Source organism: Corvus cornix, chromosome 6, assembly GCF_000738735.6.
Source record: "Corvus cornix cornix isolate S_Up_H32 chromosome 6, ASM73873v5, whole genome shotgun sequence".
NCBI classification, from domain to species: domain Eukaryota; kingdom Metazoa; phylum Chordata; class Aves; order Passeriformes; family Corvidae; genus Corvus; species Corvus cornix.
In genome coordinates, this window is record NC_046336.1 from 6,117,427 (window position 1) to 6,178,374 (window position 60,948).

General features: G+C 40.7%; 1 long non-coding RNA gene across 1 annotated transcript; it reads right to left on the bottom strand.

Moving 5' to 3' along the window:
* Positions 1–21,350: 21,350 nt before the first annotated feature.
* On the bottom strand, positions 21,351–60,095 carry LOC104694924. Its single transcript, XR_002273225.2, has 6 exons — positions 59,374–60,095; positions 57,825–57,955; positions 54,672–54,786; positions 51,945–53,586; positions 50,680–50,729; positions 21,351–23,633 (listed from the first exon to the last, which is right to left on the bottom strand). It is a non-coding gene; the product is annotated as an uncharacterized LOC104694924 (long non-coding RNA).
* Between the last annotated feature and the right edge of the window lie 853 nt (positions 60,096–60,948).

A 60,948-nucleotide genomic window follows, 5' to 3' on the forward strand; every position in this document is an offset into this window, starting at 1 on the left:
TCAATTCCTGTCTCAGGAAAGAGTAATAAATTTACAAGTACTCAAAAACCTCTGAAATAACCACTTCTGCCTTTCCTAGCCTAATACAGAGCACATTAGATAATGAAAGTAAACAGAAGATGCGCACAGCAATATTTCCTGTAGCACATAACTGCATCCTCACCTAAACACTAATCACAAGCTGATACTTGCCTACATAAATCTAATCAGTTTCTTTCAGAATTGCATGAGGAGTGACTCCTTTCATCTGCATGGGAAAACATCCAAATCAAGTATCACATTTGTGTCCTTTAATAGGGCTGTTTTCTCTGAAATACACAGTAACAGGCTCTCTACTTCTCATGAGTGTCCTGATAGCAATACCATCGTGCTCATTTTAATTTCCTCAGCATCTAGCTGTGGTGGCAGGAGGGTGTTTAAGTACCTAGACATAAATCCTGCCAGGTACTGAGGAAATTCACCTCAAAGGAGGTGTTTTGTCACTACATATAGCTGGGTGGTGTGTTGGGATAGAGAAGCAGGACTTTTGGCTGATGTAAACCAGTGTAGCTCCTATCAAAAGGAATAATTCCTGTCTGCCAAATATAAACAATGTAATACAGTTGTGTTGATGGCTCAGGGGGTGCTTTTAAAGCAGGAGAGGTAGATAAAGCCAGGGGTTTGAGTTTGATCAGTTGTTTTGTTGAACTTCTGCCCTATCCATCACGTGGATGAGGGGACGAGGGATATCCTGCCCTCGGCTCAGCACAGGCATGGCTCTGCTCATCTCCATGCTCCTCTGCAGTTTTGGGTGCCTGTTTTGCACAGCATTGTGTGGTAGAGGTTATGGCGAAATGCCTCCATCATGTTTCTCCCCAGCAGACACCCACTTCAGCTTGGTGAGGGCAAGCCCTGGGTGGAAAAGGTGTGACCTGACATCCTTTGGGTTGTATAACTGATGCAGGTCCCAGCCTGTGTGCACCCAGCTGTGGGCACGTGGGAAATTTGAGGCTGAACAGGAAAATATCCATGGATGTTGGGAAGAGCGCCTTGGTTTGTGAATTCCTTTGATCTCAACTGAGTTCATTTTCAGAAGACTGGACTTCAGAGGCTCTGCTCTGTCCTAGCCCACAGCGGTCTGTGTCCCCTTCCTGCATCTGGCTGTCAGTCTCTGTCCATCACTTTCCAAAATGGGAGAGGAGCACAGCTTCAGAGGGGGAGCCACTATGGAAAAGTGCTGGTTTACTCCATATCATGGCAATGGAAGCCATAAAGGAACTACAGAAAACAATGAGGGATATTTTGTTGGAGGTTTTATTTTCTATCAAACATTTTTTAACATTATCTCATCTCTTTCAGGCAGGCAAAAATAAAACTAGAGTTTTTACATTGAGCTCAGGATGAAATTTAGCAGACAATTAAACCTAAAATAGAATGAGAAGTGTTCTGCACATCTTTTGTTTCACAGATTTAAAAGTTGTATGAATTGTCTGCTGCACATTTTTTTTCTTGTCAAACTCCCAAAAAAGCAATTATGCAAGTCCTCATGAGTCACCAGCATTGTTTTGTTTTATAAGATGAAAATGCTTTACCGATGAATTGCCTCTGAGAGTGCAAAAGAGCATATATAAAACTCATTCTGCTTCTGCTTCACCCCTTCATAACTCAAAAGTGATTAAGTAAATTATAGCTACTGAGCACCAATTTCATTATTGAAGAAAAGTAAAGTTAAGGCTTATTCATGTGTAACTAAAAACGTGTTGTTGAGCAAGTTTCAATAAACCACTGAAGGCAAGATAAACCTTAACAGAAAACCTGCTTTACTTAATATTTACCAGATATTGTTATTCCAAATATCTTTAAAGCTAAAGTGCCTTAAATCTAAACTCCAACTTTCTGCTCTAAGAGAACTTGGAAGAGGTCATGTTTTGAGCATATGTGTAAAACAGCATTCCATAATTGATTTATTAGCATATGAGGTCATATTTATGATTTTCTTTTTGAAATATATGAAAGCAAGCTATAACTGTATAATCCTGTATGATCTATTCAACAAAAATCTGCTTCAAAAGTCCAAGAAAAGAGTAAAAGAGGAGGGGGGAGGAAGCAAGAAAGCCAGTAGAGTGTATTTTGTGATGGCTAAAGGTCATTCTCCAAAGGACAAATTAATGTAATTTGTACTTGGTAGGGATCACATTGGATGTTTTATTTGCATTCTTTCACATCTCAGGAGAGGTGTTGCTAAATAACTCCAAATGGGGAAAAAAAAAAAAAGAATAATTTTCACTTAAGTGCAAACACTGCAGTTTTCAGCCAGCAATGTCATAGCATGTATGGGGCTCAGGAGCACTACCTTAAGAAGAGTCTCGGTGCCCAGGACTTTTGTATGCTGCCGTTTTCCCCCCTTCCTTTCTTTCTTTTTTTCTTTTTTCTTTTTTATTCTGCGAAGCCGCCTTTTTCTGCATACAATTTCTGAAATGTGAAGCACATGCTCGGTTGTTCTGTAGCACAGGTCCCTCTTCAGCAGCCCCTACTCACTCTCTATCAAAGTCAAAGCTGCCTTTGAAGTGCTGCCTTGTGCCTGAGCCCTGCGTGCTGCGGAGGCGATGCCTCTTCCACCGCGCCTTCCTCAGGGCTGCCCCGGCTGTGTTTGCAGGGGGTGGCCACGCTGGCCACTCATCCCTGGGCTGCTCTTGTCCTCAGCGTGTTTAATCACCGTCTGAACACACAATCCGAGCCAACAGGTGGTCCTGCTGACTCCTCCGTGTCTGGCTACAATTTAGTTGCCATTTCGAGGTTCAGGTCTGAGTCACACTCGGGTCCTCCCAAGCTGTGACCTCTCAGATGGCCCAAACTCCCACCACTCATTTACATGTGCTTTCCCAAGGCTCTGCAGGGGCTGTGCATCATCTGGACTTCTGCTTTATTCTGGGATGATGTTACAGGAAAACAAAGAATTTAGCATGTGATTTTTGATTTTTTTTTTTTTTTTTTAAACAGTAAGTTTAGCACATGACTCCTAACAGCAAGATTCCTTGAAGTTGTTCGGCATGGTATTGATCGAATTGGAGATCATGGGCAGTGGACACTGACACCCAATCAGAGCACACCCTGTGCTAATCTGAGTATCCAAAATTAGTCCCAATATATCCCATCCACACTGCTGGAAGGGCATATGAGTCAAGTCCCTTGATCATAACTCATCCTCTCTCCTTGTCACAAGCTTCAACACCTACCTGTAATCTCGTTCACCTGCTCAGTGTTTTGGGTACCTCATACTTAGGGGCTATTTTCCTTCAGAGGCTGCTCAGCAGCTCAGGGTGGCCCAGGGTTACAGACTTGATGGTGTCCCAGGGGCAGTCCTCCAGGGAAGTGACAAGAGTCTCCCTAGGGCAGAGCTGCTGTCTGGAATGCTGTTTAATAGGCTTTTCTTGGGCAAGCTGAGGCATGAGTCCCACATATAATATGAACTGGAGTTCATAATTTCATACAAACAACCCTCTCTCAGTTATGATCCACTCTCAAAGGCTGATGAGAGACTGAGCTCCATAAAACAAAAGACAGAGGGAAGGGCAACATTAAATGAAGGGGGGGAAAGTGATTTTCTCCAAAAATATAGCAAAACCCCTGAAATCTGATGGAGGGTGTTTCATCAGCTCTACAGTTGGTTAAAAATAAACAGTGAAAGTTTCATGGGTTTTTAAATTATTTTAATAATTTAAAAGCATTCTTATCATTTATTTACCAGCCAAACTAAAGATTGTTTTTCAGAAAACCCATTTTAAGTATGGAAAAGTTTCTGTGCAACAGCCAAATTTTTTAGGGGCTTTCTTGGTTGTGTAATCTTCCATTGTGGAAACAATTAATAAAAATCATAACTGTGCATCTCTACTGAGATATTCAATGACTTAATTCCAAGACGTAGCTGTTTCCAAGAGATGTTCTTTATACTTAATTATCTTACCATTTCTGGAAAATACTCCACTGGTGCTCTAAGCTTGTGTGTTGGCTCCTAGAGAGAATATTGTGGTATTTTAAGATGTTTGTGTGCACTTCAGTTCCTACCTTCCTATCCTCCTACGTGCTTTCCCATCTTTTTCTATCTTCATTCACTGTTCAAATTAGCCACAGCTTTAGACAGAGGAAAATAAAACTTATATAGATATTGTTCGGTATAAAATAAGCTCCTAAAACATGGGCAGCTGGGACCTGACATCCCAGCAGGGGCTGAGCCTCTGGGAGGATCCCGTGGACTCGACTGGGGATGTTGCAGCCCCAAAAACCCACCTTGGAACCAGCTCCCACCTGAAAATCTGCACCCATCCAAAGAGCTCGGTTTGGCACGGGCAGAGAGTGCTGGGGATCCAGGCAAGGCAGGGGTTGGTTTCAGAATCCAGCACTGAGTGCTCATGGCAAGTGACAAAGCTAAATCTTATCCAGAGCTTCTGCAGTTCTTCTTGAGATCATGCAGTAATCACGGGTATCCTCTTTGAAGGAAAAGTGCTTTTTTTTTAAAGTTGTTTGTTGGCCTGTGGCAAAAAAAAATTGCTATGAGTAAAAGATCCTGACAGACACATGAAAAACATTTCAAGTTGTGTTATACTGTAATTATCCTCCGGGAGTTAGGCATTCATATAATTTTGGTATGACAGTGTGCTAGAAATTTTTTTCTTTCCCCGTGATTTTCATAGGGTACTTATTTTAAAAGAATCAGCATATATTTATCCCCTGTCCCCAGCCAGTTATTTTTAATCACTGATGAAATGAGTAATTGATGCATTAGAATGGAAATAAGTTTCTTTTGTGGGACCCTGTGCTCTTGAGAATCCTTTAAAGGTGTAGCAATTCAGAGAATCATAGTAAGGGTTTGGGCTGGAAGGGACTTCAAAGATCATCAATTTCCAATCCCCCTGCCATGGGCAGGGACACTTTCCACTATTTTTTTCCCACTTCCCATGGGAAGGAACCATGTCACTGCACATGTGTGACCTGAAGTGTCTTTCAAACATGTGGCCTGTGCTGGTGGAAGGTAGTGTCTCCCACCTAATGTACCTTTTTCACAAGGAAATTTTTTTCTGTTTTTGCTTTTTCTTGAATTCCTTCATAAGATTTATTCTCACTCTGAACTGGAAAAAAAGAGAAAAATATATTTCTGAAAATTCAAATTTCTCCCGAAAATCAGCTGCTGCTTTCTTGTCTTTCCTGTCACGTTTCTGCTTGTGTTCCTTAATGGTGTTTGTTACTAGCCACTGTTGAGCAAAGTGCTAGAGAATATGATTCCACATCTAATTCAGCGTGACAGTTCTTGCATCTCTTATTCTGTTTAAGAAACCTTGAGCCAATTATCAAATACAAAATAGACTTTTTTTTCCCCAAGTCTAATAACATGCGAGATTATTTTAATTGTGACTAAAATAATTGAGAGTTTGTATATCACATGTTAATGTCAAGGATAGATCAGATCCTTTTCTATTTTGCAAGGCTATGCCATGATAAACAATTCAGAGCAGCCCCAACAGCATTGTATTTCCAGATACATCAGCAATAAAAATGATGGTAAAAAAGCCATTATGGTTTCACAGGAGTACAGGGAGGGTTACACCTTTTATTATGTGGGGCGTGAACATCCTAAACATGGAAAGTATTTCACCTGCCTGTCTTGTACCTATGGTTTGTCAAAAATTAGGATTGGGATTCTGCTTCTGTGATACCACCAAGAAATATTCTGCTTTGTGGTACATGGCCCATTTCACCCTCAGAGGTGCTGTGTGTGTTGAGAGGCTCAGCCGCCCCTTGCCACTGGGAGAAATATTTTCCCAGTCACTGGCACTGCAGGTGATGTCAAATTGGGAAGTAGAAGGCTAGATCCAGAGCTGTCCTCCTGGGCAGCCTGGAATTTCAGGCAGTTCTCTGGAAATAGTTCAGATATTTGTTTGTCTGTTTGTGCATTCTCCTTATCTCCTGAAGTTACAGAATGCTAATGAGTTGTGTTTCTATTTATAGAAAATAAAACATATGGGAAAAGGATTATGTCTGTCACACACTGCCAAGCTGATTTCATAGAATGGCAGTTCTACAGGGAAAGTTTCACTTCCAGTTCTCCTGGGAAGTCGAATTGGGACTCCAAGCTGGAAAGCCTGGGTTCCCATCCTTCCATGTGCAAGCCACTTAACTCCCAGTTCCTCCCCTTCATCTGCAACTTAATTGGTTTAACTCTACTTCCCTGCCCCACTCTGGGTGCTGTGGGGTTAATTAATGTGCCAAAAGTCCTTAAGATTCTTGGATGTACCTTTTGTTTCTCCTAGCCTTTTGCAGAGTAGCTTTAGGAAGGGACCTTCACACTAAAGTAAAGCCTTAGGGTTTTCTAAGTGGAAGGTCACCCCTGCTATAACACCTTTTGGTGAGATGGGGCTGTGGTGTGTAGCATCATTAATAGGTCGATTTTGAGCAACCATTCAATCTCTTTAGAACTTCAGTGTGATTTTCATCAGTTGTGTGTCATCCAGACACCCCTCAGTGACACCTCACTGTGGTACAGAACTCGTGAAAAGGGGCTGTCATGTGGGCCCAGCCATGTAGAAACTGAAATACTAATCACTGGCTGCTAGTCTGGGAATGATGCTCTTGCTCCATGGAAGATCCAAGCTTAAGTGTTCCAGTGCTTGTAGTTTTTTCTTGCCCTTCTTCTCCTCCCCCTCCCCTCTCCCTCCACCACTTTCTAGGTGTCTATAAGTTAGGAAAGAAGCTACAGTTGAACTTGCATGGATTTGAGCTTGGTGTATAATGAAATAAGTAGCATTTTCAGAAAGAATTTCACTCCGAGCTTTCCTATCATATGGAAATGCCACTGCATTTGAACTTTTACTTCTGCTGTGTCGTGCAGCCAAATCCCAGCCTCCTGAGCAACGCTGGAGGAAACATATTTTGCACAGGGGATCTCTGCAAACTCCAGCACGGTTCCGGCTACAATTTTAAAGGAGTAGCAACAATTGCTTCTCCTGCACTCTCCACAGAGAGAGGATTTTGTCCAATGGATCTGCCATGCACCCACCTGCCTTTTCTGGAGGCTTATTTATTTTCAAGGCAGGCAGCAGTGCCTGTGCCTGGTGCTGAGTGCTCCTTCCCACTGTCTGGAGAGATTTCCTTGCCATACAGACAGCCTGCTCTCGAGTCCCCCTCCTTCCCCTGCCCAATCATTAACATAAATCATAACCTAGCAGATGAAAAGAAATTTCCAGTCTTTATGATCTCCTGCCAGAGTTCTCCCAGTTTTTCTCAGTTTGGGAAAACAAATGTGCATTGCAGCATGTCCTGAGGGTTGACAAAACAGGGCTGTTACAGACCGAGAAGAAGAATTCCGAACATGAGGTCCTGCTGTGGCCCTCAGGTGGAGCTCTGGGGCCTCCCTGCAGTGCTCCTCTGCCACCTGCCACACTGCTGGGCTGACACAGACTTGGGAGGGGATGATGGAGTGGAGTCTCCTTCATTCTCTCCATGGGTCCCCAGGGCTGGCCACAGCATCACAGCCCAGGCCCGGAGCCTTCAGGGAGGGAAGAGCTTGTCCCCATCCTCTGGAACATCCCTGGATGAGTGAGGGTGAGAAAAGGTGTCCAGAGAGTGGGGCAGGAGCTGCTGTCCCTGCTGTCACCAGCTCCCTCCAGGATAAGGGGCTCCTGTGCTGCCAGCTGAGACAGTCACTTTGCACAAGCTGAACGGGGTTTTTTGGCTCTTATTTTTTCAAACAAGGGTTGTTTTCCAGACTGTTAGCAATCCTGGTGTGCAGTCCAGAGGGACACAGGCTGGGCTGTAGCTGATTTTGAGCTGTGACCTAAACAAGATGTGATTCTAAGTGCAGGAACTTGGGGAGGAGGTGGCCTTTTTCTAAGAGGGCTTCAAACAAAGAACACATTTCCAACAATCCCCCGAGAAGTGAAATCTCTTCTAAAATGATGTCAGAAGTCAATAAAATGTTCAGGTACCCTGGTAAAAATGAGCAGCTTAGACCAGACTTGCAATAAGAAGCAGAAAAGCTTCACCTTTCCTCATCACACCCCTTGCTTTTCTTGTGCAAAGAGTCAGTGATTCAGTGCAAGAATTTGTTTGCCACAGTCTCTGCCACTGCAGGACAGGATATAAACCCACTGATTGTGAGTTTATATTCTGGAAAATTTGACTTTGGTGCAATCAAATGATCACATCTCAAGGTCACTAAGGGCAGATAATAAATGAATAACTGTCTTCAGCCCTTCAGCACAGCACACTTTTCAATACATTGATCCGAGCCCATATGGTCTTATTTTATTGTTCCTAGCTGCCTATTATATTGAATTTTGAGGTGGATTTAGTCTCCTCAGGACTTCAACGTTGCTGTTTGAAATTTTATCTTTATTAGAATTTTTTTATGAGGAAAATACATGTCATGTGACACAATTTTTTTTGGTTTGCCAGGCATAACCCTTCCCAGGACAGGGAGTACAGAGAGGAGTGTCCCTCCAGAGTTTTGTACCAGAGTTTCCTCCATTTTTCCACCAGTATATTATTGAGCAGAACGTGACTTGAACAAAATGATGCCAGGTTTTGTTCATCTACAGCATGCCTTGATTTGTGCAAGTTTTATTAAATTCCTCAGTTCTCCACTCTCTGTGCTTTTTTGTGCATGGCATAATCTACCAGCAACAGAACTTTTCCTCTCCACTACCTCCATGAAAACCTCAGTATTTCAAGTTGTGGGGATACTCAGAGAAGATCTGTTGAGACCATTTTAGCTGACATTACTTAATGGTATAAACTTTAAAAGCTAAAGGAAGATTTATGTCATGGATTGTTCTCCCACTTAGAGTCTTTGTTGTCTTGTGTCCCTTTCAACCCAGAACTGGGGGTGTTACAGAAGCAGTTGGTATCTGCCTCCATAGGGAAGAGCCATGCATGTAATCTGGAGTATTAAACACAGGATCAGGTTTCTGGTGCAGTTATTGTCATTATAACCTGATCTGCCATGATAGGGCTCATAGCCTGATTGGCATCTCTGAAGACTTCTGTAATATGAATAATAATTATGAAAACACGGACAAAAAAATATATTTGCTGAAAAAATTTTCTTTCAGGGCTTGTCATTGAATTTGTAGGAATTCCTTGGAAAGGTAAACACCAAAGGCATTGTGACCATAGTAAAAAAAAATCACTTAAGGATTCAGATGAATGTTTGTAGGAAGCATGTTATAGTTTCTTTCAGCTTTACAAACAGGATTACATGAGTAATCTTCAAGTAATATAAGGATAAATCATTTTTGGAAAAAGCCCCCAATGGTTTAGGTATCAGCAGGCTTTCCCTTGCTAGCAGGCATGCATTTGTTTCTGGCCCACCTCTCTTGCAGAGTACAAAACACAAGGAAAATCCCACTCTTTCTTTAGGCCCAAATTTGCTATAATCCTGATGAATATGCATTTTTGCATGTCATTCCAGGATGTGCTGAGATGCAAGTTTAGATTCCTACCTTTCTAAGCTGAAACACTGACACTAAAACGTTGTCTGCTGCCTATATTATATGTATGTAATGTTTTCACTACTTGAATTTCCCTTTTCCAAGATGTCCCCAGGACTGAGCTGCTGCTCAAACTTCACTTCCTCAGGTTTGGCAGTGCAGAGATGTAGAAGTTCTTCAGATACTCTTGTATTCTTGTGGAGTTTGGGGCTTTCAGCATCTCCCATCAGAGCCTGGTACAGTTCCACTCACGATTCCTGCCAAAGGCAGTGGGAGTAAAGCTCTTCCAAATAATTTTGAGGATTTTGGGGGTATGTGACTAGAAATGGATGTGCCAAAATAGGTCGCATTCTGTAAGTGCAGATGAGGTGCACAATAATTAATTATTAGGACTGCTGTGGCTGCTTGGCTGTGGTTCCTGTGGTTCTGAAGAACCATTTTGACTGCTGGTCTATTCAATTACTACAAAAATGAGATAGAATGGGGCTGCCCCTCAGATTCAGGTAGGTAAAGTTTCACAGAACTATTTTAATGAACTCAGCAATGACAATAAATCCCTCTGACCCCTTTCTTAGATGCACAGTTAGTTTAGTGGACAACTGAAAAGACATGGGGTCTTGAAAATGCGGGAATAAGGCTGTGTTAAGGTGTGAATAATATAGATATATATTCATATATCTGTATCTCAGTCCTGAATATTTCAAACCTAATTTGATCAATGATACCACTTCAAAAATTATTTATAAATTGATTTTTTAACCTGTTCTTTCAGAGGCTGTCATATTAATCGAAATTATGTTCTTTGAAAATTAGGATGCAATGCTGAGTGCTCCATTTTTATGTATGTACATCTAAGACTTTAGTTCAATAAGACATTCAGTCTTTGAGGCACTTACTCAGGTTCGTAAAATAACATTTAAAAAAAAGTGAGGTAAAAGTTAGTCCAGTTCTGGAATAGCTTTTAGCATATGCACCTGTTCTCTATACAAAAAAAAAAAATCTAAATTTTAATTAGTGATTTGGCATGGTCTGCTCTTCTTAACTAGCAGTGTCTTTTATTTCTTCATCTGACAGCCTCCTCACCCCCAGGGCATGGTAGAAAATGACTCATTTTCATATAAGGTAGAGGAGTTTAGTGAATATATGACCTGCAGTTTTTCCTATTTTTTTTCCTATAATATAATGTACTTTGATGCATTTCAAAGATAATCTGTCTGGTGCTTTGCATATTCCTACTTAATTACAGTATATCTCGAGATGATTTACTACACTCAGATAATTCTGAAATCGTCTTGCTATGGAGGGCATGCACACCACAGACAGCTGAATAATGAGCCAAAAAGTTCACAGGGGAGATTACACGTGTATGTGGAAGTGGGCAGGGTTGGCACAGGAAGAGTTACAGATAAAAAGAGATATATGGCCTCAACTAACGTTCCCTGATGAGGTCTTTCTGACAGTTTCAGTGCATTTTGGCTAAACCCCAATTATTATTTAAGCATGGTCCCACTTCCAGCCTCTCAAAGGAACGGGTGATGAGCAGCACAACATTGATAAAGTATTCTGAAGAAATTTCCATGCTTACTTATTTCCTTTTCCAGTTTTATATCATAATATCCTAGTAAAACACAGATCTATTTTGAGGCCAGAGGAGTCTGGAATAGCATTTTGGCTCTTTATTTGACCATATGTGTTAAAAATTCCAGTGACTCCCTCCACATAAAATTAGCCTGGAATGAAGTGATCAGTGCTTGAGAGCATTTCAAAGCCGTGGTCACAGATCCAGACTTGTAAGGCCAGATGAGGACTGTGGGATCATCCAGGCTGACCTCTACAACACACATTAGAGACAACTGGAAATAAATACACACCTCTTCACCCTTTCCATAAATGCTGGGGCACATCAGCCCAAAGCAGGTGGAGGGCTCCCATGTGCACCATGGGCTACCTGGGAACCACCAAATAATCCCGGGGTCTCTGTGCCAAGCCATGCAGGTGTTTCCATTCACAAACATTGGAAGAAAACACCAAGAATTAAGTAATTTTGGGGGGAGAAAAGCTTTTTGGGAATTTAGGATTCCCTTGGCTGAGATAATGGTCATACTTTGTTCTGATTTATTTTTATTTTAGCTAGTAGAGTTGTGGGGACTGGATTGCCATGACCTATTTATTTTTGGAATATTTTATTCTCTCTAGGAATTCACTTATTTCCACCTCTCCAATCAAGTGTTAGCCTGGCAAAAGAGTCATCTGTACAATTTGCTGCACATCTGCAAATATCAAATGTCCATGAACAGGCAAAAGACTCACTCCACTTACTTTTTTTGTCAGATGGTTTCATTTAGAACCCAAAGGGTCAGGAGTCACAGCATGACCTCATCAAATTAGACTCAACTGAGAGAGGTGTTTAGCACAACAAAAAGGAAGTAATCTGAAGGACATTAAATGCAAATGAGACTGCCATGTGCAAACTTCAAAAACACCTGATCCAAATGAACAGTGTTGACGGGGGTCGAAGGGGTGAGAAAGAAGGTTTCATATTTTGGTTGCTTTTTTTTCCAAGGGCTATCAGCAATATTACATCCTGTAGAGCTGGCTAAAAATCTCATAGGTATGTGAATATTTAAACTTAAAAATACCCACTGCTATTTTTGCCAGGTGAGGGTATGTCAGTATTTACTGACAGGAGTTTGGTGGACTTGTAGATCAAACCTGGTAGCAACCCTTTCTCTGGTAGTAAACCTTTCTTTTTTAGTGGATCTGTTACTCAACAAGCACTTTTAGAGTAGGTTCATTATTGTTCGAGTCTCCTTTCTAATCTTGAAGACCTAACTGAAGAATTACAAGGAAGCCTCGGTTGCTGATAGTCCTTTCATACAGAGAAGAAAAGGCTTGTTAGAAAGTTTGCACGTTTTCCCTTCAGGACATTAATCCATGCCCCCATTGGCTGAGATGTCTTTCAGCCATGAAGGCAGTGGGGCAGTGAAGGTCTTGTTATAATGGAACTAGGCTATTTCCAGATAATGTGAGTCAGATTGACTTTAGGGGTAGATCTGCTCTCCAGATGTTGGATAGAGTCAAGTGGAGCAGGGAGGAAGAGATGGCAGCTAAGTATAAGGAGAACCTCAGAATAAATACTGAGTCAGAAGTGCTGTGTTTGCAATGAGCAGTGCAGAGATTTGCAACACTGAGCCAGGGAAAAACGTGATAAACAAATATTTGTTGCTGATAGACACAGGGATGTCTAAGTGCACTGAGAAATGAGCCAGTGATTAAAATGGGATCAACACAGGACTGAAAGCTGTACTTTGTTAGAGTTCAGGATCTGAATACATCCATAGGACTGAAAAGACTGGAAAGTAGGTGAAAAGGTTGGTGAACAGAAAACAAGACCAACTGTACTTGCTCATAGAAATCCAGGACAAAATAATACAATGAATGCAAGAAGTGTTGTTCAAAGGACCTTATGTAAGATAAGAGTTGGTCACAATCCCAAATATCTAATCCAAAGACTACAGAAGGCAGTGGAAGCTCTGTCAAGTGTTAAGGCAGAGGGAGTGGTTTTGTTTCTTCCTGTTTGACTCTATTCATCTTGTTTGGTCTGCAACCCTACAGCCATCAGATCAAAATTAGCTGCCTAATCAAGTAGCCAAGCTCTAGGTAGATCAGTGCTACACACATCACAACACAAGAGGAGTTTATGATGGACAATCTTTGAGACAGAAAAATATGGGATGGTGGGGGAGATGTTTGTGAGCAGTTGCAGGTGGGTTGAGGGATAACTCTTCATGTAGGAAGAAGATTATTTTATTCAGTGATAGGAAGGTGGACAGAGTGCATTATCCAGATCCATCCTTTCAGGAGTCTCTTCCCATCCTCAGTGCTCTCTTTGTAGCCAAGGTGATCACAAATGAAGTCTTTCGCCCCTTGGAGGAACCCGGAGAGTAAGACCTGTAAGAAGGGCAGGAGAGGAACAACACATGTTCCTCTCGTGGCCTGTGGAAGGTGCTGCTTTTATTCCCTTCAGCATGGAGCAGTTTTTCCAGAGGCCATTGAGCCTTCAGAGAGGGTGCACTCATGGGAACAAGACCAGCCCCATGATCAGGTGTCATTTTCTTAACCCGGCCAGTGGGTCTTATCTCCGGATCAGGCCAGCTGGCAGCAGGCTGAAGGCGACTGCTGGCAGTGCAGGCAGGCAGGGGAGGTAGCAGGAGATCTGTACAGTCAGGCACACACACTCAGGGTGTGGGGGCTCACATCTGGCTGCAAGATGCTTTGAACAGTTTGTCGGACAAAGGCGCTTGGTCAAAAAAGGTCAGGGCAGGTTCAGTTGTACTGCCAAGGGTGAAAACTATAGTGAAAGTCAATAAAAGGCTCTCATGGCTTCTAGTTTACCCAAATAAGGGGAGAGCAGAATTGTTAACATAGGGTTTTCACTTACCTTTTCAAGGTCATAGGAAGGTTAGCTCAGCTTCAAATTGCTGCATAAGCTTGAAAGGAAGAATGACAAAATGTGGATTAGGAAAATACATGGTCTTATTTTTAAAAGGTTGTTCTACTGAAATTGCAGAGGATTGTGGTCACCAGGAGGGTGAAGTGCAGGCAGGGTGTGAGGAAGGCTCAAAATTTTGCAGCTTGAGCATTTTTCTACGTGTTTTGAAAAAGGGTGTAGTGACAAGAAAGATTTTGATGTTACAGCTGGGTGAACTTCACGTACATGAAAGATGTTTATTTTTAGTGGTGTTGGTGATTATCTGTGGGCAAAAATGAGCAGGAAAATTGGGGGGTCTCTAGCTTGGTTGTTTTCTGGAAGCTCTGATTTAATTACAGAAGAAGTCATTCAGCATTATATATGGCAGGTTGATGAAATCCTATCATTGAAGATGATCTGGTAGAGCTTCTTGATGCAGGAATCTATTTTTTAAGCTCCCCTTTTTATACAAAGAAAAGCATCCTGGACAGTCATACAAGCTTTGCAAACCATGCCAGGGCACTTTAGTCCTGCCTTTAGAGACAGAGAGCAGAGCTGACTGTGGCAGACTGTGAATGAATTTTCACTGCCAAAGAAATTAATTTTACTGTTTACAAGTCATGTTTCAAATGAACAAAAAACCCCTTGTGTGTAAATTACTCTTTCTGTAACACGATTTTTCAATACTTCCAAAGACACCTGTAGGGTTTGACGTCCAATCCCATGATAAAGTAATGGTGGCTGGATGTCCAAACCCAACAAATCATCTTCAGGAGTTCAGCCACTGAAAAGCTAATGTCAATTTACAGTAAAAAATATCCTCCTTCATACAGAAATAGAAATTGGGGTGTGTGTGGGAGGGGGGTATCAGTTTATAAATCAAGGACTGTGAGTACCTCAAATGTTCTTCAAATATTACAGCATGGAAAAATATCAGGGAATCTCTGTCATTTTTGCCTCTTCCACCTCTGGCTATGCCAGTTGTTGATACTGTGTTCCCACTGATTGCATCATTGTTAAAAATAATAAAACAAACAGAGATTTCAAAGAAACTCATGAACAAATACTTTATGGTATTTACAAGGTGCATTTTTTATGAGTTGATTTTTCTACTCTTTAAGCAATGCTTCATCTGTATCTAGTAAAATCCTAGATGAGAAACAGTTTACTAGATATAGAATATTAAATACAAATATTGGGCAGTCATAATAGAAAAGTCTGAAAAGGACTTTAAAAGAAACCAAAGAAGCTTTCATATAAACAGCTAGAATAAATATATGAAAATTTGGGGTTGCTTAATAAAATGTCGTACATATGTGTGTAGTTAAGAAAATGTCTACATTCACATGCATGTATATGTGAGAATATATATATATTTGTGCACTTACATAGTTCAGCTGTACATGTAGACACATATTTATATATTTATGACATCTGTTTATTATATTATTTATGCTGTTCAACACTGTTGCACTGTTTTAAACTGTTCGAAACCAAAATTGCTTAATGCAAAATTCTAATACTCCAGCTGGAGGTAAATGTCACCCTTCTAAAATAATAAGCTATAAATATAGCTTTTATTTTTACTGTTTACTCCAGATAAATTATATTTTTAACTAGTGTGTTATTCTGAGGACATGGAAGATTTCCATGCATATATACAAGATCTGACCATTATTTAGTGGAAATAATACCAAATTACAGTGGTGTTAGAAAGATGCTAAGCGGCCTGAAGCATGATGAAATGGTTGAAATTAAAAGTTCAGTTCATTTGCAGAGATGTTACTGGTTCCAGCTGTGTTCTCTGTAGAGGGGATGGGGAGAAAGTCCATGTCCAGCTGGAAATAGAACAAGATACATGCAGCTCCATGTTCAGGCTGAATACACACCAGAAACTGAACAAAGAAATGCCTGAGATATACAACAGTGACTCAGAATAAAAACAGAAATAGTAGAATCATGTCAGAGTAACCCGAGATATTTTACACAGATCCTCCTACATTCTTCCAGGGAACTTCTTCAGGTGACACTTTGTTTAATAATGGAAAATACTCCTATATGTAACCTTTAGAATCTCCCTTAAAGTCTTGACTGATGTGTTTTCATCATTGGAATTTATAGTAATATCAGCATTGGTAATTTATGTGTTTTAATTTAAAGCATCTGTTTTTAATTTATGTAGTTCAAGGGGTTTTCAGCAGTTGCCCATGAGTAAACATTTGATCTTGATACTATATTTTGAGTTTATATTTGACTACCATCTTTCCAATGTTTGGGTTTTCATTAAAAGTTAAATAATTTTGTCTCAAAAATCAGTTTTTCACAAGAGAAGTGACATTGTTTCTAAATAACAAAAAAGACTTCTGTGTTTCAGTCAACTTGGGCACTGAAAACAGTTCCACTCATTTCACATTTGATTTTGGTCATTCTCACTTTTGGGGTTTTTGGAGGGGTTTTTATATACTCATTCAGTGCTGCTGTTCTGGATGATACTGAGACATAAGGAAAGACCACTGTAACAGAGAAGTTCTCCTATTAATTTTCAAAACCCAACCAGGCTCAGTGAGTGCAGTTCAAAAGCAATGCTCTTTCTTTGTGAGACATATGGCCTTGAGCAGCATTCTCAGCTTCCCCTGTGGTTTTAGGATGATTCATGGATTTTGATGGTTTTCTCGAAGACCCAGTTGCTAAAGTCCTGTGAATGCATTTGAATTTAATTTTATTTTAAAGTGAAGGGTTTTTTAGCTACTTGGCTTCAAAGAAGTGGTCGAGAATGCAAAGTTCAAAGGCTCCAACACATTAAGATGTTAACTAAGGAATCTCATCATTTCTTTGTTTGAAAATCCATAATTTAGGAGGGACTTTCTGAATACATGGGACTGAATTCTGAATGCCATGGGACTGGCAGTACTGCAGATCTCTTGCAAAAGAAGTCACTTAGATGGTTTTCTAAAAGCAATTTCTTGGTTTCAAACCAAAGCAGTTCAGCTTGGACTACTCCCAGCTACTTCCATCTGCTGTCCTGGTCCATGGATTCTGTAGCAAAGGACTTTGCCTTCACATGGATTGTGGCAGTAGCAATGAAATAGCTGTGTGGAAAGTTTATTCAAACAGTGTCTGGAGTCCCAAGTGCTCTTTCCCTAGGAGAAACAAGGAAATATGGTGTGAAGTCTCCCATGATTCTGATTATTTGCATGCAGGGTACTTAACTAACAGCCTGTTGCTCCAGAATACTCTTAAATATATGAAGTTTTTATCAGGGAGTGTAGCAATTGGATGAGGGGTGAAGGTTTCAAACACAAAGAGGGCAGGATTAGAATGGATATCAGCCAGAAATCCTTCCCTGTTAGGGCAGTGAGGCCCTGGCATAGATTACCCAGAGAAGTTGTAATGCCCAGTCCCAGCAAGTGCTCAAGTCCAGGTTGGTTGGGCTTTGAGAAATTTGGTGTAGTGGAAAATGTCCCTACCAATGGCAGGGGGATGGAAATAGATGATATTTAAATTCTTTCCAACCCAAACCATTCCATGATAGCATGAATCCGTGATTTCATGATTTTGTGTATATTCTTACCAGTAAAGAAAGAAGCACAGACGACAATAATTATGAGAGAGAAGGTAACTAGATCCACTTACCATTTAAAATGCATCTTTCTAGCTCTTTAATTAATTCATTAATTACAAATTAGCTTCCAGGATTTCATAGTATGAAGCTTTATAATTATCTAATCTTTACTCCTGTGTAACAAACCAAAGAACTGAGCCTTAATTCTCTCTCCATAATCGATGGTGGGTATAAAGAAGAGATTCAATCAGGAGTATTACTCTATCAGGACTCATTTCTCTATAACTCATGATACCATATGGTACATTTAACCAGGAATAAAGAAGATTTCCAGAATTGGAATGATTTCCTATAAACACTGGGAGATCTCTAGCTGCTCTACTTTCATTGATATGAAGGACATTAGTCTAATCATAGCCTTGGACTGAATTTTTGGTTAACAGCCCTTTTGAAGTAAACCTCTGTGATTTCTGTTTTTAAGAAGTCTTGGTTTCCTGCCCAGAACCTGACCAAGCTGGAAAGCCTTTTTGAAGTCTTTTATTCCTTTAACATATTTACCAGTACCTGAGTGTAATAATACAGTGTTTTTATCCTGTGAACATGACTCCTGGACTTAGGGAGCTCCAAATGGGAATGTCCTGCTTCTCTGAAAGGACAATATATGTCTCTTCAGGAAGTAATCCAAATAATTTGCCTTTGGCTGTAAGAGCTGTAGAAGTGTTGGAAGGTCTCTGGCTGTAGAATTGCAGTAAGCCAGTTTAATCAGAGTCATGGTAGCAATTCAACTTGAAGAAATTTAAATTAATCTCTCTAAAGAAATAAAAAAAAAATTAACAAGTCCAAATCTTAATTAAATGCTATATTTTAAATTCTGTGAATAATATTGTCTAAGAAACATTTAATCATTGTATTTTCTTGTTTAGGATTAGCTGTTTAAAGACAAAAGACTCTAGGCTCCAATTAACTGCTGCCAAAAATTAATTTAAGTAGCCTAATTGACAACTTGCTTTAAGCTACATAAAATCTTGGCATAAAACTTATTGTCAAGGGAAAAATATTCCTAATTTATTACTTTATTATAAATGAAACTATTGACCAAAGTGCACTTGCTCTACTGCAGCTGTTATGTAAAACAACAATATGGTGATGACGACGATAACGAGTCCTCGTCCTTATGTGTAAACACAAGTTGCTCTAAAATTGCACCGATTGTTAATGGCTGTTTGGAGCCACCAGGAGAGGGAATTGCTGTGGAACAGGCAGAAATCTTGTTTTTAGGTGGTGCCACTGGATCCCAGCCCGTTCTCCTGCCATGCCATATTCATGGCACTGGTGAGCTTGGGCTCCTGCTGCCCTTCAGACAAAGCCTCACCGTGAAAGCTGAGCCTGCCCGCCTCCCACCTCTATGCAAAAGAGAAACGTAAACTCTTCCACATGTGGGAGCAGAATATGATCGCTGTGGGGAGAAGGTAGCAAGGCTATTAAATGTAAAACCAGGGCTGAACAATCAAAATGCTTGTCTGCGAGTGTGCGAGATACTCGGATATCTGTGAACAGGGAGAGAAAATTAAAAGCTGTAAGTACACACTGTAAAGCTCTTTAGTTTCTTGTTTATGGTCGCAACGGGCCAACTTTCAAAGCCACTTCTTGAAACGTTGCCCATGGTTTTCCACCTGCAACTAGTTAGACACACAAGTCCTGTGTTTTCTGCACTGGCACAGCTCGTTTGCATCCCCCAGTGCCCGGATGAGTTACAGAGGCATCAGTGCCTGTGTGGGGCACGGTTCTTTGGCCGGCCCCTCGGTGTGTGCCACGCTGGAGAGGCAGCCCTTTCCCTGCACCCACTGTGCTGTGCCTTCTCCTGTTTGGCTTTTCCACTCGCTGTTTCTTGCCATCCATCCATCTCGACCTGCTTCAACACCTACCTGATGCATTGTTAGCCATTATGCTGGGCATTTTTCCTCCTAGCACTGCACAAAATGATGGCATTGGAAAGGTGGCTTGCTTTTCCAAGGAGTCCCTTTGAAGGCTAAAAAGGTTGCTTGGAAAATATACTATCTTGGCTCAATTTTCATTGTCTAGGCACATTTCATTTCAGAAAATCACAAGCTACCGACATAACCATGTCATTGCAATTTTTCAAGCATTTTCTTTTTGTGCCTGTGTGTTTTATATCTGGGTGAAGTCACATCCCCCCCAGGCTATTGGAACAAAGCTCAGCTGAGAGCTGAAGGTACCAAACAAGAAGAAATTACAAAGGGAAAGTTAATGTCTCCAACCATTAGTGTGGGCACTTCTCCCACTGCCTTGGTGAACCCTGGAGCAACAACCTGAGTTCACTCTGAGAGGCCACTGGGCTCTGAGAGACGCACCACGTCCTGCATGGCTCAGAACCTTCGAAAGCAAAACCCTCCCAGCCAACAGCACGGCATTCACAGAGCCTCAGAGATGCTTTTGCAAAGCTCCCAGGGCACTGTGACCCTTCTTCACACCCCTCCTCCCCTGAACAAACTGTTTAAACACCAAGATTTGCTGCAAAGATAAGGAGCAGTAAAGAATTTGCAGCAGGTGCTATTTGAAGAGACTTCGAACAATGCAGAATTACCTGTGCCCATTTAGTCCATTAATCTTCTCTTGTAAAAATAGCAATAAACGGTGATTTAGGAGCAGGGAGGAGCTGAATTGGAAGCCCTGAGGTTAACAGGGAGGAAGATCAGTGCTTGTGGTTAAATTTCTCTGTTTGTGCAACAAGTGACTGAACTGATGAAAAATGTAACTGCAGGTACAGGTTAGAAAATACCAAATTACAACTGCTGTGGCTGGTATTAGCAGATATATGACAGGGATTCTACCAGGTCATACTAACCTGCATAAACCCACAAGTAACAGCACCCAGTGCACAGAAAGGGTTTGCAAACTGCAAAGACCCCCATAACAGATATATGAGCTTGCACTGAATGCCCAGGGAAGGCAGCACAGTAAAGAGGTTGTCCTAAGACAGAGCGACTGCCTGAAATTTGAAGGTAAGTGACAGTGGTTAATCACAGTAATTACCACCTGCTTGGCTGTTATCTCAGTTGCGGCTGCCGATGTGTCCACAGCAGGTACCCTCAGCCTCCCAGCAAAGTCTTATTATGATGGATGGGCTCTAGGTTTTAAACTAAAAAACGCAGAGACCTGACCAAAGATCACTGGAGCCAAAGGGGATTCTTTTCCACTGGAACAAGCCCTGTGGCATCAGGAAACCATCAAAAAAAGGTGATTTACGCCAATACAGCGGTAGAATAGTTTCATCCCGAATGAAAACAAATGAGCTGGCAAAGTATTAATTTAAAATACTTGACTTGTTAACGAGCAGTATATATTATAAATGTTGCTTCTGCGAGGACTGTCTGCCTTTGCTTTGCAGGTGGCTGTGTGCCTGCCCTGCTCTGGTATGTGGGTAACTCCCCCAGCAGCTCCTGGATCTGCCGTGCACCGAGCAGAGTGATGTGCTTGCTGCCTTCTGGCTGGGAGCTTGCTTGGAAGCAAAGATGGTTGTGACTTTAGCATGGTTGCCAAAATTTTAGTAGGTTTTAATGCTCTTTAACAAGTTAACATTAATTAAAAATGGCCTGATTTTTCTTCTGAATTTAAAAAAAAAAAAAGAAAGGAAGATTTTCTGAAATAACTTTTGAAATTATTTTTGTCCTGCTTTTCATATGAACAAGGGCTTTCTCAGTAACATTTTAAAACAACCTAGATTAAAATCGCTTTTTCATCACTCATTTAAAAACTCACGGAAATCGTTGACCTCTTTAAAACCAGAGCAAGCTCAAAATAATTATGACACCACTTTTTCTTTCACTTTTAAAAAGAAATATATTTCTGGGTTTGATCTTGTTTATGTAGAAGATTGTAACTTTTTTTTTGAATGAGGCTGTCATGTCAACAACAGATGATGAAAATACATAAGAATATGAGGAAGGAAGGAACCACCATGATTTAAAACATTTTGTAAGATAATAAATACAATTCCTAGAGTGAACTGGCTGACTAAACACCGATGTAATCGATTTAAACTTTAGCTAGTGGAAATATTTCCTTTATAAATTACGCTCCATTCTTCTTCCCACTCCCCTCCCTATGTGCCGAGTATCCTTTATTTCTGGACACCAGGCAGCACAATGGAAAGAAAGTGAGACCTGAGCATCCAGGCAGAAAACCAGGCCTTGTGGCAGAGCCAGAGGCAGCCGGGATCCCGAGCCACACAATGCCACCACATCCGTGCTGTGTAATGAACCCCAAGTGCTCCTTTCACATCTCAAGAGCTGCAGCCGGCTGGGCGCCGAACACGCTGCTTCCAGCTCCAGCCATCCAGTGACTCTTTTGCCCAACAATGCTGCTGAGAAAGGCACAAATCCTGCTGCTTCTGCCCGGTGCTTTTGGATACAAACTGGCCAAATATGTTAGGGTCAGCAGGACCACGTTGGTCTTTGTTGGCAGGTTAAATACAGTCAAGGGTAGGGGGTTGGCAAGGACAGTAAAATTTAACATACAGTGGGTTTGGAACATGTAGGAGAAGGTGGTTTTTTAAAATAATCATCCCTCAAATCTGCAGTTGGGATAAGGTTTGCAGCAAGGCAAACAGGAGTTCTGGAAATGGAGAGGCCTCTCTATGTACAGCTCAGGTTATTTTGCAACTTTGCTGCTGGCTTACCTGAAAAGAATTCCTCTCCCCTCCATTCCTGATAAGGAACTTGCTCCTTCAAATTCCCCACACAGTGCAGTGAGACAAGGACAAAGTCCCCAATTTCCTACACTTGCACTTTCGTTTGTGAAAAATTCTTTTTATTAAAGACAAATTACAACATAATTGAGCTAAATCTCCAGCCTCTGTTGGAGGCAGCAATGCCACGCATGGTGCATTGCAATGCCTGCCGTCCCAGGGATTTTTATAAGATCATATTTCACAAGGAAATACATTTCCTCCTCCAGTCTGATGCAATCAGGTTACCAAGTGGTAAACAGCTATGGATACCTTGCATGCTGTTTTGCAAAGCATTTGCGGATATTCGGGGATGAAAGTTGCCCCAGATAAGATCTTAATCACTGAAATCTGGGGAGAAAACGGCCCCACAGGGATGTCACAGGTTCCCTGGAGGAAGCCCAGGCACCTCTTGCAGCCACTCAGCACCAGCATGACCCACAGGAAACTATTTATCAAATAGCCTGTGCCAGCACAGCTCTGCTTTGGTGACAATGTTCTCTCTGCCTGAAAGTCCCAAAGCACTGACTTGAACTCATTCATCCCTAAACTGCAGCTATGGAATCTGGCATAAGGTTGTTTAGTGTAAGTACATCCATTTCACTTCTCTTTCTAGAAGCAAAGGAAGACAACATCTTCCCAAATATAAATTCTCCTCCCTCTACCTACACAAATTTTCATGGGAACCAACAGATGGGTGCTTCCCAGTAAAAAAAATTAATCTACTGAGTTTACAGGGAGCTGCTTTCAGAAGGGCATTTGGGTAGCATGCTCAGGATGGCCAAAATATCCACAGGGACTCTCCAATCCATGGAAGGGGCACTGTGTACCCTACAGAGGAGTTAACTCCATGACAGCTGCTGTTGTATCACCATAAAATCCTGAAAATTGTCCATGACCAGAAAGCAATGCAACAAGTGTGGTCTGTGTGCCACGTTCAGTCCTGAAGCCAAACAAAAAAGAAGTTCAAAGAAATGTGAAGTCGTGCTGGTGTCCACCAAAGATTTTCCCTAAAAACTACTAATTGTGCCCAGACAAGAAGGCAGAGACAGCTGGATTGCTAACAAGATTGTTGGCTTCTGGCAGCTCCTTCATGAGTAAATCCCGTGGATCTCTGCTCTGAGAGAAGCAGGAAACTCAAAATTTCAAACTGAAATTTGAATCTTGTTCTTGCTAATTTTGGATACGTGACTCCTGAAATAAGACAGGAAATATCCTACAAATTCTAAGGCGTGGACCTGTAGACATCAGCTCCTGCCATATTCCAATGTCCCATGGAGAGCCCTCCTTCCACCTGCACACCAGAGAGAGCTCTCAGCATCCCGTGATCTTCCCTTGGGAGTGGACAGCTTCCAGCACTGGGATTTAGAAGAGTCATTTCACTGCCAGGTCCTGGAAGCAAAACAGGAGGTGTCAAACGTGTAGCCATCATCACTATACCCCACCTAAGTTCATCACACAGGCCAAGATTTTGCCTCTTCTTCTTCTTACCTCTCTTTTTGATAACCACTCTTTCATCACTTCTCAGTGTTTACACAGTCAAGAGATTGATGTAAAAATCACCTCCATGGGATTTATGCTTCTGTTTTTCAGCAGGCACTTGTCATTTAGTAATTCCTTAATGTGAGATTGTGAAATAGCTAAACCAAGGCCTGATCTGGCAAGATAATGAGGAGGTGAATTGCTATTGAGATCAGTGGTAATTGCGTGTTAACGCACACACCGTGGACCAAAAATGTGGGGATCAGAGAGCAACTCAGGACTGGGTTCAAAAGGTGATGAAATGGGAAGCTATCTCAAGTGTTTTGATATGACATCCAAAGGATTTACCCAGGTCAGAGCAACCTGATGAATTCACTTGAAAGCAAATCTCCTTGGAAGCTTTGCTTCATCCTAGAGAAAGCACGAGGGATCAGAAAAGGAGTTCTTCACAGATAGTGTGATATTCAGCTCAAGCAATCCTTTAAGTGCACAGGAGAGAAAAAGATGGTGCTGGGCTAAGGGTCAGGAAATGCTGTTCTGTCCCATGGACATCCACCATCTTTCCAGACACAAAAAAGAGTGCTCATGTAAATTCACCTACAATGCAGCTTGGAAAATTGAGGGGTTTTAGAACACTTCACAGGGCAAAAACTTGTGAAGATTGTATTGCCTTTCAAAGAATTTGAAATATTTTTAAAATAGAGTATGTAGTCACTTAATGATTCAGGTTCATCCTCTAGTGCTTACATTTTTTTTATTTTTCTTTCAATCTTTTTTCGTATGAAGAGGTTTCTAAACCTTCCTAGGACCTAAAATACATATTGATGAAAAATCTAAGTCACTTGGGAAACAAATCTCAAGAGATTTTTAATAATTTCCAGAGTATATATTTGAATTTGCTTTGAAATGTTCCTTTTCCAAGGTGACTAGGATACAGGGGTGATCTAATTCTTCCCTGACACGCTCCTCCCATGTTGATTTGACACAAGATTTGCATGTCTTTTGGAAGCTAATATCAACTTCTCAACAGAAATGTTGCAATTTCTATTATTGCCCCTATACCCCAATCTTTGTAAGATTTCTAGGTGAGAGAAATCTTGATCTGGACTGAGGTTTTGGTTTTGTTGTTTTTCTTTAACTCCAGATTTACCTTTGAGACAATACCCAACAAAATGCTAATACACAATGCAAAGCCAGATATAACAGCTCTGCATTACATCAGATTTTTGAAAATCATGGGAAAGTGGGCATGATACCTTCCCATGCAGTGTAGGGAATGTGGTGGCAGCACAGCAGCAGCTGGAGCTGCACCTTTCCACCTTGGAGCTTCAGACCACCAGATGTTCCTGCAGCTTTCTGGCTTGGACTGGGAAAAAGCCCCAGTACAAATCACTCTTCAGGCACAAACTGTTCGTGTTCCTTCTGCAGTCTGGAGGAGCCCAGAAGCCCACTGTCCTTGCCTCTAGGAGTCTGATACACCACAGACCAAGCAGTCAACATAAAGCCAGTGAGGTTTCTGCCTCAGTGGATGAACTGGGTGCCTAGAGATGATTGTAAAGCAATGCTCTCTGTGAATGTTGATCCCACTGAAAGGCTTTCCCTGCTAATCTCAATAGCCTTAATTTCTTTAGACATTCCAGAAGGACTTTGCGTCTCAGTCTAGACACACTTCATCCCTCTGTTTTGAGAGAGAAAGCCTTTTGAAACTGCCAGAGCTCCTTTGTTTTCCTGCTCTGAAGGGCTTTGGTGCCTGTGAACAAAATAGGATAGCCTAGGATGAAGATGAAGCCTTCAAAGCTCACTGTTTCCCTATATGCTGTTACAGGTACAGGCTGTATATCCAGAGTTTCTAGTCCCTTTCTGCTTCTTGTTTCTTAAAGTTCCGCATTAAAGTCAATAAAAGCACGGGATCAGAATTCTACTTCTGCCTCAGCCTCTCTGACATATGGAGGAAGTCTCCTCATCTTTTGGTTTCCTACAAATATTCTTTTTCTTGTGCCAATTAATCATGTAATGTCTATACAGTGTTTAGAGCCTCAGACGGAGTCAAGACTAAAAAGGCATAATCACGTCTGTTTCCGTTTCCCTCTATGAACTCTTCTGTTCAAGAATCAATCTTGCAGGGTATAAATACCTTCTGCTGGGAATTTCTGAGTATTTCTGACGTCAAATAGAATGAGACCTGATTATATTTATGTGAGGATTTGGGGGTTTTTGGGTCACACAAGTACTCACATATGGAAGACAAACAGTGCTTTTAAAGGCAGAGTTTACTCGGCGACTGCCTGGCCCCGGCGAGAAGTGACAGACACCGAGGCTGGTCCCATCATTGTGCCCTGGGTCATTTTGCAGTAAGTAAATCAGCAGCATCTTAAATGCAAAAGCAATGCAATGTGCTTTATTACTTTCTTACCTTTTCATACAGTCCTCCTGAAAAATGTCACAAAGTGTGACTCATCACATCTGCATGAAGTTATGAAAAAAGTAAGCCTTGTTAACCTGCTGTTTGAAAACCAGAACACTTTTATCAGTTCATATAATTGCTAACCCCTTATTCACTGTTCAACACTGAAGGGTTCTTTGCCTCCTAAGATCCCACTAATTGCTGACAGATTTGATTTCTCTGTGACAGCAGGAGTCCTGTTTCTGGCCTTTACATCAAGTAATTGCTTTATTTTTCTCCCTCTGCTCTGAAAAACGGAATTCCCTTCTCCCCTGCTTGAACCTCAGTAATGACTTCTTTCTATGTTATTAAATCCTTGCCATTTAAATCACATTTAGAGATGTTTTGAATAACTGATTCCAATTACTAAGGCTCTTACTAAGGAGCAGCTGAAAATGCAAGTCATTACTTGCCCATACACAAGCAGCTACACCTTGCAGCAAAGTCTCTGGTGGACTGTATTTTATTTCTACTCAGTAAGGTGCAATTTATACTCACAGGAGGCGGGTGTTCAACAAATATACAGCTGCTGGAGTTCTCATAATTTGTCACTTGTGCAAAATGGAGACCTGATTTTATATTTATTTTATAAATAGTGCTTTTCCTTAAAGAAATCATCTGGTCCTTCCTGTAGTGGCTCAGGAAGCCTGCTTGGAACAACAGTGGAGATGAGCAGTTGACCGAGGAATGACCCACGTGAGGTTACTATCCCAAGATCTAATAAAAAAGCATGGCAGGGTAAAAGGAAACATGTACAGGTCATACATTCCTTCCGTGAAGTATGACCAACCTCTGCTGTCCCCAAGGTTTTTTTTGTACAGGTCACAATTCCCTGAATGCACTAAAACTTCCCAGCAATAACAATTTAGTTCAGTTATTAATCATACTTGTAATCATTAGCACCTTTGTAGAAAAAATAATATGTGCCAGGAGATGATTATTTGACAAATTACTGCAGGGGCTCAGCATAATAGCTTTGCTGATACAATCAACATTGAGCCATTTAAAAAAAAGAAAGAAAAAGAAAAAAAGGAAACTTGCAAGCTGTTTATGAAAAGCACTACCCTGCCACTGGAAGGGAACTGACATTTAAATAGCTACCACACAGTTGTCTTCACAAGCACAGGCTCAGCTCTTTCCATATCCAGTTACTACCACAGCACGTGTAAACAGTGAGTAAGTGAAGATAATTCATGATAACTGAGGAATTTGCATTTGTCTCCAATTCTTATTAGGAGCACAAGTGCTGCAAACCAAGCTGTGACTGAATCTAAACTGGAAGCCAATGCTTGGTGTACTGGGAGTCTGTGTGCAGCTCCCAGCTTCTGCTGCTGCTGCAGGGTGAACTGGTGCCTTGGAATCTGTGCAAGAATTGAATAATCCCTTCTGTATTTTCATATTAACTTTCTGGGACTTGCTTCAGCCAAGCACTGATAATTAGCCCTGCTAATATACAAATAGGCAGCAGTGTACTTTTGACCAGCGGAGTAAAACCTCCACCAAGTGGAATAAAAGGTATGCTGATAAAAACTCAGCCTGACCACTAAACTTGCATCAGTTCTGTCAGCACAGCCAAGGTGTAATAAGGATCACTCCCTTCTCCAGCCCTGATGGCACAAAAACCAGCACAAGATCTTAATTTTTAAACCCTAGGCTTTAAAAATGGTCTGTGCAAGAAAATTCATCTCCCAAAATGCAGCTATTGTTTTCATGCAGCACTATTTTCTTAATAAGTAGATACATTTGTGCCTTGGTATTTTTATTGTAGTTGTTCTGGAAAGTTATTTGGTATAGTGCAAGGTGCTCCTATAATTTGGCTGGAATAAAACTGCTTCTTCAGATCGCCTAAAAGTGTGAGCAGACCAGTATCTGTGCATCTCCTTACAGGCACTGCTGTGTTTTCATGCACACATAGATAACTATTCACTAAGGTCCAACTTCACTGTCACTGAAATAAATGAACATTTTTCCACTGACTTCCTTAGGCAAAGATATGGATCCAGAACCCAACTGCCAATACTAATATTGCCTCAAAAATACCACTTCATGCATATAAAATTATGCTTAATGAGCAAACTAAAGTAGGTGGGTTCATTTGGTATTCAGAGATAAGCTCCCTAAATGTGTAAATTAAAATAAAAATAAAATTTTGATGAGTATAGGGGAGCTGTTTTCTGTTCTTTTGTGCAGATATTATTCACAACTTTCCCTTTCTATGCATAAAAATAAAAGAAGATTGAAAATACCTGCCACTGGCTTAAAAAAAGCTGCCCAATATCAAGAAAATGAATAGTTCTGATGCTAATTTTGTTGCTATGAGCACAGACCAATACACCTGGCAAAATGTATGTGGTCTGGAAGGCCTTGGCCAGGGGCTAATGAAGGGACTCAACTGCACATACCAAGCACAGGCTGAGAAAGAAATGCTGGCTTGGTGCTGAACATCCCTCTTTTCATGTGCTTTAATTAACCCCATTATTGGTTTTAATTAGAGATGCTTAGGAGAATAATTGCCGAGTTTTGATCTGCTCTTTCTAACGCGGCGGCAGCGGAATCCGAAGGAGCCTTAGTCATTTCCCCCATGGAAACCGGGAGTCAGCATTTCCAGAGGGCTCCTCATGCCTCTCGCTGCATATGTGGGAACAGGCAGAAGGGTGAGATTCCCCCACCCATGTGCCTTGCCTAGGAATTCAGCAGGCTGGGATCCAAGGCGGGAGCTTGGCAGCAGCGCTGCGGTGGCGGCCCGAGGGGTGCCCAGATGCCCAGGATCCAGCACAGAGCTGGAACCAGTTAAGCAGCTGTACCTCGGGGTACCTGAAATTAGGCCCATAAGGGCAGGCCCCGAGAAATGTTTTAGAAAAGAGCAGCAACGTTCTCAAAAGAGCCAGGATGTCAAAATTCACTTTTGAAAGTCTCCCCAGGAATCCCATCTATCTGCCTTTTTAGTCACTTTGAAGGCTGGTGATTAAATCCATACTTACAGTGTGATTCTCCCACACATGGGGAGCAATGGGAGCTTTGTCATCACCACTAATGGGGACAGGATTGTGAGGAATGAAATATGCAAGGAGTATGCAAGGGGAAAAAAACAGGCTTGAAAATCATCAAATGAATGAGCCAGGGGAGTTTTTAATTTTTGTTCATGCTTTAATTACTGAAAATGATAGAAGCACTTTGCCATTTTTTAAAACGGTTAAGTTTTAAAATGTCTGGGGTTGGTTGTTTGTTTCTTTTGGGAATGACTTACAATAACCAAGAGATATAAATCAACCCATGGTTTTGCTTTTCTTCTGCAGCCACAGCCTAAACAACCAAACAGCGGGGCAGCTTCTCAGCAGCCTGGATCCACCCCGAGTGCTCTGGGAAGACTGGTGTGGGGCTGGCAGCACTGCTCAGCCCACAGGCCACGAAAGCACATGCCAGCTTTGGCCTGATGGAGCTGTCTCACAACATTCTGGATGCCCTCCTGGCTGGGGTGCCCACAGAGCCTCCTAAGGAGGCTGATTCCACTTTCCTAAACTTTTGAGAACTTTCCTACATTGGTTCAAAGAGGAGCAGTGCTGAAAGTTGAAGGGTAGCCCAGTTTTTGTGATTATTTTGGGTGAAATACTTTATTTTAACAAATCCATAAGACTTAGCTGAAAAATGCATCAGGTTGTGCATGCAAATCTTTTCTGCACATCTCCCCCTTCTCCTATCCCAGATAAACATCAGATTTTAATCTGCTTCTGTCTGTTTTGGGGTGTGAGCCTGCAGTGTCCCAAGTCTCCAGGGAAGGAAGCCCATGGAGCCATCCCCAGAGCTCATCAAAGCAGCTGCCTTGGGTGCCAATGGTGGTGTAGCTGTGCTGGGTGGGAGGCTGATGGGCCAGATGCTGCATGGACACTTACTTGGAGTTTGGGGCAATACTCTCTAGGATGCCACAGTTTTCCAGCCTCTACTGTTCATGGGAACTGTCAGCCTGGTTTCTCTCAAGGCCCCTCAAAAATGGTCTTGCTCCAACTACCAGACACAGAGCACCAATGAGCTGTCAGGTGGGAACATCACTCCCCGAGGACCACTGAAGCAGAGGGCCAAAGCCATGGGACCTATCACTGGACTCTTCATTCATTCCTTTCTTTTTAAAATCTTCTCTCCATCAACAAACCATGCTGGATGGGCAAACAACCCCCTGGCACTGCTAACCAGTGACAGGTGACACTGCAGCTCACAGAGCCCTGTGCTTTATGCCATTGGGCAAGAGCAAATGGCTGGAGGAAGCCAAGGCAGGAGCAGGTCACGGCTCCCTGGACAGCTGAGCTCCTGGAGGAGGTTCCTGCTGTCATGTCTGCAGGAGGACAGCCTCCCTGCTCTCTCTTTCAGTGTTTCAGCTCTCTGTTTTGCAGAACGGCAGAATTTCTGTAGAATGCAAGTAGTAGCTCCTCTGTGTCTCACAGGCATACTGTGAGGATAAATGTATTAAAGATGTGCAGAAGTCAGAGTCCACATCAGGGCAAAAAATCTTAGGGAAGATAAATATGCCTGTAGACACCAAGTAGTCTCTTTCTTTGATGCTTTAATGCTTTTATGGTCGATAAAGAAACCTTGAGTTTCACAAAGGCTGTCTGACAGTTCTAATATTAGCATCCTCACCACATCCTTGACAATGCCTGTTTGCATCTCTGTGTGATGCTGATGCTGTTGGTAACATTTTCATGTATGATAAACCAAACTACAAACCTAGTTTGTGCTTGACAGTGAATTGGTTTGCAAAAATGATGCAAAACACAGTTCAATCATTTGAAAATGTGAGGAGAGGAAGATTATATTAATATTTCTGTGTTACATGAAAAGGCGTGTAAGTTGTTTCTTCATAGGAAGAATAATAACTTGGTAAAGGAGTAAATGTAATTCAGCAGAAACACCAGTGTATATTTGCATTTCCCTTGGCTTTAGTTCAACCAAGTCAAGACCTTTTTGTGATAAATTCAGTGAAGAGAGAGACCAAGCTGCAGGGACGCTGTGCCAGTAGCTGCAGTCCCAAGGCAGCTCATGCTGGGAGCTGCTACCACCCCATCACACACGGGAGCAGGAGGGCAACCTTGACCTGACAGAGGTTACATACCCTCAGTGTGGCCAAATTCATCTATACTGGAGCAGGAGAGATTGTGCCATCAATCACCTGCACCAGAGGTGAAGTTAAGCTTCGTGTACGACTTCCCTTTTCTCCTTTCTTGTTTGTGGAGCCTTACCCGCTCAATTGCAGCTGCCTCAAAGGAGGGTTTGTGTGTTTTTTTTTTTTCTTCCCTGGAACATTTGACTAAATCACATTTGCAGATATTTCAAATGTTTCATTCACGTGACACCTGGGCTTTATTTACTTTTGAAATAAGTCATCTCATTAACAGAATTCATTATCCATTATTACTGTCATGTCAGTCTCCTAATAAAAGGAATGACTGTAGAAGCATTCAGTGGCTTAGCTGGTAGCATAGTGAGCTATTATGCAGCAAACCCGCATTCACGCTGTACATTGGTATGCCAAGGCTGGCAGAGACTAGGAGCATCAATGAGGTAATAGTCTTAATCTCTGAGGGGAGGATTATGTTGTGCTGCACTGCAAATACCTCCTACTGTTAGCAGGATAATACTTCAGATGGAGCTATAAATTGTTCAACAAATAAGGACAGGTGCTGGGAAGAGGGTGAAAAAAACCCTGCAATGTTCCACCATTATCTCCAGATAAGAGGTGGAAAAACTGTTGTTCTCACTTCGAAACTATTATCACTCTTTCTCCATTTAAATTACCAGCGTGGCATGGCCAGCCACTTAAAAGTGAAGTGCATTGATAGTAGTTGGGTCTCTTCTTCCCAGAAATACTATTTGCTTTTGTGACTGAACAAATGCTGGTTGTGGATATGTGTGGCACGGAGTGATCACGGGCAGAGTGCCCCAGACACACCATCCCACCTCCATGTGTGAGTTCCCTATTCCAGACAGTCCTATGGCACATCTGAGCCTGGACAGATTGTGCTCTTCACTGTTTTCCTGCTCAGAAGAGCAGCTAGGATTCATTACTGTCCATGGCATCACAGTTTATAGCTGTTCTTTTTACAGAACCATGTTTAATAGATCTGATACTCTAGTTTCACCTTAACTGACCCTTAACAGCAGGTCCTAGAATGAGAAAGAGATTTCTCATTTATTAGGGGCAATAAAAAAGTTGTCACACTTTCCAGACCATCTTTTCCTATAGGATGTCAGTGAATATCACAAAGCTGGGCAAATGGCATTATTCTCACTTTACAGAGGATAGATATGAGACAAACACTAAAAAGTATTTAAGCAGTGCTTATGCAGGGGTAAACTTTGTCCAGTGGCCCCTGGAAAATGCTGCTCTATCACATGACAGCAGAAGAGCATTTAATGGCAATGTACAGACCACCAGTTCAGGCTAAAACATAACCAGAGGTTTGCCCCTAAACAAATGTTGCATTTTACAGGTAGCAGTGATTTACCATGGTCCCAGCACTTGTCTGTACTTCTATCCTGCTGTTCTTCTCACTGCTAGAATTTGTATTGATCTAAAGCCTCATCCAGCCACACAACAAACCAGAGGTGGATTTTGAGTGGGAAGCAATGCTTTCAGTCTCCCATGTTAGTTCTGGAGTCTAGCTGAGAAGCTTTGCTTTGGACCAAGGCAGTATTAATTTAATTTGCCTAGCTCACTTCTCAAGGAAGAGAAGTCGATTTCCCTGCTTACCCAGCTGTAGCTCAGGGACCTGCTCTTTGCCCAGACCACATCTCTTATGATGCAGTGAGGACCTTTTCACTCACCATGTGAAACACTACCTTTTGATTAGAAATTCCCAGAGAAACATTTCCAGGCCCCTGAATCAACAATTTTTTAAATGGTTTTGCTCATGGAAAATTTCAGCATTTGCAAACACTGTCCTGTTTTGGGATTACAGCAAATGAGGGAATATTGACCTTGCCTACCAGCTTGAAATTACTTTAAAAATTTTATCAAAGCTCAAACTTGTTCAGCCCTGAGAAGTGGGAAGAGAGACCTCTTTTGGGCAAACTCTTAGCAACATCTGATTTAAACGATGTTCAGATTGTGGGTCCAGATTGTGGGTACATTCCCAGCCATGCACATGGAGGCATTTAGTAATTCCCCCCATACTAGTGGTCCTTCCTATCTGTGGAACCAGTACAGGCTGGTAGAGAATTACGGACACAAAGTAGCTGATGACATAACTAAACAGATTTGTTGGCAGAAGTAATGCAACAAATGAAAATCACGATGCACTTGTTTAAATTTTTAATTCTGTGTTGATCCTTCCTCTATAGGAGGCACGTGCAAGGAGTTCCTGCTTTTCCTTGCAGAAAGGCTGACCTGCTGCTCATTACAAATGGATTTAATCCTTTCCACATCTGCATCTTCCTTTCCATAGATTAATAACTTCTTTGCTCTGACTTTTTTTCACCCATCCCCACAGAAATGCCTGGTTTCATTTGTTGGAAAGTTAACCAGTTCTCATCACAGTTACAAAGACTGGGATAAAGAAGTCTGTCCCTCTCTAAGCTCTTGGTCTGAAGGTTTGCTTTAATACCTGTGCACGCAGTCACAGCCGCTCGTCACAATACAACCCGAACCCAAGTGTTTCAAGAGGGACCTTCAGTCAGAAGTTGTGGACTTTGCGGCCAAGCAGCCCCTTCAGCATGGGAACTCTGACTCCACAGTTTCTGTAGGAGCTGGAGCCTTTTTTGACACGAAAGGGAACTTTTCCTACTCAGGACTGCACCTTATTTGCACTTAACCGGATCAAGCACTGCTGAAAGCGGTGTAAAGGGTCTTTATGGTGATTGTAAATCTAAAGGCACCTTGGCAGAAGTGAGAGTGGGATTTGTAAATATGTCACCAGAACAGCTTGTCTCTGGTTCCCCTGCAGCACATATGAGAGATGCTCAGGGAAAAGCATGAGACACTTAAACTCTGACAATGCATTAGCACAAAAAAATGCCAGTATCAAAATTCAAACACACACTGCTTTACCAGCACTGCAACCCAGTGAATCCCAGTCCTTCTGCTGATTTTCAGCAGTCTTTGGAAGAGTCATTATCTTTCTGATGTAAGATACAGTGTTACTTAAAACCCCCTAACAGTCAACCAAACGTCAAATGATGAAAAAAAAATTTCCATCACCCTCTGCTTTTTATAAAAATAGATCAATTTAATAACTTGGTTTAAAGAAAAACAGAATGATCATGTTAAAATACTGCCAAATTTATAAACTTTGACAGTCCCACATACTGAGATGAACAGGCAAATTTATTTAATAAGAAATAAAATACATTTTCTCCCTGCATTCACTGAAATAATAAGACAGACACATCTGTCCCAAATTTCTTTTAAGGAAAGGAATGGCTGCTACTAACTAGAAAATAGTGTCTTTCTGCTGGCTTACCTCAAGATAAATTTACAGCTTCACTGTAACAGTATCAGAATTCAAAATGTAATAAGTTCAAGTAGAATGAGATCAAACATTTCTGTGCACATTAACTCTTTGATGTCACAATTCAATATCTCACAATGAAAGATGGGGATGTAAAATGCAGGCAAGTTTATGCAACTTCTTGCTGTTCTCAAAGTCGAAATATCTGCAGGGTCTGTTCCATGGGGTTTGCACATTCCCGTAGGAATGTGTGGCAAGCATTGTAGAAGGCTACACTGCCACAGGAGTCACAGATTTACGTGATTTTTGGGAGATGCAGGTCTTATTGTTGGCACAGACCTCAGAGCCTCATAGTCCAGTAGCTGCTTAGAGACCTAAACCCACACCTCAGAGATAAAAAAATGTCCCAGGCACACTTCAGTGCAAGATCTTTGTGCAGTTAGAGTCTAACCCATTTTATAAGGATTTCAGGAAAGGGATGATTCTTCTGCCATCTGACCTCAAAGGAGGGATATACCACTTTCAGCCCCAAACAGTGCTGAAAATGGAAAACAATAATTGCAGCCATACAAAAGGAAAATAGCACATCTTTAAAAACCAAGAACAGTCATCCTTCTCTATGACAACAGGTAGAGTTATTACATCATGTGTGCCAAATCTCCAGAACAAGGGATTTATGCAATGTCCCATACCAAATGGAAAACCACCCCTCTATGAATTTCTGCTGTCCTCCCAGACCAAACATTTCTTTTTGATCTAAAGCCTTCGGTCCTCTCTGTTTCCTTTGTGCTTCTCAGATGGCACCAAGAGGATACCAAGAAAAACCAGCAAGGAATTTCTTTATTTATGAACATAGAATCAAATCATGCAAGCCAAATAGGCACTTCAGCAATTGTTTTGTTTCATGTGGTGTTCCCATAAACTGGCCCAATATTCATGGGACTGGAGTGCTAGGAAACTGAACTTTGAGAAAAGTGTTAACAGCAGAATGCAGGCAAGGGGTGCCAATAACCAGCTACAATGGTGAACCTTCCTAATGAGAACCAAGAAAGGGTTTACTGGGGGTAAATGAGAGCCAGCTAAAGAGGCTGTAGCTCCCCACCAGTGCTGCGTGATGAAGTCCTTGCCTGTGGGTTGATATGACACCGCTGCAGCTGTGCCCTGGCACACATTCAGCTTGTGCTGGCCAGAGAGTGCTTTTCTGGTCTAGCCTGAAACAGTTCTGCAAATAAGGCAAGCTGTATAAGCAAAAATCACTTGATGCCAGTATAAGCTGGGTTTCCCTGAAAGCTTTTGCCAGTGTGAAGTGTTCTTAAAAACTGTAAAAATAAAAAACAAAAAATGTCACACCCTTGGCTGGCATTGGCATGTGTGCAGACGTTTTAAAGATATATTTGGCTCAGATTTGCTTTTGCTGGATAAGACTGCACCAATGTAATTGAAGAATGTTATGATAATAATAAATGTCATGTTTATTAACATATTTAACTGCATTAATAAATGGGAAGCTGTCAAACTGGTGTTACCCTGAGCAAAGACCATAATAACACTAAGTGGTAACTCTTGGGGACTATGTGAAAACAAGAATCTTTCTTCTGATGGAGTTGTAAAGTCTGTAACTGAAAACTAAAGCAATATCTCTCCCACCTTTGTGAAGAGCAACTTTTAGATAGGGAAGGTTGCTCAGCAGGGTCCAGAACACACAATGAAAGCAGGAAAGGAAAAACAAATGAGCTTGTACTATGACAGGTCGAGGTCTCTGGATTCCCAGAGGCGATTCCTTTGCCAACAAAAGTGTTTTGCTGTCTAAGAAACAGATTGTGAACATACTTGTCCATGGGTATCTAAATCTAAAGTGATTTAACCTGCCACAGTGAAATGAAACCTTCCATGAGAGAGTCCCAGAGGAAAAATTAGTGGCCCTGAATATACTTGCCTGGGACAGAGCACGTGTCCTCCAAGGGACAGACAAGTCAGACCCTGCATCTGCCCAAGAAGTCTGAATAAAAATCCTTGAAAACTAAAATTAAAAAGTAATTACCTGAATAAGCGTCACAGAATTCATTTCTTTGTAGATAGGGCTTATTAGAACAAGAGAATATCAGGCAGACATGAAAAGTATGACCTGAAAAGTATAAACCAATTAAACCACATCTGCATATAAGAAAGTACCATTTTATCCTGTGGAGCTGCCTGGTTTTCAGAGCATTGTTAGTGCTGGAGAATAGCTCTGCTCAATGGCAAACAAGGGACGGCCTTACCTTCTGCATAATTGGCACATAATGGGGACTGTAAACTGGGGAGACTAAACAGCTGGGAGCCAGAATGGACCATTTGCCCCACTGCACTTGCCAGCTAAGGTTTGGAGAGGGGAGGTTTTAAATATATTTTTGCACATTTTTTTCCTATTCAATCAGCACTTTTTCTATAAATGCTTGCAGGTTAGAAGGACTTTTGGACCCTGACCAGGCAAAGCTCTTGACTACTTGCAAGTAAAGAGTTTGGAAGTCAATAGGATTACTCACCTATTTGAGAGCTCAGAGGAGCAAGGGAGGCAAGGTTGGTAGGGAGAGGTAATGTATTTTATGAGGAAAACTGATATTACTGGAAAAAATGGACAAGCTGCCATGGACACAATTTTTAAGTGCAAGCCCTGTCAAAAATTTTAGTTTCTGGTGGAGATGAATTATTTGGTTTACCACTTCTGTTGTTTTGAAACACCTCAGGGCCATTTCCAGTCACTTGGCTGTGGTGCCTTTTCCCACAGCCTCATCCATGAGATCTGAGCTGCTCTCTAGGTGTATCTTTCTTTTTTCACAGGACACCTGAGGCACCTCCTGAATTATGTGCCTATAATTCAAGGGGAATTAGGACACCTGACGTGTCATGTAATGCTACACAATTACATCCCAGATCCTGGCTTTCAACATCTAAAATCCAGCAAACCTAGATGAGGTGATTTCAGGCTGAGTTTCTTTGTGGTTCCATAATGGATTTTTCTTTTTTTTTTTTTTTTTTGGACAAACATTAGCTGCAGCATAAAGCAAATCTAAAAAAAACCCGTGGCTCTGGATTCTTTATATACTCAATCCTCTAATCCACCCTCACATAATCTGTTCTATCACACAGCCCTTGGTGTAGGTGTGTAGATGGGCTCTGATGACTGAACACCCACACAGCACAAGCAGACGGAGCTGTTGCTGCAGCTCTTCCTCCAGCACAGCAATCGAGCTCGACCATCCTTATCCCCACCCACCCTCTCACCCCCTCTGTGCTCTTCTTTACCACACTCCAGTGCCAGGGAACTGCTTTCTGCAGGCCAGACCGGAGTCTGAGCTTCACTCCCTGCTCTGAATCTGCTTCAGGGATGGAAAAAGGTCCTCACTGGTCCCTGACATCACCAGAGCAGCAGGATCCCAGCTCTACAGGTGAGAGTGGAAAATGTGATGTGCTCCATATTACACAAACCCATGAGCTGACAGTTTTTTTGAAGACGAACAGGAGAAGAGGGTGGGGATAAAGATTTTAACTGCATGTTCTCCAGATATTCCACTGCATTTGACGTACAAGGTCTTCATTTAGTACAGCTCATGCTGGGAATATTGAAACCCTACTACAATATATATTATTTCTGCCAGTACTGCAACTTTCCAATCAAATAACTTCCTGTACTCAGTTATATTGCCAATACAATATATGCCAAATGGAGAATTCCTGAAAAAAGAGGACTGGTGAACAAGTGCTGCTGCCTGCTAATAAGATAAATTGTGCTACAGAGACGTAACAGGCTGTGTGTTTAATGTTTAAAGAAAAAACAACAAAACAACTTCCACCCACCCAAATACTAATTGAATAAATTGGCTAAAAGCCTCATATTCTTACACAAATCTACTTTATCATTAAGAAAAGACGTACAAAGGAACATCCAGTCCCTTGCAGGACGCAGCTTAAGAAATGGAGAAGTAGCAAAAGGGAGATTAGAAAAAGCAATGAGGCACAGGTCAATGGCAATATATCCCTTACAATTGTCTAAAGGAAACCTAATTTGAAATCTAACTAAAATTTGTTGCCAAATATCCCATTAGCTGATTCCAAAACCTGTTTCAACAGCTCAAACCTTTTTCATATCACTGGGACTGCACAGGTGCCTACAAAGGTATAATTTGAATTTGTTTCTTATAAAACAGCTCATAAGTAGAAAATACCCTGGTTTAACCATTATCAGGCATATTTTTCTAGGTGCCCATAATGGCAAAACCAGCATAAGCCATACACATCGTTAAAGCTTTGGGAGCTGACCAGGCTTAGCACATGGGCTCTGTGAGACCATAAAGAAAATGTCTGTGAGCAAATTCCTATCAAGAATGAATCAGAACTCTGTGTAAAAGGTAATTTCAGCATCTCTGGCCTAGCAAAGTAATGCCAATTTGGGTATATGAGATAGCTATATACACCTATATAAGATATAAGGCCAAAGTGTTTCTACTTAGACAACATTTCCAAGCAGAAAAAATAAAAGAAGTTTATGTTGTAGGAAACCTAGGTGGGTATTAGTCCTTTTTGTGCTTGGTTTCTTAACAAAAACTAATAACACACCCTCATTCTAAAATTCACAGTCGCATCATTTAATGGTTGCAGCTTGTGCCAGTTCTCTGGATTAGTAAATCAAAATAATGAAATTGTGAAATATCTTCCTACCATTAAGAAAAGAAAAAAAAAAATAGTTTTAGGGTTTTCCCAAGCATTTGCAGTGATGATCTTGCCAATCAATTCTTGTTGCGTAGTGAGCAGAAAAGAACTAATTATATGACCTTTTTTTTTCCATTTCAGAACAAAGAACATATAATAATTATTGGTCCTGGAAACTTAAATATAGAATATGCTGTAATCCTGAGTTCATTATGACTTGAGAGACTGGTAATAATAATAAGGCATTACACAGCCCTAAGGAGCTTCATATCTAGAAGGTAAATACTTAAAAGCCATGGTACATCAGCAAATCCAAAGGCAGGAGTAGAGATTATTATGGTTTTAGGTGAGGGTACATTGTAATTCTTGTTTTTAAATCAGCTTTAAATCTGATTGCGGAAGAGCTGGATTTCAGAAATGAGCTTTGGTGTGCAAGAACATGGGAAGGGCCTGCATGTTGATTTCTACTCCTTGTTTGTTGGGACTCTGAGGCAAAAAAAAGCGCCTGAAAATCATTAAAAATTGAACAAACTGAAGTTAAAAGCTTTGATCATGGAGTGGAAACAGGAAGCAGATAAGTGTGCTGTGTTTTCCTTCATTGTTTTGCCCTTAGACCATGACATTTGAAATTTAAAGTCATTGTTTGCTGATTTTTTTTTGTTTGTTTACACTTTCTTTGTATCATGTTTTGATCAGCTCAGTTCACTTTGCCATACAGAAGGACTCTCACTGCAAAACAGCAACCACAAAGCTGCCCTTGTTTTTGACAAGCCAAAATACCTCTGTGATTAAAGCTATTAAATGACCTCCCTATCCTTAAAGCACTGAATAGCACCTAGCCATAACTCAGTAATAATATATGATCTATATAATATACCTCCAGTTAGAGAGTCTCACTCTAGTTATTCTGTAACCCTAGTAAATATAATATTGGTAATTAATGAAGGGTTGCACTGGGGTGTTCTGTCTCCTGAAGAGCCAAGCTGCCTTTGGTCACCTGCCCTGTGCTTTGCTTTGCCCCTGAGCAATGCAAACCTTGTGGAAAAAAAAGGAGAGGAGAAATCACCTTTGGGGCACTCCAGCTTTAATTCTTGGAAGTGTCAGTGATTTCACAGCCTTACTCCAAATAAAATACAGGATTTCAGTCGTGGGCTGGCCGTGTTCAGGTCACATGAGCCAGTCACTGGACTACAGGAGAGGGGGACTAGTGGAAGAGTTGCTGTCTGAAATAGAAATTTTGGTTAGAAATGAATCCTAGAGAACAGACATTCCTTTGAGTTGTGCTTTTGAGGGGCTGCTTTAGGGAGCTTGGCTGCTGTGACTCCTCTCACTAGGATGCCACAAATACCTGGAGTAGCACAGGTCACAGAACCCACCAGTCAGCATAAATATTCTGTTTCCATAATTCCTGACAATGTGCTTTTGGATTTAGCACTGATAAGTGACCAGGACTGACATGACACCTTGTAGAAATGAGCCTGCTCCTGCAGCAAGGGGCTCTTGGACAAACACTCTGTAAAGTTAAGGGTGGAAAAGTCAAGAAGATGAGAAGAGCATCCCAAGGAAGCCCCTGAATTGAGGGAAAGGTAACAGCTGGATTAATGTTCAACTGCTTCATTTTGGGGTTTGCCATGAATAATCAAGTGTAATTAATAAATAGTGCCCTGAAGATAGGATCAAACAGACTTTGGGTGTGGTGCTTAATCCTTCCTGAGTTGGAAAGCAAGGCCAGCAGTCTATAATGGATTTAACTAATTCTCTTAATTGCAGCTTCATTTGCCTGATCTTTCTAAATGGTATTAATCTAGTGATTTGCAGAATAAGCACTTGGAAAAGACTTACCAAAATCACTGTAGGATCTCAAAGATATATTTCTCTTCTTAGATTTTCTTCAGTGGGAGAAGAGATTTCATTGTCAATGCAAATTCTATTAATTTGGCTAAGCATTCACAGTCTTTGTTGGCATAAAATAAGAATTTTAAATGTCATTAACAAATTCAACCCTTAGAATCAACATTGGAAATGACAAATTCTGCAAGACTCCTAATTAGATATTTACAGATTAAATACTTCTAAAATGCAAAACTGCAGCATTTCAATCTCATTTCTGTGCTGGGTGCTGAAGCACTGCACAGATTTCTGTGTCTCACAGAAGGAAACAGATCCCACATGTTAACAACCACACTGGGAGACAAGATAATCACATTTCTTTATCACCCTTTGCCTGGGCAACAACAAATCTGCAAAAGAGGTCTTTAGCTCTGAGCAAATTCCAGCTGAAAGAAGTTATAGATCATATCCTCAGGTTTTCCAGATCTGATCTGCCCTCTGCTCCCACCACACACCACCACTCAGGTGTTCAGTTCCCTTCTCTACAGAGCTCACTAAGTTGAGCCCATCAGAGATAAAACAATTTAAAAAACCTAGACATGCAGAGGTTAAAACCACTGCCAACAGTTTCCCTCCTTGGGCACAACAGAAAATTTCTTCTCTGACAGCATTTTTTTTTTGAGAAAAAGGAATAAACTGCAGCTTGTGTGGAAAAAAGTGAAGCTGAGTAAATGGCTTTGCCTTGCCAGAGGTGCCAGTTTTGACTCTTGAGCCATTTTAAGTTTGATTTCATACCCAAGTCCTGCAGAGGTAACTGCTGTCCTGCCTGCCTGAAGCTCAACAGCATCATTTGTGTTATCACCCATGGAAATAAATGGCAAAATTCCCACTGGCTCAGTGGTGCAGCATCTGCCAGGTGAGTCCAGTTCTGCTCATGGCAAGGATTATTCTATGTTTTAATTACAGACGATGAATAAGATATATACAAAATTTAATCAAGCACGAGCAACATGGCCTGTCCAACCAGGCACAACACTGTGCTGGTTTAATGTAGGTTCACACCACTCATCTTTTCCCTCCCTATGGTTTGCTGCCTCCATTGCTGTGTTTTCCCTTAAGCTGGGCTGTAAGTTATTAGGGAAAATATGTTTGTTTTTTGCCTCTGTGTTTGTGCAGCGTTGAACACTGAGAATCCAAGGGCCTGTCACCCCACTGTACTACTAATAATTAAGAACGGTAATTATTTTATTCTCATTATCAAGTCAAAGAAATAATTCTGCTTCAAAGCTACACATGTTGTTGCAAGTAGCAAAGTGCATGTGATATCCATGGGCCTTTTGCTGCTCTTAGTTAGCCACTAACTCACTTAATTTTGTGTAGTTTAGCACATTACAAGATTGTTCAGAAGTGCCATAAATGATGTCAGGCACCATCAGAAACCACTTCAGAAAATCATTGCCTGTAGCCAGATCAAAAGGTGAACACCTGGAAACTTGCAGTTCTGGGAAAGCAGAATAAATCTTCTTTTTTTTGGTTCCCCCCCCCCCCCTTTTTTCCCTTTCTCTTCCTCTTGGAGATTTGTTTCTTTTTTCCTTAAAGAATTTGAAAGGTTTATTTACACCTTTTCAAATGACCCCTAATCTATTTAGAAAAACATAGCATGGCAAATTCATCTCGGGTGTAACTCCATTTGTTGACTTAAGCAGACTTGTGCCAGAAGGGAGCCTGGCCCAGGAGTTTCTCTGCAGAGAAAAAGCATTTGAATACAACACTTAATTGGCTCCTTGAGTCCCATCACAGACTGTCCTGGAATATATTTATTAAAGGTAATTCTTTTATTGTGGTAAGATTGTATCAGTAACTGAAACTCATGGTATTAGTTTTAAACCTTGCCTTGTTCCCCAGGCTTCGCTGCTTGAGGCTGATAATTTTCACCGCACCTGACAACGTTTAAAGAGACATTGTATCATGTAGTTGAGTGAAATCTTAGACCATAAATAACTGGGAAAGTTGCTTATTTTGTCAGATATCAGCAATATAATTAATTACAATCCATCAGGGTCAACTCTCAGGAAGTAATATGAAAAGCTGATTACTGTGGAACTGCAGAATTTAGAGATGTGCTGGAAGCCTGTTGCAAAGACACAGAGTCCATAAGTAATGTTGAAATGATGTCTGCTACATAATCAAAAGCTAATTGATTTGTTTAAGCCTACAAATTGCTAGCATTCTTCTCTTGAACAGGTTTTTATATTGATTCATTATTTTTACATGAATTTGTTATTTTTCTCACCAAGTCCCAAAAAATGAATACTTTTATGAACACATAAACCCCAGAAAAAGAATCTGGGGCACAAAAAGTCTATCAAAAACAGTAGCTGCTGATTTTCTTGCACTAAGGATAGATCATGAATCTGGCTCTCTCCATATGTTGTATATGGAGCAGGGGCATGGGGGAGAGTGGAAGGACACTAAAGGGAAAGGACTGACAAAAAGGATAAGGAAAAGAGACTAAGGAGAGAGCAGGAGAAGAATTCGGGAGGGGGAAATATTTCTATATGATGTTCTGAAAGCAGAAATCAGCAAGTGTGATTGGGAGGTTGAGACAGGTCCAAAGCAGCAACAGACAATTGATTCTCTTCCCTACCTGGCTGGTGACTGGATGTAAAGGTTATGGAGCAGGAATCCTCCCTGTCCCATCCCAAGAAACAAGCCTTCTTAAAGGACCCAGTGATGAAGCCAGCAGAAAACTGGTGAACAATCTGTGTACATTTTGGATGAATCAGTTGCTTTGCTTCCATTTGGATGCTAATGATGTTGTGATTGCGTTAGAGTAAGATGGGTTTGGGGTTTCTCAAGTACGCAAAAAATCTGTACAGTTTTAATTAGTTTACTATGAACAAGCTCATTTTAAAGAGTAGAAGTTAGTGAAGACTGCAGAAGATTTCCATCCCTTTTTTCTGACTTTAATATACCAATTAAGAGTTGTGCTTGCTGCACTGTTTTGGCCTTACACTGTGATTTTGGTCATATAGTTTAACAATTTATAAGAAAATCCTGAGGCCACAGAGCATTTGCAAACACACACCAAGCTGAACTGATGGTGAGAGCACTAAGAGGGGAATTTGTTTCAAAAATAAAAATGACCTTCCATGTGCAAACAAACTCATTTGCAGGAAAAGGATTAATAAAACAGAGCCTTTTAATGAGGCACCCAAACAATATTTTTACAAACCAACTTCTTGCTAAAGAAGCTGTCTGGGTGTATGCACGCTCATTGCTGCTAAAACCAATTATTTACTACATATGCTAATAATGTATATGTATTATTAGCAATACATCTGCTAATAATTCAGCCAGGGTAAAAATGTTAAAGGAAAAAAAAAAAGAGTAGTATTCTGTAGAATGCTGGTTTGATTTATCCAAGCAACTTGAATTTATACACCACAAGGAAGAAAATGTTTTCTTTTTTACATACAACAGCAGGTAATTTAAAAGCAAGAAATATAAACAGTGTCAAATCCCAAGCAATTATTTGAGATAAAAGTAAATTAAATGCCTGAATTATTTCTATATTATTTCTATATACATATATATGATCCAGCGTCATCGGGATTTTAAAAATGGCTGCACGAGAGCAAGGTCAAGCTCTGTAGCAACAATGATACTATAGACACTATTTAGATATAGAATTACCTAGTCTGATAACTTTTGGTTTTGCTCTCCCCTGTGAAATGCACTTCCAATCCTTTCTGCAGTGTCAGGTTACAAATGGCAAACTTAATCTGAAGAGAAACATTTATATATTTGATGTTAACTGCAATAACAGCTCTATTCAGTTAGAGCCCTTAAACCTTTTAATAAAGCAGATACTTGACGCAAAGTTTTTATTTTATTTTTATAATAGATGTATCCCCAAAAAGCCTGAAGTGATAAATCTGACTACAGAGTAATATTTCTCAGTATTTGCCACATAGTTTGTAGGTATTAGTGCTGCATAATAAATAGATGTTTAAAATATTTGTTCATAGAGGTCTTTCCTTGAACTTAAGCGTAAGTTATCTAAACAGTTGAAAAAAGATTTATAGTTATGAAGAGGCCTATATGTCAAGCAAAGTTTTATGATATGTTCCATAATAAATTAGCAATAAATGGATACAGGTGACTGTGGAATTTATGGCCTTTAATGTTTTAATGCTTCACTAAAGAAAAACCTATTATTAAGGTCCTAAAGGGTAATACAGGAATACCATCTACAAATTGTCAAATTAAATAGTTGTTGCCAGGTATTTGAAACAGTGGAACATTTTGGCTTGACCAGCAGTAGGGGTGGACAGCTAAGAAAGCAGGAGAAGACCAGATAATTTCTGAAATAAAACTGAAGATTACACCCTGCAAACCCTACACACTGAAAATGATGGGTCTGCTCCTAAACCATCTCGCATTTGAAAAACCTGTAATTATCCAAGTAATCTAAGTCTGCTTGAAGGGCGCCAAATCACTCATACAGGTAAGGGCTGAAGGAGTCATCCCAGTTTGATGGATGGCTAAAAGCCAGTGAGTGAAGCTTTGCTTGGCAGAGAACTTTTTGAACGTTTCTGTCCACATGAAAACTACTGGTTGAATTCAAGAAATAACACACTGTGGAAAAGGAATGTATTTCACTGTTCTAACACTGTGACCTCACGTAAAACTGGAAAGTGCCCTAAGACACAGATGCCAATTTGTTGCTGCAGAGGCTTGTGAACATCTTTTAAGTGATTAAACCCTCATCAAAAGATAAAAATATGGATAATACTGATGAGAATCCAACCAGAAAATAAACCAAACCTTTGTGCCAAAACAAGGATGGTATTTGATGAGGCAAAGGGAGAGAGATTTATCTTTCAAGGGAAATCATACCTGGCACTAAGGAGTTAAGATCCCAAAACGACTTGGTAGTGCTGCCTGCTCTCGGGAAACAGCCCCCCCCAGGGATGTAGTAGAGACCCAACCTTGTCCTCAAAATTGCTTTTTAAGATTAAGCATATCCAAGCCATTAGCAGGATGTCTGCACGTTAACACATCAGCACAAAGATAGGGCCAGGGGGAGGGGGAAAGAGTTATGCAAAAGTGCTCTGCGACTGCCATTGGGGCAGTTCATCCCTAAAAGGAAACACATGTTATACAATCCTCTGTCTAATAGGGTTGGACAGTAATTAAAAAATATCATCTATTTGGAGATCTGGGTCTTGAAACTACCAACTCGCACCATTAATCTTTTTGATGTACTGCGAAGATCTGCAGCAAAGGTCAGCGAGCAGGAGCTCTGCCATTTGTAGGGGGACGAGCTCCCTGATGGGACAGTGAACTGCAGAGCAGATAAAGCCATTACACCCCATTTCCAGTTAACTGTGGCTCAGAAAGGGACCTTAGGGTGACCATGGCCTGATCACATCCCCATCTGCTCTCATATCACTGGGCCATTGGTAAATCACCTTGAAAACTACCAGCAGCTCCTCAGAAATAAGATTCATGTGAGGCAACTGCACAAGGAAACTATTGAAATTGAATGGAAAGCAGGAAGAGGGCTCATTGCTCTCAGGGTGCCTTGATCTGCTCCTGAGAGATGGCAGAGCAAAACCTACTGTAAAATGAGGTGTCTAAACTTCAAGTTATACCAGGCCGACTGTGCCATAACAATTAAAGGAGCAAACCCAAAGCTGCACTCTGTTATCTCAGCATGAACACTGCTCTGCCCCATCGAATGGTTTGAGCAGTCCCATTTGCTCCAGCTGGGGAATCTTCTGCTCTAAAGCACCTTGATGTCCTCTACCAGTAAAACTAAATCACCAGAGTGGCTACTACCAGCAAAACCAGGCAGAGTTCGTGGTCAAGGGGAAATCTATCCATGACCAGAACAGGCACCAAATAACTGTTCCATAGTGGAGTGCAGTGTTTTAGCCAGCCTCTATCACTGTCTTGGAGGATGTGCCGGATTAAGCCCTGTTGTCATTCAAATAATCTCCAGCATGGCTCAGTAAAGAGAGAAGCTCTCCACTGCAGATAGGCATAATCATTAATTAACCCATTAGTGTTGCTCACTTCACAGCTCCTTTTCCTTCCCTGCTCTATTGTCGTGACACCACGAGATGTTTTTCCTTATTTTGACAGGATTAAGAATCTCTCTTTGGGGCTTTTTTTAGAGTTTGGGGTGTTTTTAAAAAAGAATTTGATGAACACCTGTGATTTCATCTGGAAGTTGTTTTTATCCCCATGCTGTGAAGAGCTAACTTCCAGATCACCCTCCCATCCATATGTCTATCAGATGTGTTCATCTTGTGCTGGGCTGGGCAGGGTGGTTGGGTTTTTTCCCACTATGAACTACGAGCTTATCTGACCCTTAACAACGACTGCTGCAGGTGAGTTGTAAAGCTATCTGCTGTTCAGATAAAAGTCAGATACTATCTACAGGTATGGCCTCTGTTTCCAGGAACCTTCTGCTGTGCTCTGTCCAGAGGGCCAGCAGTTACTGCTTCCCAGGGAAAGCCCCTTCATCCCCAGGCTGAAGCTACTGCAGAATCTAATATTATATAAACTCTCCATAGTTGCTGTTTCCTTGTGCTTTTATTTGCCATTCATCATTTGACCTAAAAATTCTGTATCACTGTAAGAGGCAGATTATTGAATAAAGATCCTGTGATTGTGTTTTTGAATGCTTTCTCCCTCAGGACAGAACAAACTGAGAAGATTGTGCGAGCAAAGGATTCATTTAGCTTGATAAGCGTCCCCAGATCTGGCTCTAGGGTGTAATATCACCTCTCTATTGTCTCTGTACCCATTTCCGCTCAGGAAATATGGGGAAGGACATCCTCTGATACATTTTTATTTCTCTTTGGACAGCAGAAGTTAGCAGACTTAGATCTTTCTATCCCTTTTAGGTTAACAGTGTCCTTTATGCCTGATTGCAGCAGCTGCGATGAAGAGCCCACATACAGAAATACTCTGGAAAGGTCAGTTCACAAGAACACTCAGCTTCTGGGGACAGGACAAATAAAACAACTCTTGTGCAAAGACAGTTGATATCTTCTAAATAAAAAGGTAACAAAAAAACACCGAGAGATATGCTGGTTCAAGCCAACATTTATTTAATTTATATATTTAGCTGGCATATTTGTGCAAATGAGAGAAAAAACTGCACTACTACTTCACCACAGGTAAGGTTCTTCATTATAACAACAAGCTTCTAAAAAATGATTTTCAGGCTTTTCTGCCTCTATCTACTATTGCAACATGACAAATTATTAAAAATATTATACAGATATGTTTCTTGAGATTTCCAGTGTATGGATATTTTAATGGCATCTACAGCAGTGTTCAAATGAGGATAAAGAAATAAAATTTATGGATTTCAGACGCTTCTTCATTTAAAGCAGACAGAAAAAATGAGGAAGTGGGGAAGTGATAGGTGTAATGAACCACAATTGCTTTGCATCTGGGATTTTCAAACATGTTTAAACCATTGGAATCTCTTCATGCATTCAGACACATTTCAAAGAGCTTTGAAGAGTCTTCCTTCATACAAATGTTGTGCATTGGGAATGGGTGTGAACCAAAGCCCTACTCTGGATATTCTTCTTCCAGTCTGTGGCTCTGCATCCCCACTTGAATTTTGCAGCTGAGGTCACTCCCTGTTATGTCCAGGACTGAATATTCTTGTAACCCTTGCAAGGCACCATTTCAAGTACTAAAATTATATCAGTGACCTCTGAGAGCTACAGCTGGGGAAGAAAGGATGCCAACCTCCAGCTGCAGCTTTCAGGCTGGTTCTTGGAGACTGGGCTGCAGGGGCAGGTGATGTTTCCAGCAACTCCCAGTGGAAACTGCAGAGTTGTTTGTCACATTCTGCAAAATAGGATGGCTCTTGGCTTGAGAAGTCTGTACTGAGCCAAAACCCAGCAAAAAACCACCTCAGTAAAAATGCAGGAGGTGTGTAGCTTTCATGGCCAGGTTGCTGCAGCAACTGCAACCAGAGGGAAAGGGTAGCACTGTCTGTTCTAGACACAAAGGTAAAAGGAGCCGGATGAAAGCAGGTCTTCTGTCAGAGGGAATGGAGAGGGTGATGGAAGGAGCACCAGACAGAACCATGTCCAAGTAGAGGTGAAGAAATTCAGATGGAGATTTTTCTTCTAGGGATGAGACAGGACGATACAAAGTCAGAAACAGTGAGAAGAGGTTAAGCCTACTGGAAGAATGGGGTTGCTGTTAGCAAGATGAGATCAGTGCTTGAAAGAGCTGCTGTAAGAGATGGTTGAAAAAGAAATAAAATATAAAAGGTGTGTGCCAGTTAATATGAGTTTAGACATTTCAGGAGTTGCTGTAGAGTCTGTATGGAACAAAACAAAACAAAACAAAAGGCCACAGTTTTCGAAAAAAAGAAACCAAGAGAGACAAGTGAATGAATCAACGTCAATCTGTGAAGGTCCTGATACCTTCCACATGCTCAGAAGGGGCCTCCTATAAAAAAGTAGACTGTCTTCTGATGTTGAAATAGAAATACAAAAGAAAAGCACCAGTAGCTGTGACTGAATATCCAAAAAATGTAAAGGTCCATTCGCACATACACCTTCAATATAAAGCAATAGTCTAAGACACCTGGGTACCTGTCTGATTTCCTGGGTTAATTAATTTATAGTCTATTGTTTCACGTTAAATATTTCCATAATAATCAAGTGTGACATTTGGGGTTTTTTTCTTCCCAAAGGCATGCAGCAAGTCGAGTTTTATATCCAAATATGTATGTCTCATTTGATATTGGCTTAATGGCTACTTTCCCAAACACAATCATGCCTGGCTCAACAGCATTTCAGCATTTTTACTGTGATTTATGTAATAGCCAAGTTCAGGAACACTTTTTCTTTTCTTTTTTCTTTCCCTGACAGTATCTTCTTGTCCTTTTTTTTCTTCTTAATTTCAACTCAAGAGGGTCTCAGGGAAAAAAAAAAAGAAAAGGAAGTTATGCTAATGAAATTCGGTTTCCCTTTTAAAGATACAAGGATAATCTTTTGCTAACATGCTTATTGCAAATTCAGGCAGGCAGGATCAAAATTATTCTAACCTTCAATAAAAAAATTAGTATGTAAAAATCTCTAAATCACAGCAGAGCACACCACACCTTGAAATCAATAACCTAATTCATGTATAAAGCTGAAATTCCACCACTAAAGATGCTGTGTGGTGAATCTAGCACAAGCTTTTGTCTGTAAATTCATTTTACCAAACATCCCCACCTGGGGACTGGGAGAATGAAGCAATAGCAGAAAGTCACCTCTCCAGGAACCAACCTGACTGCAACTTGCCTGGTGTTGAATGTCTGGTTCTGGTTTTACTCCTGTAAGACCGAAGTTAAACTATATATTCTTGCCCTCTGTCATCTGACAGAGGAATGTGCTCAGCCCCCTAACATTTGCACTGCCTGTCTTGCTGCCATCATTAAGAGAACCTCCTGCCTTGTAAAAATGTAACTACACGTGTTTCATAAAAATCGATATAAAAATAACAACACCGGGTTACTTACATCTTTCTGGAACAATTGAACACTGAAACAAGCATCTCTGGTTCTTCCTCCTGCAAATGGATCAAATTACATTTCACTAGGTAATAAAGTGTGGTACAATAGCCTGCCCAATCTGTTTTCATCTTGTCTGGTACAAAGTTTCAGATCTACTCACTCATTATTCAACGTAATGGGCTGGGTTTGGCATATATTGAATGTTAGCGCTCTCCCTGGAAGCTGCAGAGGTTAACTGCTCCTAAAAGTCTCTTTCCTTCCTTTCTGGGAATGTTTTCCCCATGAAAACTTGAAACAACAGAACTAAATGTCATAATATCCTACAGTGAAGGTGCTGGAGACCACAGCGATGAAATAATGGTAGCAATTATTTTTGTCCTAATCCTCGGTCACCCCAATGGAACCTGGTCCATACCTGGAAATATTTTGAAATGCATCAGGGAAGTAATCTGCTCTTGCCAAAATGCTTGCAGAACTGAAGGTCCCCATTATCAAGCATTATTATCATTCTTTATTCACTTTATTGGTAGTGTTTGCGTGATTGTGGCTCTCCATGAGAAAAAAAATGCTGTCAGAGGCTGAACTGGAGATGTTACACCCTTCGTTCAATTATCATTTCAGAGGAGGAAAAAGAACCTTTCTAAATACAAATGACTTAATTTAACGTTAACTATGAGCTAAATAATGGTCATTGTAGTCCTGTAAGTGGTCCTGCTGCAGGAAGTTAAAAACAAAGTTACTTCTAAAAACAGAAGCTTGAAAAACCTATGTATATAATTTCCAGGCTCCGCAGCAAGGAATTACACAAATTGGTAATCAGGCACCAAAATGAATATACTGTTGATACAGTTGAAATGTTTTCTTTGCACTCCTCTCGTGCTATAATATTTTTCTAGTCCCTGCACTCAAAGTAGATACATCACATTTTGATGTAGTTGGGCTCTTTTCAAGGTGTGAAATTGGTAAGTACCAACACCAAAGGAAAAAAATTCTTTTAATACTGCACTGTGCCACTTGAAGCTGCATTACCCTTTGGCTTCGAGCCAGCAAACTCCAGTGAGAACGATTTTATAGCACATGACTATAATAAAAGATATTTAAACATGGCCTAACAATGGATTAAACTAGTAAGACATAGTTTGTGTTAGATCCCAAGGATGAATATCAAAAATAGAGGCAATAGTTTTGAAACAACAGCCAGCAGTGAAAAGTTTACTTCTAATATAAACCAGACAGTCCCCAAAATAATTTGTGGTTTATTTAATTCTTACCGTTCATCTTGTGTTCTTTTGAGTAAGCTAAAGTAAGACACCCGCGTAAAAGCACCAGCTGGTTTAGATTTTGATTCTGGATCTCTAGTGAGCTGAAAAACTCTAATCTGCATCTGCAAGGGTGGGGAATCATTTTTGTAAACAAGAAAAAAAAAAAGGATTTGCTGCAGGGGGAAGGGCATCTTGGAAGAAGGTGCATTTTGGGAGAAGAGAGAAAAAACAACCTCGTTAATATATTATAATAAATTACTGTTTTGTCATTATCTGGTTATATTTGCACAAACATCAATTGCATGTGAGCCCTGAAAAAAGAATATTTCATTGCCTTTAATACGCACTGCAGTGTGCACCCATACAAAATCATTACTGTAACAAAACCAGCTGCGTGTAATAGAAAGCAAATGATTTACAATGTTACTATAAGAAACTACTTTATTTCATATTATCATAAAAAGAACAGCACTGAAAATTTGCATGACAAACACAAGAATCCAGGAAATTCCAAATCTAATTCATTTTTAGGTTTTAATAGGTATTAACTTACGGAGGTGAATTGTTAAGAACATTTCTTGCAGAATATTTCCAGAGAGTTTAGCTGCAATATTGGAACTTATATGTAGTGAAATGTGAACTAGTCCAGCAGATGAAGAAAATGCATAAGCTTTAAATTCACTGCTGGACCTAAAAAAAACATATTTATTTTTATCACCCTGCTGTGGCTGGAGGTTTGGGTCTATCAAGGATCTCTCAAGTCAATGGGTCTTCAGTGCTCTGAACAAAGACTGCTGGATTAGATGCTGTTCTAAAATTTCAGTTCTGTTACCAACCTGCACAGTGACTGTTTTCGACTGTTGTGAAATTTTAACAAACGAACATGAGCAGTTTCAAGCCCACATTCTGCCTGGTTGTATGGAGTGGTTGGGATACTCTGCTGATTTAGCAGATTATGAAGGATCAAATCCCAACTCTGTCTCACACCAGTCATGAAACAAGTTCCTGTTGTGTCGTGGAAGGGAAGCCTATTGTATTCAGCTATGGAAGGAGATAACAGCTGTTACCAAAAAGGTGGCAGGCATGTAAAACAAAAACTGAAGTCTTGAACAAATGAAGCTTTATAAGACCCAGGCAGAACTCAAACAAATGTTCAATGAAAGTCACTTTTATGGCTTTACTTTGGTTTATCGCAAGGCAGTAATAAATGTGTCTCATTAAAAGCCAGTAAAAGAACACTACCTACACCACCAATTGTTGTAACTGCAGATATAGCAGATCTGGAATAGTTACCTAAAGACCCTCATTTCCTAGCATTTAATGCTTCCCTGTCCATATAAACTAGCTTTCTATGGATTTAAAGACTGTTGGATGCTAAAAGCAGCAGCTGTTGCTGGGAAAACGACACTTTCAAAGCCCTGTTGCTTTCTCAAGGTGAAGTTAGAGGAAGGTTGAATGAACAAGGAACGCTCCTTGGTGAAAAAAAACTGCCAGAGGAGAACATGCCAACAGAAAAACAAGCAATTCCCCCATCCTGGCTGGAGTGTAAGTGTTTTGCCTCAGCTTTATTGCTCAGCGGGTCAAATTCATTCCTGGTGAAATGGCAGTTCCCATGGTGAAGCCGCAGGAAAATTCTGAAACATTCTGGCACCTGTCAAGAAATGGGGATGTGAAAGTGGGGGGAGGAACTGGCATGTAGAAGCTGGGATTAAGGGTGGGAGCCACCACATAAAAGGTTATTCTTGTTCTAGTTGTTAGAACTTTTTTACTGCGCAGAATTTACATACATGCTTATTAAGTGGTTTAAAAAAAAAGCCTGACAGATATTAAACAGCATGACACACTCTTTATGCTGCTGCCATACAGATGTGTCCAAAGCATAAACAGACTTACAGTCAGCACTTGATTGCTCTATGGGAGAGTATCTCTGCAGTAAATGTCTCCAAACTTTTCAGGACAATTAACTTGAGAATTGGAACCTCTTTTTTTTTCCCCTGCAGATTTGATCCATTGCTTGATCTCTCACTGCTTTCCAATTATGCAGGGAAAATATATAGCAAGTGTTTTAATACCCTAGATTGAATTTCCTAAACCTAAGCTAGCAGCAGAATTACTGGGCCAGGGATTCTGGCACAAGAAGTACAGCTGTGTGTGAGCTGGTGGGAAAACTACTGGAATATCATGACTAGTCTTGGTGTTCACACTTCAAAGAAGCCATGGAAAATTGAAAATAGATCAGAAAAGAATGATTTCAAGATCTGGAATATCTGCCTTGTAGGGATAGATGTTTGCAGCCTAATCTGTTTACTTTATCGAAACAAAGGTTAAGAGACTTGATTGATATATTAATACCTACATGTGGAGAAAATTTGCAATGGCTCCATAATTTAAAATATAAAAATGAATCAAGACCTAGAAGCTGGAAATGGTCAAGTTCTGATTACAGATAAAACAGGATTATTAAGAGTGAAGTTAATTAGTCATCAGGAAAACTTCTACAAAAGGAATGTGGGTTCTTCACCCCAGAAGCTTTTCAGTCAGGACTGGATGGCCCTTTGACTAAGGAGAGATGGGAAGTGGGTTGGGTGCAGGTTTCCCAGGTGAGGCATTCTGGCCAGGGCAAAAGTGTTAACCATGATGGTCCCTGTGACCAAGGAGAGCTGGGGCAGGTCAGTCTTCTTCAGCTGAACTAACTGGCAAAGCCAACATGAGTATATGAACCAAGGTAAAACCTACCTGAAGAGTTCCCTCTTCACAGCAACGCTGATGCTCTGGGAAGCCTTGTCATCTGTGCTTGGCTTGGTGAGCAGCCCCCTCTTTCCTTCCTGATTCCCTCCATGGCTGTGCTTTCCTGCAGAAAACATAAAAATGGAGCGAGGTAATCTGCTTTGTCCGATTCCACTGATACCATGCACAGACCAACTGCTCTAATCTTTCTTTTACCTCTTTGCCTGTTTTTTTCTCACGCATAAAATTTCAGGCTTGCCATTGGATAAAAAAAAGTCTTCTTTGGGAACATATGCTAGATACTTAAATGTCGAAGTGAATCTCTGTTTCTACAATTTAAGTAATTCCAGGGATGACCCTGAGAAGTCATATCTTGGCTGGGATGATATTTAAGTTAGTATTTACAACTGCCTGTGAGTTTTGCTGAGTAGAGGTTATTTGCACAGTAATATTAGTCTTGTGCCTCTTTACTCAGCACTCTCCAGCCATTACCATGCTGCTCAAACTCAGCAGTGGTGCAATTATCAGCTTCTGTGACCTCTTGATACTGTCACTAGCAATGGAAGGACCCAGGTAGTTGCAGGATGCTGCACAAAAGACCCTTAGATAAATAAACAGCAAGAATATCTGATTGCCAAAGTGAAGCATTTAATAACATAGGCTTTTCTATCACTGGAAATGAAGGCAGACATGCTGTTACAGTAATATGGGGAAAGAAAAAATGAGATTGAGCAGCAGCAAAGAAACAAAGGAGAAGCTGAAGGAAAACAAAATATGGAGATAATTTAAAATCACTTATGAGACCTGTGCTTGCTAATGCATTTTTTCAAATGATTATGACTTACAGAAAATGCATTCAGACATCTTCTTCTCATTAGAAACACTGAGTTGAAAAAGATATAACCAGTATCCCAGTGTGTTCCCCTAACATGAGCTTTTGAACCACAGCTACGAAGTTGTATCCAACATTGGTATGCCTTAATATCGTATGTTGCTGGATGATGAGACATCTGTGTTCTTATATGGACAATCACATGTACCCCAGCATCAGCAAGAGTGTTCCTAGAGAACAATTTCTGATGTGTTAGCAGGGTTTCTATCTTTCTAGTGACATGAGTATGGTCCATCTTTGATTTCATAATTTTCTAGCTGATGGGAATTTCAAAAGAGCTGCTGTAGAAAGCTTTTACTGTTCACTGCTTTTTCACAGTCAGCTAGGCAATGCTGTCAAACATCAATGTAAAATGAGGATGCACTATTGGTTTAAACCATGAAGATGCAGTGAAAACTCTGAGGCAATGACAAATCACTTTTGCTAAAGTACCATTTAAAGTGGTGGTGAACAGGCTCAGAGGGTGATGTCTACATCCTAATACAGTTAGTGGTGACTTTTAACCAGAAAGAGCTCTGGTTGCAAACTTTTGGAAGCAAAGACAAAGGAATATGAAGAACAAAGAAACAACAGATTTTAACACCAGGCAACTGTTCTCATTTTTATTTACTCAGACTCCAAAACCAAGTAATCCTGCCTGTATCACTTTGTTTTCATGTGCAGGTACACTTTGTGAGCACAGTTCTAAAGAGCGAGTGGACAAAGTGACAGAAGAGCCTTGGTAGATTTCTAGTGTAGGGGAAAAGCCTTCAGAGCTGCAAATAATCAGAGACTAAACTGCTCTCCAGCACACTGGAGAAAATTCAAAGTAATTACCCCACTGACTTCAGTGTAGTGATCCTAGATTTATATTACTGTAAATGACAGCAAAAATTGGACCCAATATAGAAATAATTTATCTAAGGCCCTAAGTATAGTTAGTTGCACAATTCAATCTGTAAATAATGCCTCTAATGCACATATGGCTAATTTACATCCAGACTATGAGAACATATCCAGTGCTGATTTCCAGGATGCTTGAAGCACTAGGCAGTGCCAAAATAAATCTGCAGTATTCCCATAGCCCTCACAATCCTTCCAACTTCTGGGGCTGGGAAGAAGATGCACTACACATATTTTGGAAAAGTGAAATTCTATCTGCTATATACCAGTTATTGGATAATTCTTACCAAAAGGGCATAGAAGGCTGTTAAGCAGCACTCCATGTCTACTTGCAAGAGCTCTGCAAGCTCTCTCCTCACAAGAAGTTGTTTTTATCTAATTTGTCTCTTACTGCGAGCAGAATTCTAGGAGCAGCTTGAGTTTTCTAAGAATAAACCACACTTGAAAGAAAGGAGGGTTTTAAGTAACACTGGAGAAGAGTGCTTGGAGTACATACATTTAACACACATAAAACTTAACTACAGCAATTTGAGTTAGATTCCTTCTCTAATCACATATTTATGTTAAGACCTTGCTGAATCCAAATTGAAATTGATATTGGTAGGAGGAAAGATGGTATAAAAATCTGAATTATTCACCAGCTCGGCAAGAGAAAAAAAATTCTGCCAAAATACCAAGTATTGTTCTGGGCTTTATCTGAGCACTGCAATGTGGGGTGTGAAGAGTTAGAAAATCCATGTCTTGCTGTACCTTGGACTTGAAAGGAGACATGTTAAGTCTAAGTGTAACAAACACATCAACCCTCCTTCCTTCCTTCTTTCCTTAAATATTTTATGTTAACTTATTTAACTTTTTGTTTGGTTGGTTGGGGTGTGGGGTTTTTTGTATCACCAGGGAAGAAGAATTCTCCTGTTATGAACACGCAGGAAGTGTTGAGAACCTGCAGTTAAATGCAGATTAATCACGGCGGCCTCAGTGCTGCAGGTGGATTCCATTAGACCCTTCAACAACAGAAGAGACACAGGATAGTCCTCTGGTAGAAGAAAATCCCTGGGAAGAGATTTTGGGGGCAGCTAAGCCTGGGAAAAAGCCTTAGGAATGAGCAGGAAGTTTAAGTGTGTTGTTTTACTTAAGACCAAACTTCAATGAAGACTCATTTATGCACTCATTTAAAGGAGTACACCATGGTTGAAGGTGGGTAGGTGTTTTACCCACTTGCTGTGACTGCTAACTTGGTGCACAAACAAATGATATAACAATATAATCTTCTTACAAATAATTGCATTCAGTCTGTCCTCATGGCAGCCTAATGATGTTGAATGTGTAGGTCCTATAAAGCCCTTTGAGGTCCTAGAGAGGGAAAACAATTAGAGAAGTTCAGAGCTTACCTTACAAAGAACTCTTTTTAGAACATAATTTTCTTGTATTTGCCAAGATTCTCCTTAAGGGAGTTGATAACTGGAGAATTTGTGAGGTAATGGTCTCTGAGATCCTTGGAGACCTATAAAGAATAAATGACCTAGAAAATAAATGCAGGAGTTATTTAAACAGAGGAAAAATACTTCTGAAGAAGCCTCATACTCAAACAATTATAAAAATCTTTTTTTTTCTCGTCCTGGTTCATTAAGAAACCTGAAAGGTCATAATTTTGAAGTTGTTTATTTCTATTGTTAATGTCTCTTAGGTTCTGTCAAGCACAAAAAAATATTATTCTCTGCAAAGATGACAAAATTATCCTTGACTCTCCCTGTATTACTTATGTCAATTTCCAATGCATAAAAGTTCTTTAAGATGTGCAATCATTGGACACGTACCGAAAACAAGAAAAAAAATGTTTACATTTAAGTCTAAAAATGGATGCCATGTAGCCGATTTCCACTTCTAATGTAACTCTTCAATGCGAGCCTCAGTCTGTGTTTCTGTGATTTTTGAACAGATAATTCTGCAATGGTCAACCTGGAGGTTTCCGTGAAGTTTTAGGAAAGCCAAGGGCAAATCTGAATTTAGCCTGCAGAGGTTAGTTTTAAAAGAGTTTCATGTCACTGGTGCTGTCACCTGTGGGGGTATTGCTGAAGACAGTCTGAATTCTACCAGGTGTAGGGCAGGGTGTATCCCAGGGCTATGGTGGGTTGGAAGTGCTGAAGGAGCTTGCATGACAGAGAGGCTTTGACAGAAGAGCACAATAGTTTGTGCAGAAGTTGCTGAGAACTAGGTGTTTTCATGTTTTTAAAAGGCTGAATTGAAATCTAACCCAGACAGCTGACTAACATCTTGAGACACAGGCAGTTTGGGTCAAATCTGGGTGACTGGCAAGTTTAATTATAGTATTTGATGACTGTTTTACAGCATTTAAGCCTCTTTGAACTTCACAATGGATGAGAGCGTTGAAAGGCTGTGGAACATGTTCAGCTAAAAATGAACAAAAAAAATGATGGTTCCAACACTCTCAGTGGTACCTGGCATTTATTTGAAGTCTGATATTGCACACAGTACTTCCATATCTGTGACTGCAGGTTTCCGGTTGAAAAGTACTGGATTTCTATCAGAACAATGGACAATTCTATGGCACTTGCCTGATTTCAAGTCCCCACTCCCCTCTTCAGAGACACATTTCCTTTGCTGTTTCTTGTATGATCCCGTTCCTTGCAGTAACGCAAGAAAGACAGGTGAAGAGTGAAGCAGGGCAGAAACACAAATTGCATCCCAAGCAGATAAACCCACAGCTGGCTAGAGAGAATAACAGCACAGAAGAAATGACAGTGGCAGTACCTGAGAGCTCAGGACCACTGAGGTGTGTGTAGGGTTTTCAAAAGCTTCCAGAGAAAATTCAGCCCTAGTATTGAGGCCAAAGGTCTCCTCCTTCTGAGGAGATGTTCCATAAGAGTGAATGTGAAAGGTAAAAGAAAGCATGCACACCAGGAGAGTGGCCTAACTTACCCAGCCTCAGCGAACCTTGAAAATTCCGGGTTGCAAAATTTGGGGCCAGAACAGAAATTTCATGAATATTCTTCTAGCATTTAATAATTACATCAAAATACTTCCAGCATAATGAATCCTTCTCAAACCAAGAGAGTAGACAATACCAGTGGCTTGAGAAAAATCTTCCAGTTCACAGCAGCGGGTTTGAGCGCAGCTATTTGATTTCTGCAGTCAATTAATTCCAGTGAATTCCTGAAGAAGTCACTAATTGAAAAAATAACGACAGCTAAGATAAAGCTAACAGGCAACAAAGTGTCTCAAAAATTGCACAGCCTTTCCAGAAAACAGTCTGGACAGTTGCAACAGCTACTGAAAGTTAGTCAGCAAGGCAGAAAGCAGAAGCTTGTCACATGTCGAGACACAACCAGCCTGCTCCTCACAGCAATGTAAGGTTCAAAGCAAACACATTGCCCGCGATCTGCCAACTAAGAATTATTCAGCAAATAATTTCAAGGAGGAGATAGCATTTTCATTAAAAAATAACAAAATGTTTCCTACTTCATAAATGGAAATCAGGGAGAAATTAAATCACCAAATTACCTCCTACAGTTTACCAGTGTACACACAACTGCTCTGATCCTCTTTAGCAAGTATGCGACTGGAAATGAGAAGCAGAACATGGAATTGTCTCAGCAGCACAGGCAAAAAGATTTTCTTGCATTTTCTTTTGAAAGGGCAGCCAAAATATCAAGGCTCATGTTCAATCAGATGTACTGTAGGCTCAGGAGGGAGAATTGAGAGGGAATTACAAGTTACTGAAATTAAAAAAAATCCACTATAATTCTTGGAGTTCCCTCTTTAAAAAAAAAAAAAAAAAGTGTTGATCTTCTGGGTCAGAAATGACTAGAAGAATGTGTAGCAGAGGCACACATGAGATTTAAGGTTCTGTATTAAATATACCATAGATATCCACTGTTGTTCTGTGATAAACAATTTTTTTTTAAACTCACTCTCATCACTGTCTACAAGGAGATGGGGTGTTGGACTAGCCACCAGGAACACAGGACAGCTATTGCAAATCAGAAATGCAGAAACAATTTTCTGAGGCCACATACTCCAGCTTTGATGGCTTTTTCTTCATCAGCAAGAATTCTGGGCTTGCTTTTCTCAGCTTTCTCCAGTGCTACACAGGTAGTGACAGAACAGGGAAAAGGGACAAGGCAGGGAACAGCACAGGAACTACCAACCATCCACAGGGAAAAAACTTTTTACCACAGTGTAGCATACAAGAGAGCTACATTTGAGTGCAAGCTCCAAATATAATGTTTTGAGCTCAAAATCCTCTAAAAGAAACTAAGGACTAGAAAATTCATGATGAGACATCCACAGAGTGAGTGGACTTGGACAGAAAACATGACACAGCAGTAACAGTGAGTTTAAAAGATTATTATTACAGAACAACAGTGGATATCTATCTATGGTGCACTGAAGGAATGGTAGAGTCCTGTAACCAAAATGGTGCATAGGAAATAAAATGGATTTTCTAATGTAATAGTCACTAAATCATGGACAGCGATGAGCAAAACCTACACT